This window comes from Elephas maximus, chromosome 25, assembly GCF_024166365.1.
Source record: "Elephas maximus indicus isolate mEleMax1 chromosome 25, mEleMax1 primary haplotype, whole genome shotgun sequence".
NCBI classification, from domain to species: domain Eukaryota; kingdom Metazoa; phylum Chordata; class Mammalia; order Proboscidea; family Elephantidae; genus Elephas; species Elephas maximus.
Genome location: NC_064843.1, coordinates 39479066 through 39537418, shown reverse-complemented (window position 1 = coordinate 39537418; position 58353 = coordinate 39479066). Strand labels below are relative to the sequence as shown.

General features: G+C 46.3%; 1 protein-coding gene across 1 annotated transcript; it reads left to right on the top strand.

Moving 5' to 3' along the window:
* The first annotated feature begins 3238 nt into the window (after nt 1-3238).
* NSFL1C (NSFL1 cofactor) lies at nt 3239-26709 on the top strand. Its single transcript, XM_049869472.1, has 9 exons — nt 3239-3403; nt 5760-5857; nt 12770-12844; nt 15247-15412; nt 16028-16120; nt 17370-17479; nt 17866-18003; nt 24177-24341; nt 26290-26709. The coding sequence occupies exons 1-9, from the start codon at nt 3299-3301 to the stop codon at nt 26450-26452; spliced, it is 1113 nt and encodes a 370-aa protein (XP_049725429.1). The 5' UTR covers nt 3239-3298; the 3' UTR covers nt 26453-26709.
* The last annotated feature ends 31644 nt before the right edge of the window (nt 26710-58353 follow it).

The window sequence follows — 58353 nt, the reverse complement described above, 5'->3', positions numbered from 1 at the left end:
CTGATTTTTTTTTTTTATAGGGAAGAGATTGAACGAAGCAGGAAGCATCAAAAGAAGATGAAAGGAATATACAGAGTCACTGTACGAAATAGAATTGGTTGATGCTGAACCATTTCAGGAGGTAGCCTATGATTAGGAACCAATGGTACTGAAGGAAGAGGTCCAAGCTGCACTGAAGGCACTGGCAAAAAACAAAGCTCCAGGAATTGATGGAATACCAACTGAGATGTTTCAACAAACAGATGGAGCGCTAAAGGTGCACATTCATGTATGCAAGGAATTTGAAGGACAGACACCTGGCCAACAGACTGGAAGAGATCCATACTTGTGCCCATTCCAAAGAAAGGTGGCCCAACAGAATGTGGAAATTATTGAATAATATCCTTAATATCACAGGCAAGTAAAATTATGTTGAAAATCATTCAAAAGTGGTTGCAGCAGTACATCGACAAGGAAATGCCAGAAATTTATGCCGGATTCAGAAGGCGACATGGAACGAGGAATATCATTGCTGATGTCAGGTGGATCTTGGCTGAAAGCAGAGAATACGAGAAAGATGTTTACATGTGTTTCATTGACTACGCAAAGGCACCCCACTGTGTGGATCATAACAAATTATGGATAACATTGTGAAGAATAGGAATTCCAGAACTCTTAATCATGCTCATGAGGAACTTGTACGTAGATCAAGAGGCAGTCGTTCAAACAGAACAAGGTGATACTGCGTGGTTTAAAGTCAGGAAAGGTGTGCGTCAGGGTTGTATCCTCTCGCCATAACTGCTCAATCTGTATGCTAAGCAGATAATCTGAGGGGCTGGACTATATGAAGGAGAGAACAGTGCCCCAGGATTGGAGGAAGACTCATTAACAACCTGCAATATGCAGATGACACAACCTTGCTTGCTGAAAGTGACGAGGACTTGAAGCACTTAACTGATGAAGATCAAAGACTACAGCCTTCAGTATGGATTACACCTCAACATAAAGAAAACAAAAATCCTCACAACTGGACCAATAAATAACTTCATGATAAACGGAGAAAAGATTGAAGTTGTCAAGGATTTCATCTTATTTGGATCCGCAATCAACGCTCACAGAAGCAGCAGTCAAAAAATCAAATGACATATTGCATTGCACAAATCTGCTGCAAAAGACCTCTTTAATGTGTTGAAAAGCAAATATGTCATTTTGAGGACTAAGGTGCACCTGACCCAAACCATAGTATTTTCAATTGCCTCATATGCATGAGAAAGCTAGACAGCAAATAAGGAAGACTGAAGAAGAGTTGATGCCTTTGAATTACAGTATTGGTGAAGAATATTAAATATACCATGGGCTGCCAGAAGAACCAACAAATCTGTCTTGGAAAAAGTACAGCCAGAATGATCCTGGGAAGTAAGAATGGCAAGACATCATCTCACATACTTTGCAGGAGGGATCAGACCTGGAGAAGGATATTATGCTTGGTAAAATAGAAGGTCAGCAAAAAAGAGGAAGACCCTCAAGGAGATGGATTGACACAATGGTTGCAACAATGGACTCAAGCACAACAATTCTGAGGATGGCACAGTACTGGGCAGTGTTTAGTGCTCTTCTACATAGGGTCGCTATGAGTCAGAACGGACTGACGGCACCTAACAACAACAATATTGTGGTTAAGTAGTATTTATGAACCTATATCAGTAACTTTTTTGAGAATGAAGTAGTAATTAAAAGGGGAAAAATCAAAACAGACTTCCACTCAGTTACTCATAAAAAAAATAAATAATAAGGTAACTAACAATGTTGTAATTCAATGCAGAAAGGTTTTAAGAAACAATTTTTTCCTTAGTATTCATATAATCTAAGAAATATTACATTTAAGCAATTCACAACTATATTTACCACATATTATTCTATGATTAAAATTGACAATAAACTTACATGTATAATAACTGATTATATAACTCTGATAACTACATGAATTGACAACTTAAAACATGAAGTGGGGGAAATGCTATGTTTCTTGATACATGTTTAGAAATATAACTTAAATCTTAAATTCAGCTTTTTTTGTTATTATTGTACTTTAGATGGTTTACAGAACAAACTAATTTCTCTTTAAACGGTTAGTACACATATTGTTTTACGACATTCGTTAACAACCCCACAACATGTCAACACTCTCCCTTCTCAACCTTGAGCTCCCCATTACCAGTTTTCCTGTTCCCTCCTGCCTTCTAGTCCTTGCCCCTGGGCTGGTGTGCCCCTTTAGTCTCATTTTGTTTTATGGGCCTGTCTAATCTTTGGTTGAAGGGTGAACCTCAGGAGTGACTTCATGTCCAGGGGCCATACTCTCAGGGTTTCTCCAGTCTCTGTCAGGCCAGTAAGTCTGGTCTTTTTTTGTGAGTTAGAATTTTGTTCTATATTTTTCTCCAGCTCTTCGGGACCCTCTATTGTGATCCCTGTCAGAGCAGTCAGTGGTGGTAGCTGGACACCATCTAGCCATACTGAACTCAGCCTGGTAGAGGCCATGGTATTTGCGGTCCATTAGTCCTCTCCACTAATCTTTCCCTTATATCTTCAGTTTTCTTCATTCTCTCTTGCTCCTGAAGGGGTGAGGCCAGTGGAGTATCCTAGATGGCTGCTCACAGGCTTTTAAGACCCCAGACGCTACTCACCAAAGTAGAATGTAGAACGTTTTCTTTATAAACTGTTTTTTTTTAATTTTAGCCTCTTTAATTCAGTCTTTTTAAAATTTTAGTCTCTTAACTTTCTTTAAGAACATCACCATCTTACAAATATATATCTGATTTTAATTAAATTTTCAGGTTTTAAATTTGAATTATGGTTTAAAAAATAGCGACACATTACAATTTACATTTGATAGAACATATCCAATTGAATTAAACTTTCTTTTTAATATTGCTAATTTATCTTTTTTATTATTATTATTATGCGGGGATTCTGTATGACCTAGTATGGGAGGAGGCCCATGGGGAGGGTGGGTAACACCAACCCTAGTGACACCACTGCCTTTAGGGGACCTTCCTCCCAGAGGGACATGGACAGCCCGCCCACCTCTCTCCGCGTCCACTCCTACCCCCGCCGTTAGGCTGCGGGTCCGCGCCGCGGCCGACAGAGGGCGCAGAACGGCAGGGTTTCCCGCACGGAGTACTTTGCATAGAGCACCGCGCAGGGCGGCGCTTGGAGGGGTCTCTGAGCGGCTGGGCCGGGCCGGCTGCCGGGCGGAACGCGGTGGCGGGGCTGGCGCTGCGCAGCGGCGGCCGGAGCGGTTTGGGCGGCGCACTGGGCAAAGATGGCGGCGGAGCGACAGGACGCGCTGAGGGAGTTCGTGGCGGTGACGGGCGCCGAGGAGGACAGGGCCCGCTTCTATCTCGAGTCAGCCGGCTGGGATCTGCAGGTAGCGCCGCGAGGCGGGCCGCGTCGGGCCGACCTGGGGCTCCGGGGCGCTGACCCTGGGCGCGGCAGTCCCTCAGTGGTCGAAGCGCATAGTCATCCCCGCCCGGCTGCGGCCCGAGTTCTGGCCGCGGCCCGACCCCGGCCTCAGGGTCCCGGGACTGCTTGCCTCGCCAGCTTGGTCTAGACGTGCGGGGACCCGGGCCCGCGCCCGACCTGCTGTGCCGGGCCTCAGTTTCCCCTTCTGCCTCGCCGGCTCGTGGGGTTAGCGAGGCTTTGGGCTGTGCCGCGCGGCCCGCGTGGAGAAGGGGCGCTTGGTGGCGCGCCGCGTCTGGGCTGGAAGCCGGCCCAGCCCTCAGGACCGTCTCCCGGGTGGAGCAGGGCTCGGGACGCGGTGGTCGATCGTTTTCATTTCTGTAGCTGGGTCGTCGGTGGCGGGAGAAGCCGGGCCTGGAAGCCGGTCCACGCCCCCTTCTACCTAATTGCTGGGAGTAACTGCCCCTGGGATGGTGGCGGATAATTGGATCCTTTTCACCTCAGTTAAACTATCTGTAAAATGGGTGTCTTATGTTGTTACCGGCTAGTTCACTGGCCCGTACTAAAAACTCATTAAATATGACACTTGTTTGTCGATTAAGAAGACCTAGGATAAGTTCCAGAAGGTAGGGCTTTTTGTACACTGCTGAATTCTCGGTTCCTAGAACAATGCCTAGCACGTAACAGGCACCCGGTAGTTAATTGTTGAAGGAATTGCATAAATGTTCTTGGCCAGCCTACGTCTTAGGTACACCATCATGACGATGATTAATATTGAGTGCTTACTATGTGCCAGGCATTTACATGGATTATGTCATTTAAACTTCACATTTTCCAGCTGAGTCTTAGGGAGGTTAAGTAACTTGCTCAAGGCCTCTCTAGCTACCAAGTGGAAGAGGTAGGGATTAGAACTTAGTTCCAGAACCCAAGCTCCTAATATCATATGCCAGGCACTTTACATATAATGATTGATTTCGTCCTAACAACACTTTGAAGTAAAGGAGATTAGCCCATCTTATAGATGAGGAATCGAAAGCTCAGAAGACAAGAGATGTGCCCAGGGTTATACAGCCAGTAAATAGTGGGGCCAGGATTTGAATGAGGTCTTCAGACTCCACCATTCTACATTGTCTCACAAATTTAAGAGTTGGGTAAAGCATCACATCCTGTACAGACACACACTTTAAGTGTGACACCCCGTCCTGGGCAGAATTACAAAATGTGGCTTCTGCCTGAAAGACCTAGAATCACATCATATTATAGCTGGCAGGTTGTCAAGTCCATTCTCCTCACTTTATAGATGGGGAAACTGAGGCTCATGCATGTGACATGACTTGCCTGGCATGGCCAGAACTTGAATCTAGGCCCCCAGAGTCCCAACTCAGTGCAGGTACCTCTTCAGCACACTATCTCCTATCAGGCTCATTAAATCCTGCAAAGGCACACTTCTCCCAGCAGGTTGGTTATGTCCCACAACAGCACACTGTCTCTCAGCAGACTGAGGACCTTGACAAAGCCACGGCTTTCATCTCTGTAGACCTCAGTGCTCTTACTTCTTTGTGCAAAGTACTTGATTAGTGAGTGCCTGTTGAATGAGTCAGTGAGAGAGACGTACAACCACAGATGACCAAAGGACTCCCATATTCCTTCTGTACGTACAGAGCTAAAACATGACTGTGCATAAGTCTTAGTGGATCCTCTCATCCAGTATGCAGGGCTGGTGGGTCACGGGTCTCTATTTCAGATTAAGAAACTGGATCTCAGAGAGAAAGTAAAAGTAGCCCTGGACTGATACACAGTTCCTGACTCCTGGCAGTAACAAGAGGTAAGAGCAAGGAGGACGCTAAGCAGACTGTCTAGGATCGAATCCTGGCCCCAGTCCTTACCAGCTGTAACTTTGGGCAGTTTACTTAACTTCTCAGTGCTTCTGTATCAGTTGTAAAATGAGATGGTAATAGTATTAATCATGTAGCGTTCTGTGAGGATTAAATGAATTTGTACGTGTGTAGAGTGCTCAGAACAACCCGGCACATAAGTAAATACTCAATAAATGTACCCTTCTTTAACTGGATCACATTGCCTAGTAAAACAAGAATGAGGAGAGTCTTCCATCCCAACCCTCCCTTGCTTTCTTTTCCCCTAAGTGGGTGGAGTTTGTTTTAGGTGGTATGAAGACTGGTAATAATTGGGCTGTTACTTCTTGGTCTGATTTTCTGTGACCACTTTGTAAATGTGGGCTGTGTCTTTGTGTATTTTTTCCTTTGTGCTCAAAGGAGGTGTGTGTTAGGTAAAGACCTGTTTAAGGGTCTACCTGTCTGTTTCAGATTGCCCTGGCAAGCTTTTATGAGGACGGAGGGGACGAAGACATTGTGACCATTTCGCAGGCAACCCCCAGTTCAGTGTCCAGAGGCACAGCTCCCAGGTAAGGGCCAACTTCAGTTACCGCTACATGAGTACACTTGCAGCAGTGACAAGGAGCTATTTTCTGACTTGATGGAGGGGTCAGGCCTGGAGGGTGTGGACCTTTGGATTTGAGTGAGAAAGTTAAGAGTGAGTGGTGGACAGTGACCACCCTGACAGGGAACACAATAGAGAGTCCCTGATGGAGCGGAAGAAAAATTGGGTGCATAACTCAAATTCTAGTAAAAAGACCAGACTTCGTTGTCTGACTGAGACTGGAAGGACCCCAGAAGACATGGCCCCCGGACTCTGTTAGCCTAAAACTAAAACCATTCCTGAAGCCAACTCTTCAGACAAAGATTAGACTGGGCGATAAGACATAAAATGATACTGGTGAGGAGTGTGCTTCTTTGCTCAAGTAGACACATGAGACTATGTGGGCGGCTCCTGTCCAGAGGAGATATGAGAAGGCAGAAGGGGACAGGAGCTGATTGAATGGACACAGGAAATACAGGGTGGAGAGGAGTGTGTTGTCACATTGTAGACAGAGCAGCTAGGGTCACATAACAATGCGTGTATAAGTTTTCGTGTGAGAAACTGACTTCATTTGTAAACTTTCACTTAAAGCACAATAAAAGAAAGAGTGGAGGGTAGTAATTTCCTATAAGGTTCATTCGTTTCTTATGGAGATGTGTATGACTTACCTGAGTATGGTTAATGATTCGATCCCAGGGAAAACTACAGAACCTACTTCTAAGAATTTTGAGGAACCTTTATTTATGAATTATGAGGAACAACACGTCCATCCTTGGAAGTTTTTTAATTAGACGCCAAAGGACTTCCTTTCAGGGGTGCTATAGAAGTCAAAGTTTAGGCCAGATGACTCTGTGGGACGTATGGTATCCTACCCACCTTTTTGTGCCTCTGGTGTTCTTTGGAAAAGGGGATAGCCCAGTTTTAACATATGTGCAGTCATTGCCAGGTACCTTCACATTGTACCTCATGTTTTGCAAATTTTCAAGAAATAAAACAATTTTATCATTGTCTCATATCGATAGAATTTATGTCGTCCAGGGCCACTGGGACACGTGCAGTGCCAGATAATGGGTGTCAGAGTTCATAACTCATAGCAAAAACCCTGAATTGGTCCTTTAGTCAACATGCCTTCATTGGTGAAAACACATAGTCTCAACAAAAAAAGGAGAAAATAATTGGGTCTTGAAGGGCTCTTCTAATATTTTTAGGATACCCATTACCCTCCTGGAAGCCCAAAGAAGTCTTACAGAAAATAAGCCTGCATAACCACCCCCCTTCCCGTGTTGATTAGGGAAACCTTGTTAGGTAAAGCAGTGCTAACCTCTGTGATGCCATTTGGTATCCCCTGCCCTGTTCCCCTGGCTTCCTGCTTTCCACAGCAGATCAATGCTGGGGTGATCTGCAGAGTGGGACAGCACTGGTCTTCCAGGAGGCAGGCAGGGTCTGTCCTGCAAATATGTCTGAATTAGGCTTCCCTTTCTGCTTGAGCCCGATTTGCTCCTACCCTCTGGTATATGTTGTAGCCAGAAAAATTTATTTTGAACTCAACCCTAGAATACAAGTATGGTATTTATTTGCCAGTGAAGTGGTAAATTATTTCTCTCTGGGGTCATCGGAATTTTAAGGCTGTGTTTCCTCCTTTGAAAAAGGAACACTAACCCCAGATTTCTTTGCTTCCTTTAACTTCTTCCTCTACCTCCCATCTCCAGAGAAAAGAGGTAATAGGCAAGTAATCTTCCAGTTATTTGCAGATACTAACCTGTGAGGTGTCAGTGATGGTATGTCAGATGTACTGCCTGGGACATGGTTGTCGGGGCCTTGGCTCTTCCTGCAGCTGCTGGTAGAGGTGGCTGATTTCCCAGGATGTGAGTCTTACAGCCCCAGGTTACTGTCGGGGTGTCGGCATGTCAGACAAAACGAATGGGAGAGAGTTGAAACACGATCTCTAACGTACATTATGTAGTTAGACTCCTCTCCTCCAGTAGTCCCAAAGCCTTGTGGCGGTAGAGATTTATTAGGGCAGGGGCCCAGGATCCTGCCTAACTGCCTAGGTTCAGATCCCAACTCTGCCACCTACGAGCTTTGTGACCTTGGGCAGGTTGCTTAACATCTCAGTCCCACAGTTTCTCTCCCCTGTCAAATGGGAGTGATAGTAGTGCTTACCACATGGGAGATTAGATGAGTTAATACTTGCAAGGTACTTTGTTGTTGTTGTTAGGTGCCCTTGAGTCGGTTCCAACTCACAGTGACCCTGTGCACAACAGAACAAAACACTGCCCAGTACTTAGAACACAATAAATGTTAGCTGCTGTTACTGTCATTTTATTATTCTTAGCTTCCATTCTCACCTTCCTCGTTCTTTTCTTGTGTGTTGTCTGTCTCAGTCCACAAAAGTACACATATTAAAAAATAGACATATAAAAGTAAAAGAAGTAAGGAAATAGCAGAGTCTAACATTAAGAAAGGGAAGGGAGAACACAGTTTGTTACATCGTTGTCCTCATCCAGGAGGAAAAAGCTGACTCATTCTCAGGAGAAGCCAAACTTGCCCTAGCACTTCAGAGGACTTCTGTGTGGGGCCTGCCCCACTCTGACCAGGCTGTTGCAAGCTTCGTCCTGCTGCTGGGCTCGCTCCATTCCACTCATCTTCATCTTAAGTACCCTTTTGTGTCATCACTGGTGCCACATAGCAGCACTCAACCAGTGAGTTCCTCCTTTGACCGTAAAATGGGTTCTTAATATAGAGCCTCTGAACCTCTACAGGGGAGCCTGTGGAATGGACTTGAGAAGGTATGTAAATTACATGAAATTGAGGCAAAAGTTTGTGTATTTGTCTGCATGTATCTTTCCTGGCAGAGAATCCATAGATTTTATCATATTCTTAAACACCTCTGGGACAGAAAAAGGTTAACTGTTGCTATAGGAGACAGTCTAAACTCCTCGGTAATGACAGCTGTCATTTATTGAGCACTTATTAGGTGTCGGAAACCCTAGTGGCGTAGTGGTTAAGTGCTACGGCTGCTAACCAAAGGGTCGGCAGTTGGAACCTGCCAGGCGGTTCTTGGAAACTTTGTGGGGCAGTTCTCCTCTGTCCTATAGGGTCGCTATGAGTCAGAATCGACTCGATGGCACTGGGTTTGGTTTTGGGGTTTATTAGGTGTCAGGCACTGAGTTAAACCTTCACATACTTTGGTCCTCCCAACAACCCTGTGAGGTGGGTACTATCGTTAGCCCATTTTACAGATGAGGACACTGAGGCTGGGCATCTTCCCAAGATCACACAGCTAGTAAATGAAGGGTTTAAATGCAAGCCTGCTTCTGCTTCTAGTGTCTGGCTCTCCTTGCAAACATTCAGGGCCTCCAGAGCTTGCCCTGAGCCAAGCTTCCTAATCTTACCCCTTTTCCCTATTTCTTAATCCTTTGTTCCAACCAAACCGTTGTCTTTAATATCCCAATTCTGCCTTATTTTTGGTTCTCTTGCTTATTTGAGCTTCTCACCTGACAAGACATGTCTGCTTTCTTCCTTTCTGTCTGTCCAAATCCCTTTGTATCTTCCAGGTCCGGCTCCATCCCCCTCTCCTCCACAGAGCCTGTGATCCCCAACCCCTGATGGGGCATCACATCACAGTCTTGTTTGTCAGAACTGTAGTCACAACTCTCATTCATTCACTTCTTTGACCCATATTCTTGTACCACAGGGAGACATCTCTCCCGTGTTGTCTTCAGCACTTTTCCTGTTACTGTATTTTTTTTTCCCCCTAAGTAGGCTGTAAATTCCTGGAAGGAAAGGATTAATATTTCAGGAGCATCCACCATCCGCCCAGCTTTGCCAAATATTCTCACCTGTATCTCCTCTTTAAACCTCTCACCAGCTTTGGAAGTAGGTAGGGTGCTCACCATTTCACAAGATGCTCAGCCTTAGAAAGGTTGAGTAACTCACAGGTGCCGTTATGGCACATTCAAGTCCAAGTTTGTCTAAATCCAAAGCTGCATCTACTGCCATGTGCTGCCTCCCTGCCCAGCACCCTCCGCCCCTGGACCTAACCACAGGTTCAAGCAAGAAATAGTTGCTAGTTTCTTCCTTTTCTTTCCTTTTCATCCAACAAAAGCTGTACTTCCTTAGAATTTTAGGGACCACCATTGTCTGGTTTTTTAGAGCTACACTATCCAGCATGGTAGCTGTGAGCCTCATGTGGCTATATAAATTAGTTAAGATTAAATGAAACAAACAGTGAGTTATTTATTTAAACTAGCCACATTTCAAATGCTCAGTAGCCACACATGACTAGTGACTTTCGTATTGGACAATGCGGACAGCCTTTCTTTTATCGCAGAAAGGCACTGTCATAGAGCTAAAATGACCAAATTAAAAGCTGAAAATACAGTCTGACAGAGGACTTTTGTGCTACTTCAGGTATCCGGGATAGCCTGGGACATACAGTTTTGATGCCGAAAAATTGAAATCTCTCAGACATTTTGTTAATCTGTGGAGACCGTAGAACGAAGTATTTGGGAATTTGTAATGCCCCCAAGACATGCAGGGTGTAAAAAACTAAGCATTTGTTACTCCAGAGCAGTGGTTGTCACACTTGAGGGTGTATCAGAATTACCTGGACTGTTCCTTAAAGCACAGAGTGCCGGGCCCCATTCCCAGAGTTCTGATTCAGGAGTAGTGACGTAGGGCCTGAGAATTTGCCTTTCTTACAGGTTCCCAGATAATGCTGATGCTCCTGGTCCAAGGACCACACGTGGAGAACCACTGCTCAAAAGTAGTACTCAAATGTGCCACACACTGCCAGGGGTTTCACGTGGGTTAGTGCACTCACAGCTCACGTAAAGCCATGAGGCAGGCGTTGGGGTTATCTCAGTTCACACGTGCGAAAATGAAGGCATAAGTAACATGCCCAAGATCCCAAAGTTGGAGGCAAAATTGAGATTTGAGCCAAGTAATGGACACCAAAGTCTCTGTTAGATACTGTCAGAACCTGGATGTGTCAACTTACAGGGAAAGAAACAAACCCATACCCAGAGCAGGTGGTCTGCTCAAGCAGGTGTGCAGTCTGTATTCGAAGACGCTTTATGACAGGGAGATAAAAGGTGGTTTTCCATAGGTGCTCAGCCTAAGCTAAAGTCATTTGAAGAGACTGGTGAGATGGTGAGTACTCTGTTGTTTTTAATTGCAGTCAAGTCTATTCCAACTCATGGGGAACCTATGTGTGCAGAGTAGAACTGCTCCAAAGGGTTGTCAAGGCTGTGACCTTTCAGAAGCAGATCACCAGGCCTGTCTTCTGAGGCACCTCCGAGTGGATTCAAACCGCCAACCTTTCAGCTACTAGTCAAGTGTTTAACCATTTGCATCACTCAGGGACTCCATGGTGGGCACCCTACCTGCCTTCAAAGCTGTTGAAGAGATTTGAGTGGAATAAGCTGTTGAAGATTAAGGACTGGAATAAGCCTCACAGGGCACTGATATGTAGCTTGTCACTTGTATCCACTTGAACCGTGTCATATGGAGCATCAAGGAATACCCAGGAGGTTGCTCTCAGCTCGCTCGTGCAGGGAATGTATTTGCTGCATTGACCACTCTTTGTCCTCTTGTTTTTAGTTGATGGGACCTCAGAGCCTCATCTGTCCTATTGATTGTTTCCTTGAAATAAATGTTTCTTCAAGACTGAGTTGGAGCTTTCTTCCTAGTAAACAACTCCTCTTCCATGTAGCCATACTAACCCTGTATTACCGGTCTCTTCCTGTATTATAGGAGAGCTACTTTTCTCCCTAAGAAATAGAGAGAAATGTTTTTTATTGCTGTAAAACTTGTCTCCTCGTCCTTGAAGAGCTGAGATTTTTTTTTTTCTTAATTGTGCTTTAGGTGAAAGTTCACAGAGCAAATTAGTTTCTCATTAAACAATTAATATACAAAGTGTTTTGTGACATTGGTTGCCAACCCCATGATGTATCAACACTCTCCCCTTCTCCACCCCAGGTTCCCTGTTTCCATTGGTCCTGTTTCCCAAGATTGTTTCTTGAGGCCAGGTCTAAACTAGGAAAAAAGTGGCAATCTAAACAATGTCAGAAGAAGAGAGTTACCCTACTCACACCACCCCACACATTTTTTTTTTCATACTTTTTCTTGACTAACCTACAGCAGAAGCAGATAGGACCCTTGTCTCCCATTCGTTTCATTCCTGCTTCTTGACTGCTTGACCTTCCTCTAATGTGTTACCATATGCGGCTTTCCCATAATGCCTTACCGGTCCCCTCTCCCACCAGCCCTACCACCCTTCGTTTCCCTGAGTGACCGTCCACTCAGTCCAGATACTGCATTCTTCTGGGAAGCCTTTCTTGATGCCTCCCCATCCCCACACCCAATCAGAACAAGAGGCTCTGTGCTTTGCACAGCCCTGCATGCTTCCCTCGGTCATAGCCCATGTTGCATAGCATTTAATGCATGGCCTCCTGGCCCACCTGTGCCACTTACCTATAAGCATCTCAGGGATAAGAGCTGTGTCTGATCATCTTTATATACCTACCATCCTGTTCAGGGCCTGAAATACATTCACTCATTTAAAAATAAATGACCAAAGCCATTACCCAGTAGTAGGTTGTTAAACTAGTACAGACCCCCCCATACCCGCCCCCCAGGAGGGCCTGAATTAGATTCCATTTTATTTCACAGTAGCATTTTCTAATTCCTTCTCAGTTTTGTGTGACCTTGAAAAAAAAGCCACGTTATTTTGCATATAAACTTAGGGGGGCTAACCTTCTTCCATGTATATCCTTTGGCTGCTCCACCCAAAAAATCTCCCATTCCACCCTCAACTCCAGCAGCTGCCGTGGGCCGGGCGGGTATCAGTCTTTAACCCTTTCTGAGATGATTTCGCTCCTTTCTGTGTCTCCAGTGATAGTAGGGTAACATCCTTCAGAGACCTCATTCATGACCAAGATGATGAAGAGGAGGAGGAGGAGGGCCAGAGGTGAGTCTCTGACGGGGGCACAGTCCGTGCGAAAGCTCATGATAATGTATAAATCACCTAGAACAGAACCTGGTGATTGTGCTCAGTCGATGCCTGCCCTTACTGTCGGGGCTAGTCTGCGTGAACCAGGAGCAGCTGGTAGCTTAGACATGATTCCTGCTCCCTGTTACTATTTTTTTTTCTTTTGTGACACTCTCAGGTTTTTTATTTCATTTTTAATTATTAAAATGATATGTGTTTATTGAGAAAACTAGGAAGAAGGAAGCAAATCATAAAGAAGGAAAAAAAATCATAATCCAGAGGTAACCAAGTATCAAGAATATTTTGATGTATTTCTTTCCTGCTCTTTCCTTTTAGTTGAAAAAGCACTATATCCATGTAAATAACAGTAGAAGGCTTATTATGTATATTCCCCCAGTACACACACAACACACAGATTTTTTTCTAACCTAATGAAAGTAATTCTTGACCATTGCGGAGAATACAGAATAATGTACAGTTAATATTTTGGCCTATTTCCTTTCAGTCTTTGTTTTGTGTATAAATATACTTTGTTTTATATTATATTTTACACGGTGACAGATAATTTTGCCTCTTGCTTTTGTGGATTTAATGTTACATCTTAAGCACTTCCCTGTGTCATTAAAATTTTTCATAAGCATTCTCAGTGGTTATAATAATAATCCATTATATGGAATGTCCAATATTTAGATTGTTTTGTGTTTTTACTGCAGTAAATGTCAGTGCTGTGAACATCTTTGTGTATTAATCTTTGACCCCATTTCAGGTGATTTTCTTAGAATAGTTTCTAGAAATGGAAATCCAGGTGAAGGATATGAATATTTTTAAGGCACTTGATCACAAGGCTCTTAGTTCTTAAGCCAAGGCTTTGAGATCCCTTAATAAAGCCCGTATAGTCCGTTGAGCAGAACTTCGTCTGCCTAGAATGAACTGGCTGTGGTCTGATCTCATGGGTGTTGGTTCTCCACGGGATCTGCCTTGGTCTGTTGAACATTCCTGAGGAACATCATATAGTAACCATTATGGAAATGCAATTACCTCATCACGGTTACTCTTTGGGAAGTGGGCTGAGGAATTACATGCATTCTATTCTGTTTTCATCCGTATTGTGACCTTCATGCTGCCTCAGAGCCTTCCTTTTTTAGATACACTGAAGGTTCAGGAATAAATGTTAATTTTAGGGCTTTACACTCCTTGAGTGAGAGGCAACAGCATCACATACGTGATGCCCAGGTCCTAAATGACCTCCTCCTGCCGCCCAAGCCCATCCGCAACGTGATAACCTTCCTTCGCTCCATATCCGCACTACTTCTGTAGCCCCTCAGCATTGCAGATCTGAAATGACACTGATGCTGTTGTCCTCACCGAGGTCTGTGGCTTTGCCTTGCACCCCCTGGGGAATGCCAAGAAATAGAGGGCTGAGGCTAAATTTTACGGGTCCTCAACTCTCCCCACTCAGGGATGTGGTATTGACTTAGCTGTCAGTGAGAATGATAAGGGGGCAGTTGGCCAGGCTCTGTGACAACTGATTTTCAGATCCAGGTAGAAAAGTGCTGACTTAATCTTAAGCCATGCTTGGCCATTACAAAGTCCAGTGTCGGTGTCTTGGGACTTGAGGTTGGGTCATCCCCAACCTTCTCCTCTCTTCCGTGCTCCCAGTGTCTGTCACAAGAATGGCAGGGTGAGGCGCGGCTTGGGTGAGCCCGAGGTGCCGTATCACACCACTTTACATGCGTGCATTACTCTGTGCTTGTTCTTTTGCATACATCCGCTGATTTGAACCTCACGGCCCTGACTTAAGGAGCAGGTAGGTAGGGCATGTGGTCCTTCCCTCTCATTTCAGAGACAAGGAAAGTGAGGTACAGAGCAGTTCACTGGCATGCCCAGGGTCACACATGGCAGAGCCAGGACTGGAACCTAGCTGCTTCTACTAACCACCCCGCTGACGCCATTAACCCAGAGCTACCAGTGTAGCTGCTTCTGACTGTCACTGTAGTTTCCGGCCACCTGATGGATAAATCACAGCTTTGGCTTTCCTGAGCTGACATGCTGTCATGCATGCTGGAATGCCCTCCCCCCTGATTTGTTCACCTGATAAACTCCTCCTCACAACTCAGCCCAGAAGACACCTCTTCTAGGATCGCTTGACTACCCTCCCCAGCATAGTGCTCCTGGTGCACCCCTCACTGATTTCTGGTGCTGCTCACGCTGCATTAAACCTGCCTGCCTCCTTACATGTGTCCCCAACTAGACAGTAAGCACCCATAGATGGGCACCGTGCCCTTTGTCTCAGTGTGCCCGGCACCTAGCCCAGAGCCTGGTGCCTGCTCTGTTCGTGTTTTCCACGTGCGTCTGGTGTTAGAGGTGTATTTTCTGCCCAGGTTTTATGCCGGGGGCTCAGAGAGAAGTGGACAGCAGATTGTTGGACCTCCCAGGAAGAAAAGTCCCAACGAGCTGGTGGATGATCTCTTTAAAGGTGCCAAGGAGCATGGAGCCGTAGCTGTGGAGCGAATGACCAAGAGCCCTGGAGAGACCAGTAAACCGAGAGTGAGCACAGGGGCTTATTGGCTCTGCCTCCCGGACTTGGGTTGCGGAGGTGGGAAGGAGGCCTTCTTCATCCCAGTAGTGACTGGTTTTGATTTTTTGTTTTTCATTTGCTTACTTGGTCTTTTATATCAAAGACCAGTGCAGTTTCTTTTACCCCTTAACATAAAACCAAGTTTGGGGCAAAGTGTTTAAACCTGTGGCCTATGGTCTAGGTCAGACTCTGCAAACATGTTCCATTTGGCCTATCCAGTTCACCCTACTCAGTGTTTTGCTTTTTTTAAATTGAATTAATAACCATCTGTTGTAACATAAAATCTGGATATCTGGCTTCTTTGGGAAAAATAAAAAATCTTTGGTATTATCCTGCACACAAATTCCTACATGGTCACAATTAACTAGAGCCGGGCAGGGCCCCCTCTCAGTTTTCTCCCCAGCCTTGGCCACTTAATTCATTTATGATACTGCCTAGCCCTATAGGCACTGAGTTTGATACCCACATAGAGTACATAAGGTACTTAACAAGCTTGATCAGGAGTTCTGGCCTCCTCCTTCCAGTCACCTAACCCCACCACCATTGACCAACCCGTCGAATGTTTATGAACTTGTCTTTTGTAGCCTTTTGCAGGGGGTGGCTACCGCCTTGGGGCAGCGCCAGAAGAAGAGTCGGCATACGTGGCAGGAGAAAGGCGGCGACATTCTGGCCAAGATGTGAGTATGCATCTGCCTTCCCTGGGGAAGCTCATGGTCGGAAGGTGCTGGTCACCTGTTACACGTGGACTAGCAGCCTCTGCAAGGGCGGCCAGGAGAGACAGTGCCCTTGCTATGATCCCTGAATAGAGGGTTCCATGAGAATCAAAGGCAGCTCTCTTCTCGCTGGGCAGGGGGGCTAGTGAGAAAGGGTGCAAGGAGGAGACAGACAAGGAATGAAGTTTGCTCTGCATCCCATGGAGCTCAGGCAGAGGCACAAGTGTCTCTGGGATTCTCAGGTGGTGTAGGCATGGTGAAAAAACTTGGTCTTCAGACCACCAGAGGAGACCTGAAACAACTGTTTTCAGTTAGCTTCCTTTCTTATCAGCCAGTACTTTTCCCCTATGCATAGGATCTCCCCAGCCCACAAGGAATCACACTATATAGATTATTCTAAGGAGTTTTTTTAATATGTCATATGCATTTTATGTAGACTTGTGACCATTATTTTCTCTGATGTATTTGTTTTTAATTATTTTGGGTTTCATTCTAAAACGAAGTCAGTCACTTAAATAAAAATTTATCCACCTGATGCAGCAGCTAGAGCCCTGGTGGCGCAGTGGTTAAGAACTTGGCTGCTAACCAAAAGATCAGCAGTTCGAACCTACCAGCCACTCCTTAGAAGCCCTATGGGACAGTTCTGCTCTGTCCTGTAGGGTCACTGTGAGTCAGAATTGACTCAACAGCAACAGGTTTGGTTTGGGTTTGAGGCAGCAGCTGCTAATACATTTATATATCATCTTCAGGACCTTTTTTTGTGAATATGTATTGAGAGTTGTTATTTTAACAGAAATTTTAAATACCATTTTTAATTACTGCAGAATAGTCCAGGAGTCGATTTGCCATGGTATTTTAGCTGAGCACAAGCTACATGTCAAGCTCACTGGCAGCCCTACAGATAAGAAAGCCATAGTGTTGATGGAATTACCTGCTTAGAGCCACCTAGCTAGTGAGTGGCAGTCAGGATTCAAACCTAGGACTCCTTAAAACAGCCCATGCCCAACCTGTGCCGTATCACCTTCCTGTTTTAGTTTAATACTTACTTGGCTGGTAGTTAATTGAATTCTTTATGTGTGTGTGTGTGTGTGTCTGTGTGTTTCAGCAGTAGCAACAGGATGAAATAGTAAAAATCTCCTAATTTGCAGGTTCACACGGGCGTGCTTGCCAGGTTCCCAACAGTATATGAACTGCTTGTCTCCTGCCGTCACAGGTCCATGTGGTATTGAAGCTCTGGAAGAGTGGATTCAGCCTGGACAATGGCGAGCTCAGAAGCTACCAAGACCCATCCAACGCCCAGTTTCTGGAGTCTATCCGCAGAGGGTGAGCAGAAAATCTCTCTTCCAGAGCACATATCAGCAAGTGAGATGGCAGACGAGCTAATGGAAGAGGCTGATGAGAACATTTATTATTTGAGAAGTGTTTTAAAGCAGATTTGGCACAGTTGAGATGCATGTTCACAGATCTTAGTCTCCTGCTCCAAAAACCTTTGTTTGTCCATTTTTCTGCCTTTGGACCCTAGGCAGAGTCATGTGACCAAGTAGGCTTCTGTAGTGACTTGAGCACCCAAGAGAGAAGGTAGAGGTAGCCACTAAGTAGCCAGCTGCCTGTGGAGCCCAGCGATGCTCACAGCTAGAACTGAGAAGTGTCTTCTCCCCTCGGTCTGTCGCTGCTCTGTGTGGACCCTAGGCATGCCTTTTCTCCTCCAGGGAGGTGCCAGCAGAGCTGCGGAGGTTAGCTCATGGTGGGCAGGTGAACTTGGACATGGAGGACCATCGGGACGAGGACTTCGTGAAGCCCAAGGGAGCCTTCAAAGCCTTCACTGGCGAGGGTCAGAAACTGGGCAGGTAAGGAGTAGCAGAGGCTGGAGCGGGGCTGAGTCAGTCTCCTCCTGCCGGGGCCCAGCAGACCCAGTGTGCCTCTCACTCTGCATAGCTCTTTACTATTTACAAAGCACTTCAAGTTTTATTTTTATGGGAGGAAGAGTAGGTGTATGTGAGCTTCAGAGTTAACAAACTTGAGTTTAAATGTCTGCTTCATTACTTTTTAGCTATGACCTTGGACGTACAGCTTGTTTCCTCAGCTATAAAATGGGCCTAGTAAGAGTCTTACCTTCTAAGATCATTGTGAGGAATAAAGAGCTAATGCATATAGAGCCCTAAAGTGATGGCTTCAGCCTGAAACAGACACACATACTCAGGTCACCTGAAATGAAGATTCAGAGGGAATAGGAATAGTCACTGTTATCTCTGATAATCAGAGTTCTCCCGCCAGACCCCTGGCCAGCCCTTAAACAGGTGGCTTTCTCTCAGGGGCCCACTCAGCTTTAGCCATGCTTGTGGGCTATTTGGTCAGCCTTCTTAGAGTGTAGTGGCCCTCACCAGTACAATCCTTATTTTACAGAGTGAGAGCTGAGGCTCTTGGATGTTAAAGGGCTTGTCCTTGGGCACATGGCTGGTATGTGGTGGAGGCGGGACTGGAACCCAGGCTTTCTGGTTGACATTCCTTCCCACACACCTGCACAGCAAGACACCCTCTCTGATCTAGATCTGGCAGCTCTTAAGCTGGCCACTGCCCTGGCTCACCTCACCACCATATGTAGGAATCAGAGCTTGGCCTACCAGCAGCTGTGCCCCTTGAGCTTCTGGCTGGCCCTTTCCTAGAATCCCCTACCTCCTTGCCAGCCATTCATGCCTCACTGGGAGCAAAGGCCAGACCTCAGGAGACTAGAGATCAGTAGGTTGTGATTACCAGGACCTGAACAGTGAAGTCAGCCCTGATGTCCTCATTTCATCTCCACACTGCTGGGGGTGTGGGTTAGTCCACAACAGCCGTTCTCAGGGTGGCACAGCTGTGGCTTCCCTGACAGCCATCAGCATGGTGTGCTTGGTAGAGTACCAGATAATTGCCTTTTCTCTTATTAATTAAAGTAAAACACGGTCGTCTTTTTACAAAACAGAAAATGCAAATAAAAAATAAAAACTATCCCTAATCCTGACATCTAGAAGTATCCAGTTAGTATCTGGGGTGTATTCTTTTTGACTTGTTTACGTGTATTATGTATGCGCGCACCAGCGCACGTGTTTTCAATATGCTGTTTCATCACGTCCCTAATCAGCACGTATGGCCGTCATTCTGTATCAGTACACGTCTTCCACAGTTTTCTCTCTACTGCTTACGTAATTTTCTGTCTTACGGATATACTGTTGTTTAACCTGTCCCCACTGCTAAACATTTAGGCAGCCACCAGTATTATGATCGACATTGCAGTGAATATCTCTGTAATTAAATCTTTGTATACCCCTTAATCTAGGACATAGCCTAAAAGTAACAGTGCTGGCTCAAAAGGTCTTTATATTTTTAAGATATTGTCAACCCAAAAGGTTGTATTAATTTTGCATCAAAATACTATATAGTTTGGGTTTAATTTCATAATACTCACAGGAAATGCATCTACGGTTGGAAGGTCCAACTGTATTATGTGTGCAGGACTTCACATCTCAAAAATTAAAATATTTTTGAAGAAGTCAGTTTGAGCAGGTTGGGAGTAAATACTTATTAGTGTGGAGGATAAGGGCCCCAAGTTGAGCTAGAGCTTGACAACCAGGTATGGTGTTTGTCAGTGAAATAATTGTACATCGCCAGTTCCACTTCCATTTTATTTCAGTTCTTGCTCTTTTGAAATCTGAACTAAAAAGTTTTACACAGCTAAGTGAGGTGGAATTTTATCTGCTGTTTCATGGACAGCTTTGTTAATTTTTCCCATAAACTTTGCTACCTTTTCCATTGTTTTGTGGTGTGGGCAACCAAAATGATCAGAAGTGAGAGGTTTAAGAAAATTTTCTCAGTAACAAACTTAAGATCACGCTGGACAGGGGTGTTTGCTTCAAAAATCAGTCATCCGTGTTCCTCCCTCACCAAATTATCAGGAAAACTAGTTAATAGATTGTTCTCAGTTCAAAGATTTTGAGACAATTCTTTAAGTTGTATTAAACTTTTTTTGCTGTTTTAAGTTTTTCATTTGTTTGGGTGGGAGCTAATTCAAGGGCTTGAGAAGGACTCCGTGTATCTGATTTTTAGTAGGAAACCAGCAGGAGTTCACTCAGAGCATCACTGCTGCTAGAGATGAGCGTTGGCTGCCCCCTGTGCTTTCTGGGATGGCCATTGTTGCGAGGGAGGTCGCAGAGACTCAGGGTTTGTAATATGTGGCAAGAAAGTGCCTCAGTGCCCAATTCGTTCCAGTTACAGAGGAAACAAGCAGTCGAGGAACCAGGCTCCTGATCTGAGTGAGACGGAGTTTCCCCATGACTTGTTACGCGGTGTTAACGGGAGACACTAAAGGAACTCATGGGTTTGTAGATGTCTTCTCATGTTTTCCTCTTTAATCTGACCATTCTTGTCCCTGGGTGAATGCCTTCGCTGCTGCAGATGGACCGGCCACTTTTTGAAAAGAATGGCTCAGCTGTTAGTTTTCAAGTGATCTGAGCAGTTTGGAACAATGCTCTTTTGAGCACCTTGCTTAAAATAAGAATCATGAGGCTTGGTATTGCAGCCTGTAAATGTCTGCTCCTTCTCCACACCCCATCCTCCTAAAGGACAGCACAGACTGCCAGTGCCTTTTGGTGACCTGCTTTCAGCCCATGCATAGACGGTAGCATTTCCAAGTGATTTGCTCCAGAGTTTAGGTGATAGAACCTTGAAGAGTGATAGCCGCCTGCTTTTTGCACGCTTCCTATTAGCTAGGCGCCGTGCTCGTAAGCATCTTGCAGTAATCCTGTTTTGATTCCCCCTCTGTAAGTGAGGGCTCTGAGACTTGGTGAGATTAGGCCACCGCTAGGTCAGTGCAGCGGTCCCCAGTAGTCTGTGCTCTTACCTGCCATGCTGCGCCGCATTCCGATGTCCTTGCATAACCACAAACATTTGTTTGCACTTGTAGGATATGCTGGCTGCAGTGCAAATTTAGTTATTTTCTCAACTCATTAACTGTTGTTTCTCAACTCAGCTCCATTTTATTGATGAGGAAACTGAGTCTTGGGGTAAGGCTTCCACTTCGGGCAGATCTGAAATCCAGGCCTAGGTCTGCCTGACTGCAGGGCCTGGCAGGAGAGTGTGGCAGGTGTTGAGAGTACAGAACCTAGAGCCACACAGCTCAAATTATATCCTGGCTCCACCTCAGATCAACCCTAGGATCTTGCACATTGCATAACCCCACCAAGCCTCAGTTTCCTTATCTGTCACACGAACGTGACAAGTCCCTACCTCATGAGGACAGGGTGAGTTGAAGCACTCAGCACAGGGTCTGGCTAGGTAGTGGGTGTGTCGGAGGCAACTCAGCTGAGTTAGGTACATCAGGCTTTCCTCCGTAGGCACCAGCCAGCTCTGTGCCGGAGGCCAGAAACATCGCTTGCTGCCTTGTATGGAGGACTTCCACCAGGGGGCATCCTCATGGCTTACTCAGTTTAGTGGTCAAGTTGGGACCAGATCACAGGTCTGTGCAACTCCAAAACAGGTGTTGATTCTCCAGCGTCAATTGACCCTCAGTAATAAGGGCTACCACTTAATGAACCACCTACCCTACAAGACTGGGAGGTGGTGGAGCAAGTGTCCCCATTTTACAGAAAAGGAAGTTAAGGTGCCAGGACGTTCAATAACTTGCAGCTCATAAGTGAGGAGTTGATCAGATTCCCCAGCGGGAGGAGAGTAATTTGAGAAAGCATTTTCAATATAACTGCTATTTTCCTAGAGTAAACCATAGAAAGTAAACTTGGTAACGTCTTGGCTGGTATGAACGCACAGGATGTGGAGGGAGAAGTCCTGTTCATTGTGTAAGTTTTAAAAACTGCTCCACAGCATGTGTCTCTGTAAAAGGGAGATAATCCCCACCTCGAGGGCTGGTTGTGATGAGCACTAAGGCTGTGGGGAGTAAAGACCCCTTAGACAGGCCAGTACAGAGTGGGTGTAAGTGCCATTCCTGTTTTTCTCCTCCCCTTCCTACCCGTCACCTTGGCTGAACAGAAGATGTCGTCTACTTTGGAATAATAGCTTCTTTGTCATTTGAGAACTGACTAAAAAATGTGATAGCTCCTCTCTAGCCAGCAAATAGCCATGTGGAGTTGTTATAAACAGTTAAGGGACAGGCTGCCTATGGTCTAATTGTAGAACCAGCCTAACATTCATAAAACTAATGAACAAAACTGGTATATAGTAGATTTTAGGCATTTATGGATTTTTTTTTAACTTTTTATTGTGCTTTAAGTGAAAGTTTACAAATCAAGTCAGTCTCTCACACAAAAATTTATATTCAGCTTGCTACATACTCCCAATTGCTCTCCCCCTAATGAGATAGCCCACTCCCTCCTTCCACTCTTTTTGTGTCCATTTTGCCAGCTTCTAACCCCCTCTACCCTCTCATCTCCCCTCCAGGGAGGAGATGCCAACGTAGTCTCAAGTGTCCACCTGATCTAAGAAGCTCACTCCTCACCAGCATCCTTCTCCAACCCATTGTCCAGTCCAGCATTTATGGCTGTAACATTTAACCTTCCACTGTTCCCAGGCAACTCCTGAGACCTGTGGTGGTGTAATTTATCCCTCTGCCATGGCCCACATTTGAGTCCCACGTGCATAGATGCACCCGCTCTCTTAGTAAGAAGTGTGGCCAGTGTCCTCCTCTAATTCTCTAAGCCCGTATTTTTCACATTCGCAGAAAAAAAGTTCACTTCTCAGTTATTCTTTGTGAATTACATGCTCCGGGACATTGTTTCCCAAACTGAGTTCCATGAAATACTCTTTCTACAGGAAGTTAACAAGTGTAACATGAAAAGAGGGTTTGGTGGTCAGGTAAGTTTGTCTTAACTACGGGATCTGCAAGACATTTAATATGCTAGTGGCTTTTGATGCTGCCGGTGGAATGCAAGGCATTTCCCACATCTTCCTGGAGCCATCTGAAAGAACCAGGGTCCCGTGAAGCACACTTGGGAAGACACCTTTAGTTGGATTTGCTGAGGGTGCCCTTTTTAGGTTGTTAGGATCAGAGGGAAAAGGGGTAGGTGTAGGTACTGATAGAGGCTTTGTGGGGGAGAGTGAGTGCTTATCTAATGGCTTCTCTTCTCAGTGGACGTCTAGGCCAGGCCATCTGCTAAGAGAGAGGCTGAGAGTTTGCCAGATGGGGGTTCAGAGGACAGGGAAGAAGGCACTCACGTCGTGGAGAGTTTGGGGTTCTAGGTGCACTTGCATTTCTCAGCCACCCTAAATGTTTCATATAACTCTCCCCTTTAGTCCTCACAAAAATTGAGCAAGGCGGGTGGCCCTCACCCTTGTTAAAAATCCTTGTTATTACCCTTGTTTGAAACTAACGGAGCGTCAGTAACTTGCCAAAGCCATGTAGCAGGTGAATTCAAACCCTCGTTCATCCAGGTCTAAGATCTGAGCTCAGGACCCTGTGGCATACACCACGTCCTGTTCATCTTCATACAATTAATCCCTGTGGTGCCTGACGCTTAAATGACCTTCTGGAAATCTTGGCCCCTTCCTGATCGTTGGTGCATGAGTATGTGAGACACACAAGTGACATTGCACTAGGGGATGCCGGCCTGAAAATTCCATCACAGGAAGACATCAGGCTCCTCCCTGACAGATGCCCAGTCACTCACGCCAAGCTGCATCAAGTCTGCCTCAACTGCTTTCCTTTGGAATGCCCCCTTCCCACTCCCCCTGCCCAAGCTCTCCTGCACACTGCCTTCCTTCTTTCACATCCTTGTTCAGGTGAGGACACGGAGAAAGGAGGAGATCCAGTAACTCACCCGGGGTCAGTCAGGTAGGAGTGAGGGAGCTGGCAGTGATGTCAGATGCTTCAGGGTTTGGGGTGAATTCTTCTGGACCCATAAATTCCATGAAGCAGGGGTTCTGTGTGTCTCAGTCACTGTAGCAGCAGCACCAAACACAGTGCCAGAATCTGAGAAGGGGATTCCTTTCCTGCTGGGGCAGGTTTCTTTCGGGTCCTGACATCGTCCTCTCTCCTCAGCACTGCCCCCCAAGTGTTGAATGCCAGCTCTCCAGCCCAGCAGGCAGAAAACGAAGCCAAAGCCAGCTCCTCCATCTCCATCAACGAGTCAGAGCCTACCACTAACATCCAGATACGGCTCGCCGACGGCGGGAGGCTGGTGCAGAAATTTAACCACAGTCACAGGTATCTTGCATTGTCTGGCCTAGCTTATTCTAGGAATGTACTCAAAGACTCCTGTAAACACACGGGAAACAGAGAGCTGTTCTTCCCGGTAAATACAGCAGGTACTCTGTGCCATCCCCAGAGAAGGCAGTAGGACGGGAGGGACTGCGGTTCGGAAGCCTTTGGTCCTGCCCCCACTCTCCTATTAGTGTGCCCAGTGACTGCTCGCCTCCCTCCTGTGGTCTCCTCATCTGCAAAACTAGGGGATTGGATTCAGGCAGTGGTCTCCAGTTTTTTTTAGCCATCAGACTTTTTGTTCAAAGGAAATCTCATGCTAAAGCCCAAATGTAGAACAGATAAAATTAGAACTGCTGTGGTTGGTGGAAGCGGGGCACAGTCCTAGCACCTCACCCACCTGGCATCCCCTGCTGCTAAGGGGCCTCTGAAAACTACCAGGCTATTAAGTCTCTTCGAGATCTGGTCTTTGAGAATTCTGGAAATACCTGCTGTGCTAAATCAGAGCACCTGGACAAGGCGAACTGTCATCTCTCATCCCCCCCCCCGCCCGCCCCATTTTAAAGGTGAAGAAACTGAGGCACAGAGAGATGAGACTAGCGGAGGAGGTGCCAGAGACTGTTGCTGGTAAAATATATTTGGCAGCTCCTTTCTCTAGAACAAGAGTCCCTGAGTGGTACAAATGGTTAAGCACTCAACTACTAACTGAAAGGTTGGCAGTTTGAACCCACCTAAAGGGGCCTTGGAAGAAAGTCCTGGCAGTCTGCTTCCAAAAGGTCACAGCCTTGAAAACACTGTGGAGCACAACAGATATGGGGTCACCATGACTCAGAATCGAAGGCAATTGGTTGGGGTTTTAGTTTTCTCTAGAACAGGGGTATCTACGTTTCACAAGTGTTGGGCCAACTAAACCAGAACCCATGGGAGGCATGTGAAGTGTCTGACAGTCATTGAGAATTGACAGGGTTCACGGTAGGGTAAAGTTGGTCAGCCTCGGGTGTGAGCCTGGAGCACATGGAGCCTTTGTTCAGACAGTGTCTTTTTATTAGGAACACTCATTACACTTCAGGTTCTCAGTGTTTAAGGGGATTAGCCTGTCTCACCGTGACCTCAGTTTCATCTCCCTCTTTAAAGCCAGCATTTCAGCACAACTCCTGCTTATACCCCAGGGTGCGTAGCTTCCCCAGAGTGCTCACCCGCTGGGTAAAAGGAGTTTGCTTGCTAAAAGTCTCAGGCTGCATCTCAGATGTCCAGGCCCTTAGATATGCCAAATTTTAGATCGCATCAAAACCTCTATTTAAGTGCTCTAAGGAAAAAGGGTATCGGTTTCCAGGTAACTCTGTTATCATGATCCCTAGGTGCAGGACACAAGCAATGTCTGGAGGAGGGATTCCTGGTGCTCAGGAGTTGCTGCCCTTCATTAACTCTCATGACAAATAATTTGAGGGCCTCCTATGATGTGCCCTGTGGGATTTCATGGTCTGCAGGAGGAGACAGACTTGATCAGTACCATGGAAGGAAGGCCCAGGGACGTAGTCCAGGGACTTAGGGGAGGCTGCCCGAGAGGTGGCCTTCAAGCCAAGGCCGCATTGTGATGAAGATTATGAGAGGGGATCCAGCAAAGGAGCCTCTAGAAAGAGGGACCCAAATGTGGGAGGGGAGCCTGGCCTGAGAGAACTGAAAGGAGGGGAAGAGAACAAGGGAACGAGGCTGGTGTAAAATCAGTCAGGCCTTGGGGCCACAGTCAGGATGTTGTATTGACCCCAAGGGGAATGAGAAGAACGAGGAATGGTTTTAAGTAGGGCAGTGACATGATCCAAAGTGTGTTTCCAAATGATGGCTTTGGCTGCTCTGTGGAGAAGAAAGGGGAGGTGGGGCTCAAGGGGAGTGGGTGGGGTGGACAGTGGGGAAGGCTCTGCTGACCTGCCTCCCCCACTCACCCCCTCTGCCCCAGGATCAGCGACATCCGGCTCTTCATCGTGGACGCCCGACCGGCCATGGCTGCCACCAGTTTTGTCCTCATGACTACCTTCCCAAACAAAGAGCTGGCTGATGAGAGCCAGACCCTGAAGGAAGCCAACCTGCTCAACGCTGTCATCGTGCAGCGGTTAACATAACCGGCTGCCAGCTGCCTCGCTCCGTCCTGTGTCTCCCCACAGCCCTCGGCCAGGCCCCAGTGGAGTCACCCCTCCCACCCCTCGTGCACACCCAGCAGTCCAGTGCCACGTCTCCCTCCGTAGCTCTGGGTTCTTAGGTCTCAGTTGGACATTTGATTTCTCCTTAGTTGCATTTTCTGGGTTTTTGTGACGATCAGTGGACTTTAAAGAAAAAAATAAAAACAACCAAAAAAATTGAAGGACTTTATGACCGACATGTTATGTGGAAACTCTCTTACTGAAGTAGGCTTGGGTGCTTTAAGATCATATTATCTTAAAGCAGATAAATGATGAAAGGAAGGACCAGGGGCTAGGGGAGGAGACTACCTTTCATTCTCTCTGCATAAAAATTCCTGTGGCACACAACACCCATCTGCCAATATGCCCCATTGCCACCGCAAAGACGACTACGTAAAAGACTTCCCCCTTTACAGGAAGGAGGGACTTTGGGAAAGAGGCCTTTCAGTCCCTCAACCCTGTGAGAACAAATCTGTCCCCATAAGCAAGAGTGCCCTGGAACGTGGTCAGACCCGGACACTGAAGCCTTCGGGTGAGAGTACTTCCCTGAGCTCCTTTCATCCTGTGCTCCTCAGGCTCCGGCCGGTTGAGATTCTACTGTCCACTGCCCGCCCCAGCCTTTTCCTCCCTCAGCCGGGCTGTGCCCCGACCTTAGGGTTCCTCAGCTGCTCTATTGTTGCTTCATTGACTCCACGTGCAGAAGTCCTCCAGCGTACCTGGGAGGCAGGTGAGAAACAGCTTGTGCCACCCAAACAAGTTCAGAGTCACAGTTCCCTGCCTGAAAAAGCAACACAACCAAAATGCCACTGAGACATTCGCTAATGGTGTATGGGGGTCAGATGTTGAGGAAGGGGTGGCCTCCCTGTGCTGCAAGCACACAGAGCCTTCTACTGTGGCTGCTGTTCACAAAAGAGGCTTCCGCTCAGCAGATCTGGAGGGTGAGCATAACGTAGCACATGGCTTTGGGGTGCAGTTTCTGCTTCACAGTTGTCCTCCGCCGTGAGTTCTAACTTGCAACAACATAGGTAGTCGTCCTATCTCGTAAAGACCCTTCACCCCCAGCAAGGTTGCTTCCTTTGTAGGTACTGGGGGGAAAGAACCTTGGGGTCCTGGATGGGACCCTTTTTAACGCCCCCCCCCCCCATTGAATGCACCTCAGACTAATAATTGACACTGACTGAGAATCTCTTGGTTTTGGGTCATAAACGTGCCTGGTTCCTCTTTCCAAGCAGTCACCAATCACTTTCTCTTTCTGGCTTCATCTCCAGCGATGACCCAAGAACTAGCACTTCTCCACCCAGACCCATCCTGAGAAAGGGGCTTGGCTTGGTGCCTCTGGTCCCAAGCTGGCAGGGGCCCACCAGGCCTGTGGCATCTCCAGCAGTGTTTCCTCCCGCAGGTGGAGGTAACCATGGAACCTAGTGCAGGTCTGGAAAACTTGTCAATTGTCTCCTTGATTGTTAAAAAACAGTATGAGGACAGTGGTGGTCTGTACTTTCTAATGGGTTGCCCTGAAGGAATTTGGTAACAGTAGCCACCTGTTCTCCACAACTGTCCCATCTTAGAGTGCAGAGCCTCAAGCCCAGGGCAAGGCAGAGAGGTCAGGTGCTGCCTGTCTGCTTCCAAAGTCTGCTCAGTGGTCTTGTGTTCAGACACCAGGTCCCACCCCATTCTCAGGTTTTCTGCTTACATTCATTAGTACACACCAGAAGGTAGCGTAAAAACACCTACCTCTTCTGCACCATCTAGCACAATTCATTCACAAAAGGCTGTCATTGGATCTCCACCCAGTCCTGGGAGGTGAGCAGGGCAGCGGGTATCACTGCCCCACCGCTGGTGCAGCTGCCACAGTCCAGACTGGCTAGGTATCTGGCCCAAGGTCAGAGGGATTGCTAGTCACAGAGCCAGAGGTCAGACCCGTCTGGTTCCAGGTTGAGTAAGGAGGTTTCTGCCCCGGGTTTCCGTTCGAGGTAGCCGTTTAGATGGAAAAACTCATCCGCCCAGATAGGCTTTTACAGGGTTAAAAAAAGAGACAAGAAAAAGATACACTCAACAGCCACAGGCCCTAGGACTTCTGAGCTCAGGGCAGTTCTTAATTGAGGCATTTTGGATACGTGTGAGGGCACTTGGGATTATCCCCAAATTGGTTGGCTAGTGAAGGACCCTCCTGGCATTAAATGGGCCGGGGCCAAGGATGACTTGCAGTGCGTGGGACGTGTCCTGATGGAAAGGTGTCCAGGATTCATCACTGAGTGAAAAGGCAAGCTGGCTGTCATGATGCCATTTCTAACAAGCTCAATTAAAGCCAGGGTTGTTTAAATGAGTATTGTGGGACATCGATGTTTCTGTTTGGTCTTGTAAAACCACACCGTGCCATCCAACCCTGTGGGCACGGTTGTATGCACACTGAACTACTTCCTCAGGAGACGCCTTGGGGGGAAGCAGGCCGGTCAGACAAGCTGGGCGCATTTCCATGGCCTTGGATGGCATTGCCAAAGTGCCCTTCCCTGCCAGGAACTCTAAAGCTGACCTGAAGCTGATTCAGGGGGGGCTCCTAGTGCAGAAAGGAGGCTTCCCTCCTCTCCATCCTAACCACAAGTATTTCCAGAGGTTGCTGCTGACTCAGGCCTTCTCTCCCAGGGCCAACTGAAAGCAGAAGGCCTTTAGAGTGGGGTTTTGTCCTGCATCTCTTGGCTGTGGCTGTGACTGCCTGTTCCACCCTGCCCCACCCTTCCAGGTTCACAGGCTCCCCTCAGGCCAGGCCGGGGAGGCAGAGTAGAAAGCATTGGTTTTCTCTGAAGTCTGACCTGGGTCCCAGTGGAGCAAGACCCTGGCAGCGCGACTCACCTCTCTAGGCTTCAGTGGCCTCTTCTGTCACACCCATGACCAGTCCATCAGCTCCACATACATCCCAAGTCCTGCCGAGTGTCATCCGTCCCCGCGCTCTCCCTGGCCCAGCTTCATCTCTCCCTTCCCCCACAGCAGCAAGCTCCTCATTGGCCCCCTGCTTCTGCACTTTCCCTGACAGCCTGTTCACACAGGGGCAGGGGGCTGTTGTTGCAGTGTTAGGCACATCCTGTCACCCCCTTCCCTTACTGCCCTCATAGCTTCCTGTGACCCCGGAACACAATCCAAACTCCTCACTAAGGCCTGAAGAGCCCCGTGTGACCTGGCCACGCCCACCACAGTCTCTTTGCCCTGCTGTATTTTCTTCACATCTCTCCTGATACATGATACACTCTGTTTATTTCCTTTATCCTCCACTAGATTATAAACTCCTTTAGGGCAAGGGTTTTTGTTTTCTTCACTTTTGTATCCTGAGCACCTGGCACCATGCCTGACACATAGTTGGTCCTGAACAAATAACAACTGGTTGAATGGACCTGAGGAATGGAAATTAGACCTCCCCACCTAAAGGATAACAGACAATAATGCTTAATTAATCTTCTCCCCATGTAGTAACTGTGGTCCCTCCCTCCCTCCAAGTGCAGGTTCTCATTCAGCCACAAGGGGGCATCGTTCTAATGGGCATTAACTCTGGGTCAGGCCTTGGGCATACCTTACCTCCTTTAGTCTGACAACAACCCAATGGTACCATGGTTTACAGAGGAAGACAGGTTTAACATGAAGGGACTTGCCTAAGGTCACATACCAAGTAAAATGCCAAACTAGGATTTGAATCCCTGGCTGCCCGACTCCAAAGCCCTTGACCACCAGTCTCTACTGCTACGAAAAAGGCAGGCCCAAGGATGCAGGTGAGGGGCACAACTGGGACAGATGGGGGGGTGGGGCAGGGAAAATCAGGCAGGCTTCACAGAGGAGGGCGCCCTCGAGCTGGGTTGTGAAGGATGCTTAGGGGTTGGTTCTTTGACAAGGGGATTAGGTTTTCCCTTCCTGAAGAGACCAGCCTAGGGGCTGTGTCAAGACAAGGAGTAGGCAGATCTGATTTTGAACTTAGGTTCACCTTCTACCACCTATGACCCTGGACAAGACACCTAACCTGTGAGCCTCGGCTCCCTCATCCATAGAAGGATAATAGTAGTCCCTACCTCACACAATGTGAAGATGAAAGTTCGTGTCTATGAGGCCCTGACACAGTAGGAACTTTATAAATGGGAAGAGCTGCCGTTTATTGAGCCCTGACCATGTGCTAGGCACCGTTAGGCCCTTTATTCAACACAACCTCATTAACTCTCAACACTTCCGCAAGGCAGGTGCTTTTATCATTCACATTTTTTAGTGCCTTGCAAACAGTAAACCAAAACCAAACCCATTGCCATTGAATCGATTCCAACAGAGTAGAACTGCCCATTGCCGTCGTTAGGCCCTTTATTCAACACGAGGAGCGTCTGGTGGATTTGAACTGCTGACCTCTTGGTTGGCAGCTGTAGCACTTAACAACTACACCACCAGGGTTTCCTGCAAATAGTAAAAAGTGAGCTGCTGGCCCACACACAGGGCTCGCAAAAGAAGTGGTTGGTTAAAAGCCAGCTCCGTGATTTACGGCCCCTCTCTCCCACCAAGGATCGAGCTTGAGACTCAAAAAGCATTTTCTTTCAAGAACGTTGTTGTAGGGCTTTGGGTCCACAGGGGAGGCGGGAATTGTGCTTTCTTTCCTCTACCCTCTAGTCTAGGAAGTGAGGCCTCAGGGAGACCTGGGGAGAGTTTGGGGATTATGAGAGTGCCAGGCATCCACCTCATACCTGAACAATCTCACGAGTAAGAGCTGCTGGAGCCAAGAGCTTGTTGCACTGGGGAGCCTGCAGCCCTGGAGCCTGTGGGGCCAAAAGAGGCACAGTGTCTCTTGAGGCAGCCAGACTGGACCTTCTCAGTCCTGATCTCTGATTAGTGCCTGGTGGGGCAGAAGGACATGCATGAGGATAGGCCTCAGATCTGGGGACTGTGAGAGGAGATGCGAGCAGCCAGCCCGAGACCCTCAAGGAAGTACAGGGAGAGCTTCCGCAATGGGCAGAAGGACCACAAGAGCACCCAAGGGAGGAGTGTGAGCATCTGCCCGGCCACAGGGCACCAGCCAGCAGGCCCTGCCCCCTCGCCTATCCTGTAGCCCCAGCTCTGAAGGAGGAGGGTCACCGTACCTTTACATGAAGTTGACTACGAGCCAGTGTCTTAGTTACCTAGTGCTGCCACAACAGAAACAGTACAAGTGAGTAGCTTTAAAGAGCAGAAATTTATTTTCTCACAGTTCAGGAGGCTGGAAGTCCAAATTCAGCAGGTGGCTCTGGGCGGGCGCTTTCTGGTCTATTTCAGCTTCTAGTAGCTGGTGATCCTTGGAGGTCCTGGGCGTATAGCTTCATCTCCCTCTGTTGTCTTTAGATAGTGTCTGTCCTCTCCTGTATGTGCTTGCTTTGCTGTCTAATCTGCTCTTTTTATAATTCAGAAGTGATTAGGTTTAGGACACACCCATACTCATATGGCCTCATTAACATAATAAAGAAAACCATATTCTAATATGAGATTATATTCACACATACAGGGGTTAAAATCCCAGCACACATTTTGGGGGAAACACAGCTGAGTCCGTAACACCCGGGAATGGACTGAATTTTTTAAATAGTTAATATATTCACATGAAAGGTCCCTGGGTAGTGCAAACAGCTTGCACTCAACTACTAACCTAAAGATTGTCAGTTCAGACCCACCCAGTGGTTTGAAAACTTCAGAAGAAAGTTTGGCAATCTGCTTCTGTAACGATTACAGTCAGGAAAGCCCTGTGAAGCAGTTCTACTCTGTAACGCATGAGGTCGCCATGAGTCAGAATCTACTTGAAGGCAAGGGGATGGATGGATGGATGGATGGATGGATGGATGGATATTCCTGTGGTTCAAAAAGTTTAGTATCTCCCTTCTACTGCTGGAAACCCTGGTGGTGTGGTGGTTAAGTGCTACAGTTGCTAACCAAAAGGTCAGCAGTTCAGATCCACTAGGTGCTCCTCGGAAACTCAATGGGGCAGTTCTACTCTGTCCTATAGTGTTTCTATGAGTTGGAATTGACTTCGACGGCAGTGGGTTTTGTTTTTTTGGGGTCTCTTCTATGCTGGAGCCCTGGTGGTGGAGTGGCTAAGAGTTTGGCTCCTAACCAAAAGGTCAGCAGTTCGAATCCACCAGTTGCTCCTCGGAAACCCTATGAGGCAGTTCTACTCTGTGTTATAGGATCTCTATGAGTTGGAATCGACCCAACGGCAACAGGTTTGGGTTTTTTTAGGTTTACACCGTCTCCTGTTTGCCCAACTCCTCTCCCTTCCTCTCTATTTGTTTGTTGGCTATCTGTCCAGAATGCCTAAATACTAGCAAATACTATATGTCTATTCTAAGACACAAGGAGCCCTGGTGGTACAGTGGTTAAGTGCTCGGCTGTTAACCAAAAGGTCAGTAGTTCAAACCCATGAGCTGCTCCAAGGGAGAAAAGACCTGGCAATCTACTTCCGTAAAGATTACAGCCTAGGAAACCCTATGGGGCAGTTCTATTCTGTCATGTAGTGTCGCTATGCATCATCGACTTGATGGCACACGACATTCTAAGACATGCATTTCTTTTGACATTTTAACACCTCTAAAATCGGAACGCATCATATAATCAGGTAGTCCTGAGGTAGTTGTCACTGAATTGCTCAACAAATTTATTTCACTTATGTTTTCCTTTTTTATCTATGCCTAAAATTGAGGATATAAACTCATGTCTAAGTCTAAATGAGCTCTCTCGATAAATATAAAATTTGAAGCATTCTACAGGTTTAATCAGCAGTGGGCTTTCTTTCTTAGGGACACATAAATTAGCCATGACTTTGCCATCCCTGGCAGCTTATTTAATCAACCTGCAATGATTCTTACTCTTGAATGGCAGCCTGCTCACCACACAGTCTGCATTTTTTTTCACTTACCTGTAGATTATGAAGATTGTTTGTCATGAAGGACATGTGGGTGTCCTCAATGTTTTTCTATTACACTCAGTGCTGCAATGAGTCAGCTTGTACATGCAAACGTATATATATATATAGATAGATATAGATATAGATATAGATATAGATATAGATATAGATATAGATATAGATATAGATATAGATATAGATATAGATATAGATATAGATATAGATATAGATATAGATATAGATATAGATATAGATATAGATATAGATATAGATATAGATATAGATATAGACATAGACATAGACATAGACATAGATATAGATGATATAGATATAGATATAGATGATATAGATATAGATATAAAACCAAACCCAGTGCCTTCAAGTCGATTCCGACTCATAGCGACCCTATAGGACAGAGTAAAACTGCCCTGTAGAGTTTTCAAGGAGCGCCTGGTGGATTTGAACTGCCGAGCCTTTGGTTAGCAGCCGTAGCACTTAACCACTACGCCACCAGGGTTTCCATATACATATATATATATATACACATATATATATATATATATATATATATATATATATATATATATATATATATATATATATATATATATGGTAAATTCTTGGTTGTGGAAATGCGGGCTAGGAGGATTGAACCAATTCTCCCATCAGCCATGAGCGCAAGGGACTGTTTCACCACAGGATTGCCAGCAGAGGGCGCCGTGGTCGTTTGCCAAGCAGGTAATTGAGGAATGGATTCTCAGTGTAGTTTTGTGTTTAAAAAAAAAAAAAAAATTGCTGTCAAGTGGATTCCGACTCATGGAGACTCCATGTGTTTGAGTAAAACTTTGTTCCATTGTGCTTTCAATGGCTGTGATCTTTCAGAAGTAGATAGCCAGGCCTTTCTTCTAAAGCGCCCCTGGGTGAATTCAAACCATGGAACTTTCAGTTAGTAACCTCTTGCTTAACCATTTGCACCTCCCAGGGACTCCTTTTGTGTTAATAAGAGCCACTGTTTCTTGAGTACTTTTCCGTGCCTCGGAGTCCTGGTGTGCAGTGGTTAAGAGCTTGGCTGCTAACCAAATGGTCCGTGGTTCAAATCCACCAGCTGCTCCTTGGAAAATATGGGGCAGCTCTACTCTGTCCTGTAGGGTCACTATGAGTTGAAATTGACTCCACAGCCACGGGCTTTTTCTATACTTCAAGGAACCCTGGTGGCACAGTGGTTAAGCGCTCAGCCGCTAACCGGAAAATCAGACGTTTGACTCCACCAGCCACTCCGTGGGAGAAAGATGTGACAGACTGCTTCTGTAAAGCCTTGGAAACCCTATGGGGCAGTTCCGTTCTGTCCTATAGAGTAGTATGAGTTGGAATCAGGTTTCGACGGCAACAGGTTTGGGTTTTTTTGTTTGTTTTTTTTTCCTGTACTTCATGCTAAGCTAAATCCTCTGAGATCAACCCTACAAGGGAGGTACTATTTTTAACTCCATTTTACAGATGAAGGTTAAAGAGGTTAAGCCACTTGCCTACAGCCACACAGCCAGTATGTGCCAAATTTTATCATAAATTTGACCAGAGAACGTTTCAGATCTTATACTCGTAACCACTCTGCATATTGCCTCCCAAAACATTACTTGTCCACGAAGTGTTGAATAACACTTTGTGTACAGCTTAGACTCTTTCGGGTTTTGATGTATGCTGGCTTCATCTTCATTATGTTCATTTTTATGATTCTGGTCGTAACATTTACCCAAAATACAGAAAACAAGATAGAAAATCAGTGACGACAGCAAGATCCTAAAGAAATATTATTTGTTCATATACCTGAGACCTGTAGCAGGTAAGATGATATACTTTTTACCAAATCACCAAAGATTGGCTGTACAGAATAAAGAGTGTGAGTATTACCCTAAAGTCAGTAACGACTAGAATTTGGATGGATGTCATGACCAGTTGTATAAGGAATTGATGAGTATTGCCATTCATGCTCTCAGAGGAAAACATGCCTATTGGGTCACTTCTTTCTTCCTTTAGATAGCATTGGTTTTCCTGGTGAGTATGTTATTCTTCCCTATTAGGTTGGGTTTCTCTTTACTGTCTTTTGGAGATGCCTGGGATTCATTGCCTTGTACAGTCAATTTTCTTCATCTTTGGAATGGGTTTTGAGTCCTCTTAGCTCTTTTACCTTCACTGATAGAATGGCCCAAACAAGAACATATTTTTTTGATTATTTTATTTATTAAAGTTTCAAAACATCATATTCTTGAAGAGTTTGATGCTTCATGAGAATAATGATCAATCGCCCTATAACAAAAAAAAAAAAAACATTGCTGTCGAGTCAATTCCAACTCACAATGACCCTATAGGACAAAGTAGAATTGCTCCACGGGGTTTCCAAGGAGCACCTGGTGAATTCAAACTGCAGATCTTTTGGTTAGCAGCCTGTAACTCTTAACCACTGTGCCATCAGGGCTCCTCATACCCACTGGGACAACTTTAATTTAAAAAAAAAAAAAAAAAAAGGAATGACAAGTGTCGTCAAGGCTGTAGAGAAATAGGAACCCTCTTTAATTGCTGGTGGGAATGTAAAATGGTTCAGCCAGTATGGAAAAGTTTGTCAGTTCCTCAAAAGGTTAAACATAGAATTACCATGTAACTCAGCAACTCCACTCGTTGATACATACCCAAGAGAATGAAAACCCACGTCCATGCAGAAACTTGTGCGTGAGTTTATAGCAGCGTTATTCAAAAGAGCCAAGAGGTAGAACCAACCCAAATGTCCATCAACAGACGAATGGATAAATAAATTGTGGTATATACTGTCAAGTTTGCTTCCCTGTCAAAGAGAAAAATTAATATCAGACATCTTACTTTGATTTTAAGGTTTTTTTTCTTATCCACAAAACCAAATTTTTAGCAGCCAGGCCAGAAACCACCTTGTGACCTGATACCTGTCGATCTCAGTAAAAGGGGGAGGGCACGTTTCAGTCAATCATGTTAATACTGGCCAATTGTTGATCTATTCTTCTCCGTCCTCTTCTCTTTATGAGCCTGATGGTAACTAGCCTGCTTCCAGCCATTTGCTTTTTTTTTCCTTTGAGTCAGAATTGTCTCCATATATGCATATAGAATAACTGCTCTGAATAAAATTTGTGTTTCAATTTCCTTGAGTTTTGATTATTTTTAACAGTGTTGTTGTTGTTGTTAGGTGCCATTGAGTCACTTCCGACTGATAGCGACCCTATGTACAACAGAACAAAACAATGCCCGGTCCTGTACCATCCTCATGATTGTTGTTACGCTTGAACCCATTGTTGCAGCAACTGTGTCAATCCATCTTGTTGAGGATCTTCTTCTTTTTCACTAACCCTCTACTTTACCAAGTGTCTTAGTTATTCAGTCTGCTATAACAGACAATACCACAGCTGGATGGCTTTAACAAAGACAGATTTATTCTCTCACAGTGTAGTAGGCTACAAGTCCAAATTCAGGGAGTCAGCTCCAGGGGAAGGCTTTCTCTCTCTGTCAGCTCTGGGGGAGGACCCTTGTCATCAATCTTCCCTGGTCGAGGAGCCTCTCAGTACAGGGAACTGCGGTCCAAAGGACATGCTATTCTCCTGGCTCATGTTTCTTGGTGGTATGAGATCCCCCATCTCTCTGCTCGCTTTTCTCTTTTATATCTCAAAAGAATTTGGCTCAAGACACTACCCAATCTTGTAGAATGAGTCCTGCCTCATTAACATAACTGCTGCTATTCCCATCTCATCAACATCATAGGCATAGGATTTACAACACATAGGAAAATCACATCAGATGACAAAATGGTAGACAGTCACACAATACTGGGAATCATGGCCCAGCCAAGTTGAGAGATGTTTTTGAGGGACACAATTCAATTCATGACACCAAGCATGATGTTCTTCTCTGGGGGCTGATCCCTGGAGATGCATACAAACAAAAAACACAAAACACTGTGCTGTGGAGTCAATTCCAACTCATGGCAACCCCATGCATTACAGAGTAGAACTAACTGCTCCATAGGGTTTTCTTGGCTGGAATCTTCATGCAAGCAGATAGCCAGGCCTTTAGTCAAGTGTAAACCGTTTGTGCCACCCAGGGACCTTAAACAGACTATTATTCAGCCATGAAAAGGAATGCTACACTATTGAAGAGGAAGAATAGAATAGGAGGACTCCCACCATCTGACCTCAGAACCTACTACACAGCTACAGTACTCAAAATAGCCTGGTACTTGTATGATGGATACATTGACCAATGGAACAGAATTGAGAACCCAGGTGTGAATCCATCCACCTATGGTCACCTGATCTTCGACAAGGGCCCAAAGTCCATCAAATGGGGAAAAGACATTCTTTTTAACAAACGGTGCTGGCAAAACTGGATGTCCATCTGCAAAAAAATGAAACAGGACCCATACCTCACACCATATATAAAAACTAACTTAAAATGGATCAAAGACCTAAATATAATGCCAAAAGCCATGAATTTCATGGAAGAAAAAACAGGATCAACACTAGAGGCCCTAATACACAGCATTAACAGGATACAAACCACAACCAACAACACACAAGCTCCAGAGGATAAGCTAGATAACTGGGATCTTCCAAAAATTAAACACGATGCTCATCAAAAAACTTCACCAAAAGAGTAAAAACAGAACTTACAGACTGGGAAAAAATATTTGGCTATTACAAATCAGACAAAGATCTACTCCCTAAAATCTACAAGAAAACCTAACACCTCTGCAACAAAAAGAAACTCCAATTAAAAAACAGGCAAAGGAAATGAACAGACACTTTACCAAAGAAGACATTCAAGTGGCCAACAGACACATGAGGAAATGCTCACAATTTCTAGCCATCAGAGAAAGGCAAACCAAAACCACAAAGAGATAGCATCTTACCCTGGTATTACTGGCAGGAATCGATAAAACAGGAAATAACAAATGTTGGAGAGGCTGCGGGAGATCGAAACTCTTATGCACTGCTGCAAAATACAAAATGACACAACCATTTTGGAAAACGATATGATGCTCCCTTAGAAAGCTAGAAATAGAAATATCATATGATCCAGCAATCCCACTCCTAGGAATATATCCTAGAGAAATAGGAGTCATCACACAAATAGACACACATGTTCATTGCAGCTTTGTTCACAGTAGCGAAAAGATGGAAACAACCTAGATGTCCATCAACAGATGAATGGATAAACAAACGGCAGTACATACACACAATGGAGCATTACGCAATGATAAAGAACAATGATTAATCTGTGAAGCATCTCATAACACGGATGAATCTGGAGGACATTATGCTGAGTGAAATAAGTCAATCACAAAAGGACAAGTATTGTGTGAGGCCACTGCTGCAAAAACTCATGAAAAGGTTTACATACAAAAAAAAAAAACAATCCTTGATGGTTTTGAAGGAGGGGTGGAGTGGGGATGGAAAAACACTTAATAGACAATAGATAAATGGTAACTTTGGTGAAAGGTAAGACAGTGCACAATACTGGAAAAGCCAGCACAACTTGTACAAGGCAAGATCACGGAGGCTCCATAGACACATCCAAACTCCCTGAGGGACCAAACTGCTGGGCCGAGGGCTGTGGGGACCGTGCTTTCAGGGAACCTCTAGCTCAACTGGCATAACATAGTTTACAAAGAATATGTTCTACGTTCTACTTTGGTGAGTAGCGTCTGGGGTCTTAAAAGCCTATGAGCAGCCATCTAGGATACTCTACTGGTCTCACCCCTTCAGGAGCAAGGAAGAATGAAGAAAACTGAAGATACAAGGGAAAGATAAGTCCAAAGGACTAATGGTCCACATCTACCATGGCCTCCACCACACTGAGCCCAGTAAAACTAGATGGTGCCCAGCTACCACCACTGATTGTTCTGACAGGGATCACAATAGAGGGTCCTGGACAGAGCTGGAGAAAACTGTAGAACAAAATTCTAACTCAAAAAGAAAGAACAAACTAACTGAAAAAGAAAGACCTGACAGAGACTGGAGAAACCCTGAGTATGGCCCCAGGACACCCTTACAGCTCAGTAATGAGGTCACTCCTGAGGTTCACCCTTCAGCCAAAGATTGAACAGACCCACAGAACAAAACAAGACTAAAGAGGCGCACCAGCCGTGGGCAGGGACTGGAAGGCAGGAGGGAACAGGAAAGCTGGTAATAGGGAACCAAGTTTGAGAAGGGGAAGTGTTGACATGTGAGGTTATTAACCAATGTCATAGAACAATGGGTGTACTGTTTGATGAGAAACTAGTTTGTTCTGTAAACCTTCATCTAAAGTACAATAAAAAGAAAATTAAAAAAAAAAAAAAGGAATGCTACAATGTGGATGAACATCCATGTAGTAAGGAATTTTGAACTTGCCCGAAGAGAAGTCTGGTCTTTGTCCTGGCTCCTTGGACATTTCCTGAGTAATAACAGTATCTTTGTTATTTATGGTAGGCCCTTAGGATCTCACCTGATCGTTTGTGCTAATGAGATGACTCAGGTTGGGACCTTTACACTTCATAATTTCCTGGTGGGGGGTGCTGATCACATCAGAAAGACCAACTATGTGATTTAGGGTGGGGGATTTGGGCCATATGATATCAACCTGACCTCTGGGGGTGGGGAGGGATAGGGCTAGAGATGGAGTTCCATCAATCATGCCTATATAATAAAGCCTCAATAAAATCTCTGGACACTGAAGCTCAGATGGAACTCACGTTCTGTACAGGCCAAATATAAGAACTGATGGCAATGGAAGGGAGGTGGCACAAAGTGCTATACCAAAACCAAATCCGTGGCCATTGAGTCGATTCCAACTCATAGCGATCCTATAGGACAGAGTAGAACTGCCCCATAGAGATTCCAAGGAGCGCCTGGTGGATTCGAACTGCCAACTTTTTGCTTAGCAGCTGTAGCTCTTAACCATTATGCCACCGGGGTTTCCCAGAGTGCTATGGCAAGGGTGATGCCAGAGGGCTTGTCTGGGCAGTCGGGGAGGGCTGCCTGGAAGAGGTGATGTTTTAAATCAGTCGGAAGGATGAGTTGGAGTTACCCAGAGGAAAGCAGGAGGGAGGCATGTTGTGAGCAGAGAGAACAGCATGAGCAAAGGTCTCAAGACAAGACCAGGATGAGAGTTGGAAGAACTGTGATATAAAAAAAATATATTCCCACAAACGATGCATGAGAGTGCCTGTTGTTCCCATTTTAGCGATGAGGAAACTGACACTCAGGGAAGTAAGGCCACCTTCCTCACATCACACAGTAGCACATAGGCAATGGGGACTCCAGTCCAGATCCTGCACTCTTTCCTTAACACTCCTACCTGCTGCCACCATGCTCAGCACTGTTCTCAGTGCTCCGGGAGGCCACAGCCCGGCCAGGAGAGCTGACCCAGAAGCTTATGCTTGGGGAGAACTAGGGTGGAGAGATGGCTATTAGTAGCCACCCGAAAGAAGTTGAGAAACCACTCATGGCAGAGGGAACAGCAGGTGCATCTTCCTGGGGCAGCCAGAAGGCCAGTGTAGCTGGAGAGTAGGGCCAAGGGATGGGGAGCTATTTTAAAAACCAAATCAAATCTTGGCTCTCTCTGGCTCAAACCCACCCGTGGTTCCCATCACATTAGAATGAAAACCAAAGGCCTCACCACAAGACTTCACTTACGCATCCATTCCCACCCTAGCTGCCCACCCCCTGGCCCCACTCTTCAGCCACAATGGCCTTCTGGCTCCCCCTTGAATTAACCCAGTAAGCTAGCACTTCAGGGCATTTGCACCTGCTGTTCCCTCTGCTACAAATGGTTTTCCAAGAGATCATTGCAGGGCAGTCTTCCTCAACTTCATTCAGGTCACTGCTCAACATTCATCTCCTTGGAGAGGCCTTCCTTGACCACCCTAGCTAAAGTGATACCCTTAATCCCTCACTTTCCTTTACTCTTCCTTATTTTTCTCCTAGACCCATCATTACTTGACATACGCCTATTATATATATATGCGTGTTTATTTTCTTTCTCACTCCAGAAACTTAATGAAGACAGGGACTGTATCTTCTCCATCCCCAGAGCCTAGAACAGTGCCTGGCATGCAGAGGGCACCCGGTAAATATGCATTGCCTGAGTCATGTGTATATAGGGGAAGAGCCTCTACACAACGGGAACAGGCGATGCAAAGGCCCTGAGGTGGGAATATGCCTGGTGTGAAAGTAGGCAGGGAAGACATACTACAGGTCTTGTGGGTGATGGCAAGGACATTGGCCTTTACTGTGAGTGAAAGGGGAGCCCCTGAAGCTTCGAGCAAAGGAGCAACATGATCCAACTTGTGTTTTCAAAGGGCCCCCTTGGCTGCCATGAAAAGAATGGGCTGAAGGGGCATGGTGGAAGCCAGAAAATAACCTAGTCCTTTACAAGCTTGAGCAGCCCTGGCGGCACGCTGGTTAGGCATTCGTCTGCTAACCAAAAGGTTGGGAATTCGCATCCACCAGCTGCTCCTTGGAAACCCTATAGGGCAGTTCTACTCTGTCCTATAGGGTTGCCATGAGTCCAAATCAACTCAATAGCAGCGGGTTTGGTTTGGTTTGGTTTTTGGTTTACTTGCCTGAAATCTAAACCTTGCAACAAGGAGGGAAGCCTGGTTTCCCCAGTTACCAGTGTGCACTGGGGGGCTGAGGCTTGGTAGACATCATGGCCAAGGCCACCCAGGATGTCTGCAGAAGAGCAGGGGTGCACACCCAGGTCTTGACAGAGCTGCTTCCCCAGGACACCCAGACCCCACATCTGTCCTTCTTTCCTTTCTAGATGTGGCCTCCCTCCCTATCCCTCTCTAGCAGTGGTTCCTGGTCAAGTTCGGGAAGAAACTGCTGTGTTTGTGGGCTTCTTGGTGAGTGCTCCTTTCATGTGGGCTAGCCTCCCCATTCCTCCTCCATGGCCAGGACCAGGGCGTGTTATAGGGCTTGTTCCTGATGGTCCCCTCTCATCTGCGAGAAGGATTCATGAGAAAAATTTAAACCTGCCCAGAGCATGTGCAAAGTCAAGAACCTCAACCCTTTCACTGGAAACAGCCTAGATTTGGAGTCAGATAAACTGGGATCAAGTCCTGGCCCCACCATCTATTAACAGAGCAACTAACTGCTTGTTCAGCATCACTGCTCCCACCTGTTAGATAATAATACAATAGCAACCGCAACAGTCTGGCTAACAGCCTGTCTTAGGCTGAGTTCTCTAGAGAAGCAAAACCAGTGAAGCATTTAGAGAGAGAGATTTACATCAAGGAAATAGCTCACATGGTTGTAGAGGCTGGCAAGACTCAAGTCCGTGGGTCAGGCATCAGGCTGGAGGCTTCTCCTGACTCATGTAGCTACCGCAGCTGATGAACCCAAGATCGGCAGGTCAGACAGCAGGTGGCTGGTTCACAGTCTGCAGAAGGCAACGGATCCCAAGATTAGCAGGTAAGCTGCTAGCTCAAGTCCCAGTAATTGGAGGTCAGATGATGATGAGCCGAATGCAAGATCCAGAGGAAGAGCCTTGCTGGAATATCCATTTATATACTGGAAGCAGACCATACCCCCAAGGAAACTCCCTTTCAACTAATTGGCTGCTCAATGGAGTTGATTACATCATTATTTAACTGCCAAATTACATCATTTCATAACTGCCAAACCACTGAGAATCATGGCTGAGATAAGTTGACACACAACCTTAACCATCAAACAGCCCATGCCCTGGGCCAGGCACTATCCTAAGTGCTCTCCCAGGACTAACTCTTTTAAACCTCTTGATACCCTAGGACTGCACCAATTTATGGGTCTGCCAGTAATTTATGAAACTGCCTCTCTCCCCTCAGCCTCACCAACGGAGGGTATTATCAACCTTTCGGGTTTTTGCCATCTGACATGTGGAAAACAGTATCTTAGTATAGCTTTTATCTGCCAACCCACCTGAAGATGGCCCCAAGTAACTGTCAGATGTCAAAACAGCACCAACAACTATTTTGAGATGGCTTTCCTCCTAAGCATAAAAAAAAAATCATAAAATAAGGTAAAAATTGGAAATACTGAAAATTCTTTAAAAGAAGAAACTGTTCTCTTCGTTGCCCTCCAAGCCCCCAAGACGTCCCGTCTGCTGGGGTTTTAATGGACAGCCGTGTTTCCTTCCCCTCTGTCCTAATCTCTTCTGCAACACCTTGACCAACGTCACGGTCCCACGGCCACTGTGGAGCCCAGTGGAGAAGCAAGGTCACTGTCGCACTTTTCTCATAGCAAGGAAAACGTTCCCAGCCTCTCCTCTGGGGGCCTCTGTTAGGAAAGCAATACCGCGTTCACATTAACGCCGTAACCCACATGGGCAGCGGGTGAACGCGCGCGGCACTGCCCGGCCTGGCACTCCCGACTCGCCGGACGCCGCACGGCCGACCTGCGCTCTGTGGGGTTTTCAGGGCGGGGCCCTTCTAGGAGCAGATCGCCAGGACTTTCTTCTGAGGCACCTCTGGGTGGGTTTGAACTGCCCATTTTTTATTTAATAGTCAAGCGCTTAACTGTTTCAAACACCCAGGGACTCCTAGATAAATAGAGTTATAAGTAGTATAGATACGCTGCTGTTGCTGCTGTCAGGTGCCGTCCAGTCGGGTTCCGACTCATAGCGACCCTGTGCACAACAGAACGAAACACTGCCCCGTCCTGCGCCATCCCCACAATCGTTGTTACGCTTGAGCCCATTGTTGCAGCCACTGTGTCAATCCACCTCGTTGAGGGTCTTCCTCTTTTCCGCTGACCCTGTACTCTGCCAAGCATGATGTCCCTGTCCAGGGACTGGTCCCTCCTGACAACATGTCCAAAGTATGTAAGACGCAATCTCGCCATCCTTACCTCTAAGGAGCATTCTGGCTGCACTTCTTCTAAGACAGGTCTGTTCCTTCTTTTGGCAGTCCATGGTATATTCAATATCCTTCACCAACACCACAGTTCAAAGCCATCAGTTCTTCTTCGGGCTTTCTTATTCATTGCCCAGCTTTCACACGCAAATGATGCGATTGAAAATACCATGGCTTCGGTCAGGCGCACCTTAGTCTTCAGGGTGATGTCTTCGCTCTTCAACGCTTTAAAGGGGTCCTTTGCAGCAGATTTACCCAATGCAATGCATCTTCTGGTTTCTTGACTGCTGCTTCCATGGCTGTTGATTGTGGATCCAAGTAAAATGAAATCCTTGACAACTTCAATCTTCTCTCCCTTTATCATGATGTTGCTCATTGGTCCAGTTGTGAGGATTTTTGTTTTCTTGATGTTGAGGTGCAGTCCATACTGAAGGCTGTGGTCTTTGATCTTCATTAGTAAGTGCTTCAAGTCCTCTTCACTTTAAGCAAGTAAGGTTGTGTCATCTGCATAACGCAGGTTGTTAATGAGTCTTCCTCCAATCCCGATGCCCCGTTCTTCTTCATATAGTCCAGCTTCTCGGATTATTTGCTCAGCGTACAGATTGAATAGATATGCTGAAAGAATACAACCCTGGCGCACACTTTTCCTGACTTTAAACCAATCAGTATCCCCTTGTTCTGTCCGAACAACTGCCTCTTGATCTATGTAAAGGTTCCTCATGAGCACAATTAAGTGTTCTGGGATTCCCATTCTTCACAATGTTATCCATAATTTGTTATGATCCACACGGTGGAATGCCTTTGCATGTGTGGATCATAACAAATTTTGGAAACACAGGTAAACATCCTTCTGGTATTCTCTGCTTTCAGCCAGGATCCATCTGACATCAGCAATGATATCCCTGGTTCCACGTCCTCTTCTGAAACCAGCCTGAATTTCTGGCAGTTCTCTGTCAATATACTGCTGCAGCCATTTTTGAATGATCTTCAGCAAAATTTTGCTTGCGTGTGATATTAATGATATTTTTCTATTATTCCCACATTCGGTTGGATCACCTTTCTTGGGAATAGGCATAAATATGGATCTCTTCCAGTCAGTTGGCCAGGAAGCTGTCTTCCATATTTCTTGGCATAGAGGAGTGAGCACCTCCAGCGCTGCATCTGTTTGTTGAAACATCTCAATTGATATTCCATCAATTCCTGGAGCCTTGTTTTTTGCCAATGCCTTCAGAGCAGCTTGGACTTCTTCCTTCAGCACCATCGGTTCCTGATCACATGCCACCTCTTGAAATGGTTGAATATCAACTAATTCTTTTTGGTATAATGACTCTGTGTATTCCTTCCATCTTCTTTTGATGCTTCCTGTGTCATTTAATATTTTCTCCATAGAATCCTTCACTATTGCAACTTGAGGCTTGAATTTTTTCTTCAGTTCTTTCAGCTTGAGAAACACCAAGCGCGTTCTTCCCTTTTGATTTTCTATCTCCAGCTCTTTGCACATGTCATTATAATACTTTACTTTGTCTTCTCAAAGTGCCCTTTGAAATCTTCTGTTCGGTTCCTTGACTTCATCAGTTCTTCCTTTTGCTTTAGCTGCTCGACGTTCCAGAGCAAGTTTCAGAGGCTCCTCTGACATCCATCTTGGTCTTTTCTTTCTTTCCTGTCTTTTCAATGACCTCTTGCTTTCTGCATGTATGATGTCCTTGATGTCATTCCACAACTCATCTGGTCTTCGGTCACCAGTGTTCAATGCATCAAATCTATTCTTCAGATGGTCCCTAAATTCAGGTGGGATAGACTCAAGGTCATATTTTGGCTCTCGTGGACTTGCTCTGATTTTTTTCAGTTTCAGCTTGAACTTGCATATGAGCAGTTGATGGTCTATTCCACAGTCAGCCCCTGGCCTTGTTCTGACTGATGATATTGAGCTTTTCCATTGTCTCTTACCACAGATGTAGTCAATTTGATTTCTGTGTGTTCCATCTGGCGAGGTCCGTGTGTATAGTCGCCGTTTATGTTGGTGAAAGAAGGTATTTGCAGTGAAGAAATCATTGGTCTTGCAAAATTCTATCATTCGATCTCCAGCATTGTTTCTATCACCAAGGCCATATTTTCCAACTACTGATGCTTCTTCGTTTCCAAGTTTCACATTAAATCACCAGTAATTATCAATGCATCTTGACTGAATGTTCAATCAATTTCAGACTGCAGCAGCTGATAAAAATCTTCTATTTCTTCATCTTTGGCCCTAGTGGTTGGTGCGTATATTTGAATAATAGTTGTATTAACTGGTCTTCCTTGTAGGCATATTGATAATATACTATCACTGACAGCATTGTACTTCAGGACAGATCTTGAAATGTTCTTTTTGATGATGAATGCAACACCATTCCTCTTCAAGTTGTCATTCCCAGCATAGTAGACTATATGATTGTCTGATTCAAAATGGCCAATACCAGTCCATTTCAGCCCACTAATGCCTAGGATATTGATGTTTATGTGTTCCATTTCATTTTTGACCATTTCTAATTTTCCTAGATTCATACTTCGTACATTCCAGGTTCCGACCATTAGTGGATGTTTGCACCTGTTTCTTCTCATTTTGAGTCATGCCACATCAGCGAATGAAAGTCCCAAAAGGTTTACTCCATCCACATCATTAAGGTCAACTCTACTTTGAGGAGGCAGCTCTTTCCCGGTCATCTTCTGAGTGCCTTCCAACCTGGGGGGCTCATCTTCCAGTACTATATCAGACAATGTTCCACTGCTATTCGTAAGGTTTTCACTGGCTAATGCTTTTCAGAAGTAGATTGCTGGGTCCTTCTTCCTAGTCTGTCTTAGTCTGGAAGCTCAGCTGAAACCTGTCCTCCATGGGTGACCCTACTGGTATCTGAATACTGGTGGCATAGCTTCCTGCATCACAGCAACATGCAAGCCCCTATAGTACGACAAACTGACAGACTCGTGGGGGAGTATAGATATGCCAAAATAGAAACCCATTGCCATCAAGTCAATTCTACTTCTAGGAAGGACTGGTGTCAAAGCAAGAGAAAGGATCAGGTTCCCCTCCCTCCAGCACCCCACCCCAAGGGGCCACTTAGGGCTCCCAGTGCCTCACTCTCCCTCACTGGCACCCCAGCCCGGATATCCCTTTGGGATGCTTCCAGTGCATCAGTCTCCTTCCTCCCCCATCCCTCGTTGTCCAGATCATGATTCCAGCCCTCATCATGCTTGTCCAAGCAAAAAGAAATTTCCTGGTCTTTGCCCTGACAATGATCCTGGTGGGCTGCAGTGCAGCGGTGGTCTTCCTGCTATCTTGGTAGGTGGGATCTCTCCTCTCCCAGGTAGGAGAGAAGAGAGAGGAGGCTCCCACTGGGGAGGAAGAGTTTGGATTCCTGCAGGATTTGGGGTGGGAGACTTTCCCTCAGGTCCCATTGGCTACACCTGGTTCCATGGCCACTCATTGCTCTAAGGGAGACTGGGAGAATACATAACTAGCATTTTAGCCTCTTTCCTGAGAGATAGGCTCCGCCAGGTAGGGACGGGAGGAAGGGAATGTCCGTTGGGTAAGGTGTTTGTCCAGAGGCCATGCTGGCATCAGAAATACCACTCTATGATGTAGAGAGTGGTACTGAGCACAGGAGAGGCTGGAGGCAAGAAGACCAGAAAGGAGGCCATTGTAGACCTCAGGCAACAGAAAAAGCCTCTGGGCAAGAGGGGAAGGCATTTCAGCTGCAGCCACTGAAGAAGGCTTTGTCACGCTTGCTCCAGTTTCCCCTCCATTCCACTACCCCTTGTGCTTGGTGAGAGGATAGCCTGGAAGTTGGGAAGCCTGAGTCCTATTTTCACCTTTGTCACCAACTTGCTCTGTGACTGTATTATTTAGGGTGGAGGATAGACCCCAAATGAAATGGTTTAAACAAGATAGAGCATTATCTTTCTCTCACATAACAGTTCAGGGCAAGTAGATGGGCTCTATTCTATGAGATCATCTAGGGACCCAGGCTGGCGGGGTGGGTCTGCCATCCTCTAGAGTACTGTTGTCTTTCCCACTGTCAAAGCTGGGCTGCCATGTGGCAGTTCCAGCCAGCAGGAGGAGGAGATGGTGGAAGACACTAGCCAAATATCTTAAGGCTGAGGACCAGGAGTGGCTTCTATCACTTCTGCTTGTAGTACATTGTCAAAACTTCATCACATGGCCACAGCTGTAAGGGAGGCTGTCTTAGTCATCTAGTGCTTCTGTAACAGAAATACAGGTGGATGGCTTTAACAAAGAAATTTATTCCCTTACAGTCTAGTAGGCTACAAGTCCAAATTCAGGGCATCACCTTCAGGGCAAGTCTTTCTCTCTCTGTTGGCCCTGAAGGAAGGTCCTTGTCATCGATCTTCCCTTGGTCTGGGAGAACTTCAGTGCAGGAACCTCAGGTCCAAAGGACATGCTCTGCTCTCAGCACTGCTTTCTTGGTGCCAGGATGTCCCCCTGTCTCTCTGCTTGCTTCTCCCTTTCATATCTCAAAGTCATTGCCTTAAGACACTATCTAATCTTGTATATCTCATCAGTGTAACTGCCACTAATCCACCTCATTTCATCATAGTGATAAGATTTACAACACATAGGGAAATCACATAAAATAGTGGACAATCACACAATACTGGGACTCACAGCCCAGCTAAGTTGACAGATATTCGGGCGGGGGGGGAGGGCACAATTCAAACCATGACAGAGGCACTAGGTGGGTGGATACATGCTCAGCCTCAAGGATTTGGTGAAAACCATGGTCTCCTTGGGAAAGTCTCTCCCCCTCTCCAGGCCTCAATTGCCTCATCTACAAATGCTCTACTGTCTGGTGCAGGGTAGGATGAGGGTCCTCACATTACATCTGCTGGAAGCCGCCACCTTTCCTTTGTGCTTTCACCCGCACAGGGTCACTCCATCTTCCCACAGCCTGCATGGGGGAAGTCTATCATCCCATTTTGTAGACGAGAAAACTGGGGCTCAGAAAGCTTGAGGGCCTGGCTATCCGTCACACAATGAATCAGGCAGTGCTGCATTAGAGAGCAATGCTCTTTTCTCCCCAGCTGAACTTCTTCCTCCTTTCTGTCTTCTTCCTCCCTTCCTGCTGAGCCAACTGCTGGAGGTGGGCCTTGCAGTTGGGCCCTGCCCCGCCCCTTCCCCCGGGGGCGGAGTCTCAGCCTCCAGCTGCTGTCTTCCGGGCCGTCTCTGCAGGTCCGCGCTGCCTGAAGGTGTGGATGACTTCCGGCTCAAGAGCCCCAACTGCCTCAACCTGGAAGCCTTTTTCTACTTCTACATCTTCTTCAAGTCTGATTTGTCCCTCGGGATCCCCACCACCGGCTTACAGTTCGTTTGCATCTACTTCCGGTTTCCGTCCGGTTTCCGTCCGGTTTCGCGGAGCCTTCGCCTTCTCCCATGCCAGGTGCACACACCTGTAGGAAGAGTAGGGAGAGAAGGGGTTTACTGGGGCCAGAAGTAAATTTCCATTTGAACAAGAAGGGGCAAGCTCTTAAGAACTTGAAGGACCCTCTGGTAAATTTTTGGTGTGGGATGTCACCTCTGTCAGTTATGTGGGTACCAGACAGGTGGTGCTCCCCCTTCTGGATACCCTTCACCTCATACCCCATCATCATCATCACAGTGAAGTCAGAATGGAAAGTGGCTTTACTCTCACCAGACAGGCCTATGAAAACTGGCTTGGAGGGGGCTGGGGGAACATCAGTACCACCCCCAGCCTGTTCTGCATTTCCCTGAGATGGGCATGTCTAGAGGGAGTAATGGGTGCTTTACAGGTGGGTTATTCACTAATTCAACCCACAGGAAATTATTGAGCATCTGCTGTGTGCCAAACACAGTGAAAGCCGAAAGGCATACAACGGTGAGCACAAGAAATTAGGTCCCTGCTCTCATAGAGCTCATGTTCTAGTTGGGGAAGACCACCAAAACCAAAAAATTTAAATGAGTATGAACTGTAAGTGCTAGAAGGAGCCCTGGTGGTGCAGTGGTTAAGCACTCGGCTGCTAACCAAAAGGTCGGCAGTTCAAACCCACCAGCCACACCAAGGCTTCCATAAAGATTTACAGCCTCGGGTATCCTATGTGGCAGTTCTACTCTGTCCTATAGAAGGAGCCCTGGTGGTGCAGTGGTTAAGCACTTGGCTGCTAACCAAAAGGTCGGCAGTTCAAACCCACCAGCCACACCAAGGCTTCCATAAAGATTTACAGCCTCGGGTATCCTATGTGGCAGTTCTACTCTGTCCTATAGGGTCTATATCAACTCTAGGGCAATGGTTTTTTGTTTTTTGATAAGAGCTAGGAGGAGTCCCTGGGTGGTGCAAATGGTTAAGCGCTCAACTGCTAACTGAAAGGCTGTCCATACGAACCCATTCAGTGGCTCCACTGGAGAAAGACCCTGTGAACTGCTCCCATTAAGATTACAGCCTAGAGCTAGACAAAGAAATAAAGGGCATCTGGATAGGCAAGGAAGAAGTAAAATTATGTCTATTTGCAGACGACATGATCTTATACACAGAAAACCCTAAGGAATCCTCAAGAAAACTACTGAAACTGAAGAGTTCGGCAGAGTTTCAGGTTACAAGATAAACATACAAAAATCAGTTGGATTCCTCTACATCAACAAAAAGAACATCGAAGAGGAAATAACCAAATCAATACCATTCACGGTAGCCCCCAAGAAGATAAAATACTTAGGAATAAATCTTATCAAAGATGTAAAAGACCTATACAAAGAAAACTACAAGGTACTACTGCAAGAAACTAAAAGGGACCTACATAAGTAGAAAAACATACCTTGCTCATGGATAGGAAGACTTAACATATTAAAAATGTCTATTCTACCAAAAGCCATCTATATATACAATGCACTTCCGATCCAAATTCCAAAGACATTTTTTAATGTGATGGAGAAACAAATCACCAACTTCATATGGAAGGGAAAGAAGCCCCGGATAAGTAAAGTGTTACTGAAAAAGAAGAAGAAAGTGGGAGGCCTCACTCTACCTGATTTTAGAACATATTATACAGCCACAGTAGTCAAAACAGCCTGGTACTGATACAACAACAGACACACAGACCAATGGAACAGAATTGAGAACCCAGATATAAATCCATCCACATATGAGCAGCTGATATTTGACAAAGGCCCAGTGTCAGTTAATTGGGGAAAAGATAGTCTTTTTAACAAATGATGCTGGCATAACTGGATATCCATCTGCGAAAAAATGAAACAGGACCCATACCTCACACCATGCACAAAAGCTAACTCCAAATGGATCAAAGACCTAAATATAAAGCCTAAAATGATAAAGATCATGGAAGAAAAAATAGGGACAACATTAGGAGCCCTAATACAAGGCATAAGCAGAATACAAAGGATTACTAAAAATGACAAAGAGAAACCAGATAACTGGGAGCTCCTAAAAATCAAACACCTATGCTCATCTAAAGACTTCACCAAAAGAGTAAAAAGACCACCTACAGACTGGAAAAAATTTTTCAGCTATGGCACCTCCGACCAGCGCCTGATCTCTAAAAGCTGCATGATTCTGCTAAAGCTCAACCACAAAAAGAAAAACAACCCAATTAAAAATTGGGCAAGGGATATGAACAGGCACTTCACTAAAGAAGACATTCAGGCGGCTAACAGATACATGAGGAAATGCTTTCGATCATTAGCCATTAGGAAATGCAAATTAAAACTACGATGAGATTCCATCTCACTCCAACAAGGCTGGCATTAACCCAAAAAACACAAAATAATAAATGTTGGAGAGGCTGTGGAGAGATTGGAATACTTATACACTGCTGGTGGGAATGTAAAATGGTACAACCACTTTGGAAGTAGGCCTGGCGTTTCCTTAAAAAGCTAGAAATAGAACTACCATACGACCCAGAAATCCCACTCCTTGGAATATATCCTAGAGAATTAAGAGCCTTTACACAAACAGGTATATGCACACCCATGTTTATTGCAGCACTGTTTACAATAGCAAAAAGATGGAAGTGCTCAAGGTGTCCATCAATGGATGAATGGATAAATAAATTATGGTACATTCACACAATGGAATACTACGGATCGATAAAGAACAGTGACAAATCTGTGAAACATTTCATAACCTGGAGGAACCTGGAAAGCATTATGCTGAGTGAAATTAGTTGCAAAAGGACAAATATTGTATAAGACAACTATTATAAGATTTTTAGAAATAGTTTAAACTGAGAAGAACACATTCTTTTGTGGTTATGAGGCAGGGGAGGGAAGGAGGGTGGGAGAGGGGTATTTACTGATTAGTTAGTAGATAAGAACTACTTTAGGTGAAGGGAAGGACAACGCTCAATACAGGGGAGGTCAGCACAACTGGACTGGACCAAAAGCAAAGAAGTTTCCGGAATAAACTGAATGCTTCGAAGGTCAGCGGAGCAGGGGTGGGGGTTTGGGGACTATGGCTTCAGGGGACATCTAAGTCAATTGCCGAAATAAATTCTATTAAAAAACATTCTCCACCCCACTTTGGAGGTTGGCGTCTGGGGTCTTAAATGCTAGCAAGCGGCCATCTAAGATGCATTAATGAGTCTCAACCCACCTGGATCAAAGGAGAATGAAGAACACCAAGGACACAAGGTAATTATGAGCCCAAGAGACAGAAAGGGCTACATGAAATAGGGACTACATCATCCTGAGACCAGAAGAACTAGATGGTGCTTGGCCACAACCGATGACTGCCCTGACAGGAAGCACAACAGAGAACCCCTGAGGGAACAGGAGAACAGTGGGGTGCAGACCCCAAATTCTCATAAAAAGACCAGACTTAATGGTCTGACTAAGAGTAGAAGAATCCCAGCGGTCATGGTCCCCAGACCTTCTGTTGCCCCAGGATAGGAACCATTACCGAAGCCAACTCATCAGACATGGAAGGGACTGGACAATGGGTTGGAGAGAGATGCTGATGAGGAGTGAGCTACCTGTATCAGGTGGACACTTGAGACTATGTTGGCATCTCCTGTCTGGAGGGGAGATGGGAGGATAGAGGGGGTTAGAAACTGGCAAAACGGTCACGAAAGAAGAGACTGGAAGGAGGGAGCGGGCTGACTCATTAGGGGGAGAGTAAGTGGGAGTATGTAGTAAGGTGTATGTAAGTTTGTATGTGAGAGACTGACTTGATCTGTATGTGAGAGACTGACTTGATCTGTAAACTTTCACTTAAAGCACAATAAAAATTATTAAAAAAAAAAAAAATTACAGCCTAGAAACCCCTATGGGGCAGTTCTCCTCCGTCACGTTGGGTTGCTTTGAGTCAAAATCGACTCACCAACACCTAACAAGTAGTAGGAGGAGTCCCTGGATGGTGCAAATGGTTAAGCACTCAACTACGAACCAAAAGGTTGGAGGTTCAAGTCTACCCAGAAACACGTCAAAAAAAGTCCTGGTGATCTACATGTGAAAAACCCAGCACTGAGAGCCCTGCGGGGCACAGTTCTGCTCCGACACACACGGAGTTGCCCTGAGTCGGAACAGACTCAAAGGCAGCTGGCAGTGGTTTTTAAGATGACTCAGAGTGAGGCCCGAGGGCAGCTGTGGGGGCGGGGGAGCCTTTAGCCAGGGTGGTCAGGGAAGGCCTCGCTGGGAAGGAGACATTTGAGCCGAGACTAAATGATGAGAAGAACTGAGCTGTACCAGATCTGGGGGAATAATGTTGCGGGCAGAGGCCACAGCAAAGCGAACAAGATGAGAGTCCAGGAGCCATGGAGAGGCCAGGGCGAGGGGACGGGGTGGGAGATGAGGTCAGGAGAAGGCAGAGGCCAGGTCCCAGCTGGCCTCGCAAGCCACTGGGGAGTTTGGATTTTATTCGAAGATCGGTGGGTGGCCACTAGAGGGTTTGAAGCAGAGGAAAGGCATGACCTGGTGTGGGTTTCTCACAGCTCCCTGGGGACGCTGGTGGAGAAGGGCGTGTGGGAGGGCTGAGCACCAGCCCAAGAAATGACGGTGGAAGGAGGGAGGGATGGGCATGTGTTCTGTGTGTTGAGCCAACAGTAACTTAGCAATGGGCTGCATGTGAGGATGGGGAAGTCTGGGTTTTGGGGGGCTACCTGCACTCCTGGTGGGTCATTTAGTGAGATGGGAGACTCAGGAGGTTGGGAATGTGCTGGAGGGTGTCAAGACAGCATGAATATGAGCCTCAGACCTGGCTGCCCAAGGTACCCTTGCACATGTCCAAAGGCCCCAGGTTGCCTCAGGGCAGGGCCCCGGCAGGGAGGGGTGTCTGCCAGGACCAAAGCCTCCCTGGCTCCAGGCCGAGCCATGCCTACTTGTGCCCCTCAGCTTTGCTGGGTACCATCCAGGGGACTGCAGGCCGAATCCTGCCATGCTTCTCACACTGCAGATGCTCCTGGCGCCCATGCTCATCAGCCTGCTCCTCGTCGGCCTGAGCGTCTTCTGCTTCTACTCATCAATGAGGAGTGCAGGAGGGAGCTCAAGTCTAAGATGGAGGAAGCCAAGTGAGTCCTGGGGCCTGAGGGTTGGCTGGGGATGGGATGTGCTGCCTGGGCCAATGAGAACGCACCAAACCCCTGTCCCTGCCCACCATCCCACCCAGTCTTCTGGACTCAGACCCAAGAGACCAGTTGCTGCTCCCACTTCTGTCACTAACTCACTACCTTGGGCAAGGCCCGTTTTCCTCTCCCTGCCACAATTTCCCTGAATATAGAATGGGTGGAACTGATTGCTCCCACAGGGCCCTTCCAGACTGACCCATGTGTGTGGTGGCTGAAGAGCTAGTGGGCTTCTGAGAAGGGCTAGAGGCTTCCAAATGGGCAAGGTCAGCACAAGCTCCATGGGAGACAAAGCACTGCCTGCCCCAGTGCTTCTGGGAATGTCTTTTCCCCATCACTCCATACCTTGAAGAGGGAGCACACTGTCTCCTCCTTACAGGGTCCCAGACCCCGGGACCAAAGCATGTCACACAGGGCAGATTCTTCTCTCCAAGTGGGCAGCAAGCAAGAACAACCAGTTGGGGTGGCCAGGTGAGACAGGGAAAATCAAAGGAGCATCCCACTGCAGCCAGTTTTAAGAGCAGAATCTAATCCATGTCAACACAGCTGTATTTACTGAGCATCTACTATGTGCTGAGCACTGTCCTTGGGATACAGCAGGTGAACAAAGCAAAGAGCCAGGTGCTCTTAGAGGTTTCATCCTGGCGGAGGAGCCTGAATATAAACAATGATACAGTAAAATCTGCAAAAGCCAGAATCTGTGTAAGGCGGAAACCTGTCAGAGAAGGAAAACTCAAATATTTTCCACTAAAACAAGCAATAGGAAAGTGGTAAGACTGCACCCTGTCAAAGATGAAAAACTTGTGAGAGCTGGAAAAATAAGGCGGTGCCAGCAAGTTCCGGCTCTCACAAGTTTCACTGTATATGCAGGAAAGTATCAAAGAGTGATAAGTGCTAAGAAAATGTGAAACACGGTAAGAGTAACTAGGTGGGGTGTGAGGCTGGGACACTACTTTAGACAAGGTGGTCAGGAAAACCTCTCTGAGGAGATGATATCAGCATTGAGGCTTGAATGATGAGAAACCAGCCACGCCAAGATCTGGGGGAAGAGTGTTCTGGGCAGGAGCAACAGCGAGTGCAAAGGCCCTGGGGAGGGAACAAGTTTGGTGTGGGAAAAGCCCTCAGTTTGGAAAAGAAGGCTCTCCAGCCCATCCAAGTGGGATGCCACTGCCTATGAGGGAGCTGGCCGCAGACCTTGGGGTCGGCCCTCCTCTTAGCCTCTTTTTCTCCAGGGACTTGCTCTGCCAGCAGCCGTGATGCCAGGTTCTTGTTTCCCCAAATGAAGCCAGAGTTCCATTTGCCAAAACCTTGAGGACAGGGCGGAGCTGAAGGAACCAAGAACACAAGCATGACGTTTGCCTCAGACCCTAATTGTGAACAGACGGACTGCCCGATTCTCTGAGGAGCCCAGCCAGAGCAGACCTGAAGGAAGAAATTCCCATGCAGGGTCTCCCCTGGGACCATGGTGTTGGGAAGTCCAGCCTTGGATCTCCAGGTCCTGTGAGGATGCAGAGACTTAGAGAGGCCGCCATGTGTGTGGCATGGCGTGGGGCAGGAAGTAGTTCTGTTTGTCTTGGGCTGATCCAAACAGATGTTATAAACCACCTTCTTGCTACCTAAAGCAGTTACATTTTTGACAGAAGCCTCCAAGACCAGCCCCACCATGAGTGTTTAAGGCGGTGGTGTCACCTGGGAAATTTGGCTGGGCACCCCTGAGAGATCCCCCCACACAAGGTAACAAATGCATGTTCAAGAAACTATGACTGCTCAACTTTGGTAGCTCAGAAACCAATTGTTGCTGCTTTGAAAGGGAACCACCTGTGGGGGACAGACTCATAATAAACAAACTTAGCAGAGACTGATATATAAACCAGGCACCAATGTTTAATTTTGAATAAGAAACTTGCATCAGTTAGAATTCCAGTTGGCTGTGTATAACAGAAATCTGAGTACATGGCAAAACTAAACAGAGGGTTTATTTTTCTTACACAAGTCTAGAGGGAGGCACTCCAAGGTTGGTGCAGTGAAAACAGAAGTCATCGAGGATTCAGGCACCTTCCAACTTCCTAGCATGTGACATTCATATTCACGAATGCAAGGTTACTCCTGCACTCTAGGCCAGAGGGCAAAAAGTGAAAGGTTGAGCAGGATGCCAGCTAAGTCTATTCTCTTTTTTAGCAGGAATACATTAACTTTCCCAGAAGCCCAGTCAGGAGACTTCTGCTTGCATCTTATTGGCCAGAGCTATTCACATGACCACTCCTAGCTGCAAGGGAGCTTGCACAAGGGTGTGTGTGTGTGTGTGTGTGTGTTTAACCAGTGCTTCACTGCTCTGCACAAAATCCAGTTCTGTTAGTGAGAAAGAAGGAGGGAAGGATTTGGGGTAGGCAGATGGCAGCATCTGGCACAAAACCTATCTAGCAAACCAAACACTTCTGTTCTTGGTTAAGGCATTCTCTCCCTGTAGATGAATCTAGATGAATTACGAGATTATAGGAAAACTGTTCTCTCTCTCTCTCTCTCTCACTGCCTCTGCTTTCATTTTTCTATTTCACCTCTGACTCTGATTCAGGAAGCGAGGTTTAGAGGTAAAGGTCTTTTGCAGAATTTTGAAGTTCCCTACAAATGTAATGTTATTTTTGAGGAGGCTCTCAAACATATCTGATAAAGCAGAGGCCACTAACCAGCCACAAAATTCACTCCCCTCTCCTTGCCAGATGCACTTCCCAGCCTCCCTTGCAATTGGCTGTGGCCACGTGACTAAATCCTCTCGGGGGGAGTGATTGGTGCCACTTCCAGACCTGGTCAGTAAAACTTCCCATGTCACTCCATGCGTTCTCCCCCTTCCCTTGAGTTAAACTGACAACAATGACCTTGGCAGTCATGTGCTAAGGATGACAGACCCCAAGGTAGCCTGAATCCCTGAATGACAGTGCTCCAGAGCAGAGCCCCCTGCCCGCCCCCACCTCCACTGGAGCATCTGTTCTGGGATGTTCTGTGAGAAGAAATAAACTTTTGCTTTGTTTGAGCGATGATATTGTGAGTGTATTTCAGCCTACCTTCATCATGACTTTAACCAGTTCCTGAGCCCTTGAACTTGAATAATATCCCTTCTTCCACCTCACTGTCACACTTTTTTTTTAATAATTTTTATTGTGCTTTAAGTGAAACTGTCACACTTTTTTTTTTAATTAACTTTTATTAAGCTTCAAGTGAACGTTTACAAATCCAATCAGTCTGTCACATATAAGTTTACATACATCTCACTCCCTACTCCCACTTGCTCTCCCCCTCTTGAGTCAGCCCTTTCAGTCTCTCCTTTCCTGACAATTTTGCCAGCTTCCCTCTCTCTCTATCCTCCCATCCCCCCTCCAGACAAGAGATGCCAACACAATCTCAAGTGTCCACCTGATATAATTAGCTCACTCTTCATCGGCGTCTCTCTCCCACCCGCTGAGCAGTCCCTTTCATGTCTGATGAGTTGTCTTC

Bases quoted from the DNA above. Each gene is read 5' to 3' on its own strand.
- NSFL1C (XM_049869472.1), top strand. From the start codon at position 3,299: ATGGCGGCGGAGCGACAGGACGCGCTGAGGGAGTTCGTGGCGGTGACG. The intron at 17,480-17,865 runs GTGAGCAGAAAA...TTTCTCCTCCAG, and splicing joins CTGGAGTCTATCCGCAGAGG to GGAGGTGCCAGCAGAGCTGC. The intron at 24,342-26,289 runs GTATCTTGCATT...CCTCTGCCCCAG, and splicing joins AAATTTAACCACAGTCACAG to GATCAGCGACATCCGGCTCT.